The sequence below is a fragment of the Pistacia vera genome, unplaced genomic scaffold (genome assembly GCF_008641045.1).
Source record: "Pistacia vera cultivar Batoury unplaced genomic scaffold, PisVer_v2 Contig72, whole genome shotgun sequence".
Lineage (NCBI taxonomy): Eukaryota > Viridiplantae > Streptophyta > Magnoliopsida > Sapindales > Anacardiaceae > Pistacia > Pistacia vera.
Window position 1 is genome coordinate 63,343 of NW_022196579.1, and position 70,171 is coordinate 133,513.

The following is a 70,171-nucleotide window of genomic DNA, read 5'->3' on the forward strand; positions in this document are numbered from 1 at the left end:
TACACCTTAATCCTACATATATAACATTATACCTCAACATCTACCTCAAATCTTCAAATCACATCAAAACTAAAGTTTTTAATCCTTACCTTAAACCCTTCAAATTGAAGATCCAAGGCTCCTATCTTGTTCTCCTTGAAAAATTATGCAAAACTCCTTGAAAACCTAGAGAAAGAAAGCTTGTTTCATGGAAGATTTGAGAGAAAATGGAAGAAATGTTGAAGAAAGGCTCTCTCCTTTGGCTTGAACGAATTTCATCTCATTTATAGGAAAATATTTCATTTATTTTCCAAAATTATGCTATTGGCCCAATTATTTTAATTGTATAACTCATAAGTCCTTAATTCTTCATATAAGGGCATTTTTGTCATTTCACACTAGACATAATTATTACTTAATTAATGCCATTAACTGCAATTAAGCCTACTCATCCTTGACTTTTGCAATACTTATCCATGGGCAAAATGACTATTTTGCCCCTAATACCTTTCTATGGATAATTGATTCATACTGTTCCAAATGAATTGACTATTTTGCTCTTAGTTAGATTTTATGTTTTTTAACATAAAATTAATATCTAAAGGACTATTTTGAGTTAGGAACATACCTTTGACATCTTGGGTATTACAAAATGTGGGCCGAAAAACCAAAAAAGAAGAAAACAGCTACCTCTGCGATTGCCATGAAAGCTCCAGCTGCTTCGGGGACGAAGCAGCTTGCAGACATTGTAGGCTCGAAGCTCGCCGGTGGCGAGCTTGGGGAAGGCCCAAGCGCGAAGAAGCCCGCGACTGCCAGGAAAAGCGTTACGAAGCCTCGAAAGGAGCCTGTGAAGAAGACGTCCGAGCCAGCTGGAGGCTCGGGAAAAAGTAAAGCACCTGAGCGGCATGATGGCTTGGGCAAAGAGGTCGCCATGCAAGCTGGTGGCCTTAAAAAATAAATGGTCAAAGGCTTGGCCAAGAAGAACTCCGCTCCTACTGGCGAGGCTGGTGCTGTTAGGGGGAATGAACCAGGCTCGTCCCAGCCAAAGAATAAAAAAACGGACAAAGTGGCCTAAGCTATGGTCGACGGGCTGATCAACCAACGCCTTGACCATATCGGTGTTGGGGCCATGGTGGCCAGGGAGATCGTCACCCAGCTAACATTCGCAGCCGTTAGAGGCTCGTCTCCCTCTTAGATGTTGGCTTTAACTTGCAGCTACGCGGCGAAGGTACCGATAGTTCGCGCCCCTTTTTCTTTTGCATGCTATTCTCGCTTCTTGTTGACTCCTCATCTTCTCTTTTCAGGTTGCCATGGCGAGCAAACTTTTGTACGAGGAGATGGTGAAGGAGGATGCTTTAGCTAGGGCCAAGCTTGTAGAGAAGGAGAAAGAAGCCAGACGTGCTGAGCTTGAGTGGCTTAGGGAGGAAGTTACGACCTTCCAAGTTAAGGAAAGGGAATTCTTTGATAAGATGAAAGCGACCAAGGCTGCTCGGGCTAAGGCAGAAGCTAAGGCAGTAGAGGTCGTAGAGACTTTGGCATAACAATGGGGTGCCAACAACAAACTGAACTCTGAGTTATCCTCGGCTCAAAAGGCTGTCGCGAGCTGGGAGGCCAAGTCCAAACAGTGTTCGCTCAACCTTGGCCAGGAGGTAGAGGGTCACCAAGAGGCCAAAGCTGGGGCTAGACAGCTTAGGCTTTGGATTGATGAGTTGAACGAGGCCATAACTACTCGGGCTTGGGAAACATCTATCTTCCTTGTCTTAAAATTATAGGAAGCCCATCCTTCAATCAACTTCTCTTTCCTTCCTCGAGCTTATCAGAAAGAAGTCAAAAGGATAAGGGTTGAAGCTCGGGGGGAGACATATGTGAGGACCAATGGGAGGTCGAAGGAGGCGAGAAGGAGGCCGAGCCCTAGCTCCAAGTCGAGGATCCAACTCCCCTGACTATAATTCCATCAACTGAGGTTCCCAACCTTAGAGAGGAAGTCACCATTCCTCCTATTGACGAGCCATCTCTTCCTCTTGACGACGACCTTCCTAGACAGGTCAAGGATGAAGCTCTTGCTCCCCCACCCATCTGAAGACTCATTTTCTCACCTTTTTTTTTTTTTTGTTATTGCCTCTGTAATTAAACTCAATGAATAAAAGAAACTTTTATCGTTTCCATGTCGAGCAATATTTATTATACTTCTACGGAGTCGATTTGTCGTCCTAGTAGGACTTGGAACACTAAAATCTGAATTTGCTTAAAGTTATGCTTAGCTCGCTTCCTAATAAACTTTTTTAGATTTGTTGGAGGAAATCTTATGTGTTGTTCAATTTCGATTTCGGACTTTATCGCCCTTTTCAAGTTTTTTGGGCATCGGCTTAAGGCCGATTTCCTTCGACATGTTTTTTCTTGAAAAAATTAATTTTAAGTTTAACTTCGTCGATTTGGGGATGTTTCACCCTTAGAGTTGGATTTTGGCGTGACTTATTCGAGATAAGCTGCCTGTCCTGGACTCTTGACTCCAATTTTTTTTTTATAATATCATTGCTTAGATCGCTATTTAGTAAAATGCTAACAATCTTAAGATATTAACAATAAATCAAATAAAATAATGAATAATACCCCGTTTATTGACAAAGTATTTTGGCCATGAATGGCCTTACAACGAACGTGAATGCTGAACATAAGAATAAGTGAAACCCGAGTTGCTTATTGGTAATACCTTCGCAAGTGCTCGACGTTCCAAGCTCGCATTATTGCTTCGCCGTTGAGGCGTTCAAGGTGAAAAGATCCTTATGCGAGCTTTTTGGATATCCTGAAGGGACCCTCCCATTTGGGCCTAAGTGGCCCCAAGTTCGGATTTTGAGTACCTTAGACGACCTTTCTGAGGACCAGATCGCCCACTTCAAAGTTTCTATTTTTGACCTTTGTATTGAAGTATCGCTTGGCTCGCTATTTATACAAGGCGAGCCTTAACTGAGATTTGACCCGATGTTCTTCGATCAGGTCTAACCTCAGGCAGAGAAGGTCTTCGTTTGCTTCTTCGTCAAAGAATTCCTTTCAGAACGAACTGATTCCTACTTCAACCAGGATCATCGCCTCACATCCATAAGATAAAGAAAATGGGGTTTCGCCCGTCGAGCTCCTGGCAGTCGTTCTGTAGGACCATAAAGCTTCTGGCAGCTCGTTAGTCCACCTCCTTTTAAGGTTGTCGAACTTCTTCTTTATGGTGTGCTTGATTACTTTGTTCACATCCTCTACTTTTCCATTGGCCTGAGGCCGATAGACAGCAACGAAACTCTTCTTGATACTAAGCCGCTCACAAAAGGTCTTGAAATCCTCCCTATCAAACTGCTTCCCATTGTCAGTTATTATTGTGTGGGGAATCCCAAACCGACAAATTATGTTCTTATAGAAAAAATCCTTCAGCCGGCTCGACGTTATTGTTGCCAGTGGTTCGGCTTCCACCCATTTGGTAAAATAATCCACGGCAACTACCGTGAATTTAAGGCCTCCTTTTCCCTGAAGCAAGGGGCCGATAAGGTCAATGCTCCAGATCATGATTGGTCATGGACTTTTCAGAGTGGTTAATTCTTGTGGTGGAGCTCGTAGAATGTCTGCAAATCTCTGGCATTTGTCACATCTACAGACATAGTCTGCTGTATCATCATAAACTGTTGGATAGTAATATCCCTGGCAGAGTACCTTGTAAGCTAGAGATTTGCTTCCTGCGTGGTTTTCGCAAATTCTCTCGTGTATTTCTCTCAGAACATAATTTGCATCCTCGTGGTCAACACATCGCAACAACAGTACATTGAACCCACGCTTGTACAATCTATCATTGATGAGCTGTACCGAGCTGCCTTTGTGCAGAGTGTTCTAGCTTCGGTTCTATCCTCTAACAGTATGCCATCCTTCAAGTAGGTGGTGATTGCATCCATCCAGTTGTACCTTTGACTTGTGGTTAACACTGGATCTCGTAGATCGGAGATGCTTGGTTTTGGGAGGAATTTAATTAGGATTGGATCAGCCTTCTCATTGCTCATTGCAGAGGCTATGCGAGCCAATGCATCTGCCTACGAGTTTTTCTCCCTTGGGATTTGATGAATGGTAAAGGATCTAAACTATCCGAGCTCAGTCTCTACTTGTTGGAGGTAGGAGGCCATCCTATCTCCCTTTGCTTGGTATTCCCTGATAATTTGATAGACCATGAGATATGAGTCACTATAGATCTTGATGGACTTTGCCCCCATTTCCCTGGCGTGACAGATACCTGTGAGCAATGCCTCATATTCAGTTTCGTTATTGGAGACGTTGAACCTGAACTTTACTACGGCTCTGATTGGGCCTCTCTCTGGACTTTCAAGCAAGAGGCCCGCTCCTGTTCCCTTTTCATTCGAGAAGCCATCTACATATAGAGTCCATAACCATAGGTCGTCACTCTTTGGTTTTTGTTGCTCGATCTCTCCCGAGGTATCTGCCTCTGGTGGGCTTGACTTAGCCTTTGGTTGATAGGAGAACTCAAATATAAAATCTGCCATGGCCTGGCTTGGCCTTTGATCGTTGTCTTCGAGATATACTTGATATCGTGCTAACTCATCTCCATCGTCTACTAGAGTAGTCTACCCGATGCCTTGGGCTTCTGCATTCTCTTCTTCAAGGGGTAGTTTGTCAGCACATGGATGGAGTGTGCCTGAAAATAGGGTTGTAGATTTCTGGCAGCAATAATAAGGGCGTATGCCAGTTTTTCCATCTCCGGGTACCTTATCTCCACGTCGAGCAGTTTCTTGCTCACATAGTACACTGACCATTATATTCCTCCCTCTTCGCTTACCAATGTCGCACTGACAATAGATTTTGATACCAACAAGTATAGTAGTAGCAGCTCACCCTGGATAGGCTTTGATAGTATAAGAAGCTGTCTGAGGTGTTTCTTCAGCTCCTGGAAGATCTTTCGCACTCCTCTGTCCATTTGAAACCCTTCTTCCCTTTCAAGGTCTCAAAGAATGGTAAGCACTTGTCTGTGGCTTGGGAAACGAACTTGCTAAGTACGGCCACACGTCTAGTCAGGCTCTGCACCTGTTTTATGCTAGTCAAGTTTTTCATGTCAAGTAGGGCCTGAATCTTCTCCGGGTTAGCTTCTATACCCGGTGGTTCACGAGGAAGCATAGGAATGTTCCGGAGCTCACCCCGAAAGCACATTTCAATGGATTAAGCTTCATTTGATACTTTATGAGGATGTTGAACATTTCCCTCAGGTGCTTAATGTGACTTTCGACGACCTTTGATTTAACGAGCATGTCGTCAATGTATACTTCTATGGATTGGCCGATTTGGTTGGTGAACATTTTATTCACCAAGCATTGGTAGGTCGCCCCAGCGTTCTTGAGGCCAAACGGTACAACCATGTAATAATAAATTCCACGATCAGTAATAAAAGAAGTATGCTCTTCATCAGGCTGGTGCATCGAGATCTAGTTATATCCCGAGTATGCATCCATAAAGCATAATAGTGCATTTCCTGCTGTCACATCTACTAGCTTGTCAATCCATGGTAGCAAAAAATTGTCTTTCAAACAGGCTTTGTTCAAATTCGTGAAGTCGACGCAAGTTTGCCACTTGTCGTTTGACTTCTTGACTAGGACTGGATTGGCGAGCCAGTCGAGGTACTTGACTTCCCTGATGAAGTTGATTTCTAGGAGTTTTTCAACTTCATCCTTGAGTGCCTGAGAGCGCTCTGCATCAATGGCCCTTCTTTTCTGCCTTATGGGCTGAGCCTGTGGGTCGAGGTTCAACATGTGGCACATCACCTCGGGGCTGATCCTAACCATATCTGTGTGCACCCATGCGAATACGTCGAGGTTCCATTTTAGGAACTCGACCAGATTATCAGCCATTTCTCTGGTCAAGTTGTTGCCGATTTTTAGCACGCGAGTTAGATCTTCCTCACTAGCACTTATTCTTAGCAACTCTTCGGTCGGTCTAACTGCGGGCTCTTCTTTATGGATGCGAGGATCTATAATGTCCTTTAGTGGCTCGGGGTTCAACTTGGATTCTGCGATGATCATTGTCTTTGGGTGTGGCCATTTCTGTGCAGCGTTTATAGCTCGGTTATAGCATTCTTGAGATTCCTTGGTACAACTCCTGATCGTCACAACTCCCCCGAAAGTCAAAAATCTCATTGCTTGGTAGCGCACCGATGTGCTTGCGCTTAAATCATCCAGGATTGGCCTTCCAAGGATGACGTTGTACGTGGTCGGGCAGTCCACCACTAAGAATTCCGCCATCACTGTTCTGACCTTTGTTGTTTCCCCCAGAGTTACAGGAAGGTCGATAGTACATTTGGGAACTAGGCTGTCCCCAGTGAACCCATAGAATGGCAAGGGGCACGCTTGCAGGTTCCTTTATGTGAATCCTATTCCTCGGAAGTACCCAAGAATATGATGTTTGCCATGCTCTCGTTGTCGACCATAACCCTTAACATTCTTGCATTGTCGATCTTGACCACGATTACAATCGCATCATGATTATGACGTGGAGATGTTTCGTACTCGTCAACTGTGAACCCCACTACCTCGCTTTCCTGTTTGGGCCACTTGGGTGGATTCCTCTTGTAGCTCATTATTCGAGAGACCGAGTCTGTCCTCGCTTCCTGAGCATACTGCTCGCGAGCCCGTCTCGAGCTCCTTGTTATGTCGGGCCCTCCGTAGATCATATTTATGAAGACTTCATTGGGATTTGGTTGAGCCTGTTGAGTTGGAACCTAAACCTGTCTTAGGGCCTGACTACTTCGCTCGCCAGGGTTTTCATGAGCCAGTTCTACCTTAACAAATTCTTTCAGGTGGCCTCTTCTTATCAAGTCTTCGATGGCATCTTTCAAGGCTCAATAATTATTCATGTTGTGCCTGACATATCTATGGTATTGACAATATTTCTACATGTCTCTTCTACCCGGAGCCCCCTTATCGTTTTTGGAGCGGGCACTCTCTTCGCCTCTCGAGACACTTCTTAGATGTGGGTGATGTCTTGAGTGATGGGTGTGTATTCTGCATACTGCGGGAAAGGTTGCTTGTCACCGCTGTTTCTTCTGGGACCTGTTGCGATCCCTGTATTGTAATCATGACCCCCACACTTACCTGAGGGGCGATCTTGTCTCCTGTCCGAGACCCCCCGCGTTGAGCTTTTGGCTAGTGCTGCTAGCGAGATCTTTACTCACTGGTATTTCACGGCCATCTGGTAGAATTTGGCCAGGCTCACATGATCTTCACTCTGGAGCTATTTCCACAGTTCTGTGTTAGGTCTGATCCCTGCGATCAACAAAGTTTGAATGGATTCTTCGAGGGCGTCAGGGACTTTTGCCTGCTTGTTTTGGAACCTCGTTAAATATGAGGTCAGTGATTCATCTTGCTCTTGGCGAATGTTGCTCAAGTAGCTAAGCGGCATCGTGAACTGCTTCCTCGCCTGAAATTGCTGTACATACAACGAGGAGAATTGTTGCCAACAGTTGATGGAGTTCGCTTTGAGCCTTTTGTACCACCTCTTGGCATCTCCGACTAATGTGACTGCAAAGCACCAATATTTCGCCAAGTCACTAACTTAGTGTAGCTCCATCAGGTCATTGAAGTTGTCGAGGTGGTCTTTAGGGTCCCCTCTCCCGTCAAACTTGCTTTTCGATGCCCTGAACCCTTATGGGAGCGGGGCTTGATGAACTTCTTCCGTAAAGAGAGAACTTATTACTTCCTCTGCCAAGTTGTTCTGGCAAGCTTTTAGATCGTCAAGCATCCTTTGCATGCGATCTATGTCTTCATTTTGGTTATCCTGGCTGGCTCTGTTAAGCCTCACCTCAAGCAAATGAGTCTGCAAGTCTATTGCTTGCAAAGCTCCTCCAGCGTGCGCATTGATGCGCGAGGTCGAGGCATGATGGTTGGGTTGATATGTGCTATCATGTTCATCAGTACGTTGCTCGCGACATCGGTCATAACCGGATTAACCGGATTGACACACATGACTCACTTCGCGAGCCTGTGAAGATTAATCTTGCCTTGGGGAGTGGGTTAAAACCAACACGCTAATGGTGGGGATACCACCGGGCTTCTTGGTGGTGTCTGTCGCCTTTACTATCCCTCAGTGACTATTTCCTTGGCAGCCTCCCAGAGTTTGTTTACCTGCGAGACTCATGCTCGTGTGTGGAGTGCTGTCTGCGAGGTTGGAGGTGTTGATCGCCCCTTAGCGGTGACGAAACAGACTCTCCACCTGCAAAATTCAAACCTGTTGGGATTGCATTGGCGAAACGTGGCTGGTCATGGTTCTGGGCAGCTGGTTGTTGGTTCCTCAGCTTAGCCATGTTCTATTGCACTGCCTGTGCAACCATTGTTCTGATCATCTCCATCAGCTGGTCGTTCTCGGGGGCTGACTGTTAGGAAACGATCCATTGACGCAGTGGAAAACAAAAATTAATAGCATGATAGATCGTTCCTTAGAACCAAGATCAGGGTACAAAAATTATAGTTTATACATTATAATCGAATCTGCAGAAAATCATTTTAAAGGTTTAGAAACCATACCTATGTTTGGAGGCTCCTCCAACTTGTCTTGGAATGGGTTTCGCTACCGACCCAAGTGTAGGATCGAACCGATGTAGTCCACACGAAGATAATCGTAAGGAACTAAAGATGGATTTGCTAGATCCTCTTCAGCCTTAAGAACAAAGAAGAAATGAAGAGTATTTGATTTAAAACCAAAACCCAAATCTGGCGTGAGAGAGTGTTTTGGGTGTTGTAGTTTTTTCTTCTCTTTGAAAAATGAAAAATGAATGAATCTTCTATCTCTCAATTAAACTTTTACTTTTATAGTGTAATATTAATTGTCCTATTCCCTTATGGAATAGGCTTGGGCTCCAACCCAAACACCCCTTGTTTCCAAACGCTTCCATTTAGATATTTTAATTTTGTTTATCATTATCTCAATTAAAATCAATTAATATATATTTAATATATATATTAACATTTAACAATAATGATAATTTATTTAAATGTACACGAACACATATTTAAATGTAATCTCACTTATTTAATTTTTCTAACAAATTAAATAAAGGCTACGACCTCAGCAAATTTAATTGTACTGTGAAATTATCAAAATACCCTTTTGTCCAAAAAGACGAAAACGCCCTTCTAACTTCCTGGCTCTTAAATTATCTTTTATGTGTGTGACCCATAGGCTTCTCATCTTACCGGCAGTGTGTAGTATCGCGATTAATACCAATTAATCGTCTCACTAAACACAGACCAAAATTGGCCCCTAGCAAGGCATCATGGCCACCCGATAGATTCGGATTCAGCAAAGTAGCTACCTGTCAACGATATGGTTACCATACAATTCAATCATTTCATCATCCGTTATCTCGACGAGACCGAGGCATAGAAATAGTGTCAACCTTTGATTACTCTCGATATTGTGTATTCAGTTATTGGACCAATAACTTGTATTATAAACTAGATAGAATAACAACTCAATCCCACTGTGGCCACAATTTTAGTGTAATTGTCATTTACTAAATTACGCCGTGAGATAACTTTTTCCGTACCCGGGAGTGATGAAATCTCTGTCTATCCACCATAGTCTTGATACACTCTTTGATGTAGCAAATCACCATCGTATTGTAGCTCTGAATAGAACTGCGTTAGGCTAGTGTCAAACTACACTAATCGGTGCACAAGGCGCTCCGGTGATCTCAAGTCTAAGGATCACATGCATTACCATTCGTTAAAGGATTTGTTCTATGACACTGGGGTTACCATTCATATGGAATCCTCTGGTAAGTCAATCCAGTGAACTTGCCTACAGCAAGCACCTACGTGTTGCACCAAGTTGTCACCAAACAACCTTGACAAGTGAGATCAGTCACTGCTTTTTGACAGGGTCGTTCAACACTATGACAGTCTTACGGTATTATCTATGCCCTTACTTCAGAATAATACTGGGGCTACGGACATTTCTAAAATGGCCACCATATGACCTCATAGGGTCCTCACTATAAAGATTTAAAACACTTGATACCGTCGTCATGGTTCTACTATTTTAAGGACATATATCAATACATACAATGATGATTTACGTGATATAGTATAAAATGCCTTTTAATTGATCAATAAACATTTTTACAAAGAGTCAATTCTACAATATTTGATTGGCTCTAAGGCACCTACTCTAACACTGACGTCCCTGCCCCCTGGTTGTTTGCGGTGTGTTGAGTTGGCGGCACAGGTGGTCAGCATCCAACGTTCTCCTATTGCACCTCCTGGTGGGTGGTTTCCATGTTCTCATGATTTTTGGTGATAGTTTTCGATCTGGTGTATACCATTTCGGTCTTGGAACAGATAAATTACAGTGAACGTTTGTCGAAATCTTCAAAATTTTGGCGGGACCCTCCTTATGGTGCCAAAATGTTAGTATAAAATTTTGCACCAACTAGCGAGATCTGATCGACCTTTCCGAGATTGGAACCGATGTGTGCATGATTAGTCATAATTAGTGATGAATATGAATGAAATGAACAAAAAACAAGGAGATTTTTAAAGTGGTTCGACCAAGTTAACAGCCTACGTCCACTACATTTTTGTATTTGTTGTGGGAGCTTACAATGCAATTCTTATCTGAAATTCGTAACCCTTTTCTCATTGTCCGAGGGGGGTTTATATACAATATTTGTACAAAGGAAGAAACAAAATTCAAGGGATTACAACTGATTTGAATCATAATTCCAATATCCTCGCGATTGGGCGATGTAATTGCGCAGTGATCACTATTGATCCAGTGGTTCCTGTAATATCTAGGATTTGAAGTAATCTGAGGATTGATTGAATGATTCCTTGAATTGTTTGTGACTAGCTTATGCTGGGTCAATCAATCATAATTGTCGAGCTCATTCTGGATTGAGCTATATCCTCTAGTTGGCCTGAGCTTGGCGAAAAAACCACACACAACGGTAACCCATCAATTTGGGAATCAATCATGAATTTTCATTGGAAGGTGTTATGCAGTTCTTTTGGATGACTAGATTCGTGTCACCTGTCCTCTACACCATGCCAAAATCTAACGGTCAAGCTCACCCCATGTGTCGCTTCCATCCCGTAACAACCACTCCCAACCACTATCAGACAAAGTATATAAAGGGGGAGACTAACTTCGTTTTGAGGGATCAATTATTCACACAAGAACAAGAAACGACTTAGAGAAAATTTTAGCTCGCCTTAACGTGTTTCTCCCTGTAATCACTCTATGTGTAAAGCAAATACAAAGCAATAATATATCAGTAAATGTAGGCTTGGTTGTAACCCACCGAACCATTTTAAAAATCTTTTTGGTTCTCTTATCATCTCTTTACTAATCCATTCCTAGCTGATTATTCTTAATCATGCAAACATCTATCTAATCCCGCCGTGGTCGATTAGGTATCTCTGGTTGTTGCATTTTTACGTAACAACAAAAGATATCGAAAAAGAATCTTGGAATAGAATAATATCAATTCATATAGATACATAATAAAACATAAAAATTGTTTTGACATTATAATGAATATTATCAAACTTAGTAGGATACATAAATCCAGACACAAGTTCTTACCTGAACAAATAAGGATTGTGATTGTGATTGACAATTATATAAACAATAATACTATACTTACAAAGAAATCTTACAAAGACTTCTATATAAAGTGAGGTGGTAAAAAATGAATGGAAGAGTGAAACAAAAAGTCAAATTCATTATATTCACTCATTCATTCATTCATTCATTTGTTGTCACATCACTTTGTATGAAGATCTTTATAAGATTTCTTTGTAAATATAACATTATCCTTATACAAATCAATATATATATAATGTCACTAGAGACTAGAATTACTGGTAAGAATGCGGGATTGTGTTTGGAAGCAGTGAGCAGATGAAATGGATTAACATAACATTATCCATCTGAAAGCAGATGAAATGGATTAACATAACATTATCCATCTGAAAATCTTGATGATGTTAAGATAATACAGTCTATGATAAATGGGGCAATGTTAATGATTATATAAATAGCTTTTTCTATTCATTATAGCACCACATTATTCTAAAAATTTATGTTCCATGATTAAGTGGCCATTACATCTTAATTAAAATTATTTGCGTTTTCAGCGCTTTCCCCCCACTTTGTATGGTATAACAATGTGTCATTAAACCAACCCTGGTTAGCTGAGTGGTTCGATAGAGATTTTAGTATATTATTCAAAAAGTTTTGCGTTTGAGTCCCTCATTAGTTGCTATTAGGGATAGCCACTGAAACTCTTATCCGGCCGGTAGTTCTAGAGTCTCGAGAAATTAGTTGAAGTATGCATAAACTGGATTGGACACCTCTGGTTATAATAAAAAATTAAAAATAAAACATAGCAACACACAATAAATTAAATTGTGAAGCTCAAATTCTATTTAAGGCGTTGGAGATTGAATATTGAGTTGTTGTGTCATTAAACTAACCCATTAACTGTTTGATCAAACCCAAGTCATTAAATTGTTATTTTTATGATAACTCAAAGGGAAATTGTAATAAACTCTTTATTTAAAGAAAAAAGTAATTAATGTTTAGAATGTATATATTTAATAAAAGTAAGAATTAAGCCAAGTCATTTGTAAAATGATTGTTCCTTCTTTTCGAATATAATTAATTGAGTTTATGTATTATAAATTTATCACTTGTTAATCTTATAAGATAATGTTGTTTACCTGGCGGTGCCATTGATTTAACAAGGACACTTTTCTCCGTTGCCTAAGTAGGAAGAACATGTTTAAATGCATGAAATTATGTATTAATCATGGCTAATAATTATTACCCTTTTGAGATGTTAACTTAATGAAAACAATCAATCTTTGGTTAAAATAGGGAGTAAAACTTGTGGTTAAAATAGTATTAATATTATTACAACATAAAAGCTTATCATAATTCAATTCTTACACAATTTAGCATAATTATTAATTGAGTAAAAGGGGTTATCCTTTGGGGGCGTTTGGTTGGGGGTTATGTGAGATTACTGGAGTTAAGTCATCTTATATTACTTGATTACCATGTTTGATTGTCAAGTAATATAAGATACCAGTAATCTTCAAATACCAATAGTGGCTACTGTTGGTAATATTGGAGGTAATCTGATTACCTCAATTTTCTTAGGTATTGTAAGATTACTTGGGTAATCTTTTTTTTTTTTTTGTTACAATTCTATCCCTTATTAATAAAATTTAGAACAATAATGTCCTTATTTTTAAATTTATTTACATGAATCTTGCTTTTACCATTTTATCCCAATTAATTAACTTTGTTGACAAAATTACCCTTGAAATCAAAACAAATTTCAGCTTACCCAAGCCACCACCCCCACTCACCTGCTGTTGCCTGTCGCTAGACAAACCACCGTCGGCCACCGTGGGAAGTCGCCGGAAGTCACTTAGAGTCGCCGTGAGCAGCCCATCGTGACCGGGAGGCCTCGATATGGCCGTTTTTGGCCATATTGATGGCAGAAAAGGCCATATTGAGGCCTCCCGTCATGGTGGGCTACCCATGGCGACGGTTTGCGGTGGCGGCAGGGTGATGGGGGTGAGTTTATTAAAATTAAAGTTTTATATAAGTGGGGGTGTTTTAGCTAAATTTGAAATATTAGGGGTTAAAAAAAGTTATTAAAAGTTAATAATAAAAATAATATTATATTAATATTTGAAAAGAGGGCAATTTAGTAATTTAAATAACATACCCACCAATTTATTCCTCCTAACTAAACATATTAATATAACATACCTACCAATTTATTCCAATTAACCAAACACATTTTCTTAAAGATTCCTAGTAATATTCAAGGTAATATAAAATTCCAGTAATCCAATATTCTTTAAACTAAACGCACCCTTAAGGGCATGTTTGGTTGGTGGTTATTTCGCATTATCGAGGTAATGCTATCTTATATTACTTACATTATCATGTTTGGTTGTTAAGTAATATAAGATTCTGGTAATCCTTTAAAACCAATAGTAATTATTATTGGTTATATAGGTAATACCATAATTTTCTTAGGTATTTTGAGATTACTTGGTAATTTTATTTTTGTTATAATTTTAACCCTAAGTATTAAAATTTATGGACAATAATACTGTTGTTTTGAAATTAATTTACATGAACCCTGCTATTACAATTTTACCCTTAAGTAATTAATTTTTTGGACAGTAATGTCCTTGATTTCAAAACAATTTACAAGCAATTCAAGAGGACCGTCGACCACCACTACTAGTCGCATCCAATCTGGTCGACCATGCACTGATCTGGCAGTTTTCGATCAGATTGTCGTAAATTTGACCAGAAACGGTCATTTTTCCTTTTTGAGTAATGGGGATTGGGGCTTAGGTGTTGAGTTGAAAAAGGGTAAAATGGTCATTTCCCAATTAATGACTGTTCACTAACCGACATGTAATGAATGGGGTTTAGAGTAGACTATGAAAGTCCAATTTACGAAACCAGTGGGAGCTCACGAAAGGCTGAAACACGTGGGGGGGTTAAGGGAAATTTCCCTTCATTAGCATGCGAAATGATATTTAAGGAAATATGAGGGCGAAAGCGTGATTAACTTTAAAAGGTAATTAGTGTAATGATAATGGAGACATAATGATGAAGTGAGAATTTAATTGTACATCGCATTTAAAGAGCGTGGAAAGGACGAGCTGTAAAGTAATAAGGGTGTAGTGAAGCGCGTGTGTGTTTGGTGAAATAGTGGAGGAAGGTTGGTAGGGTAGGGATTGAAATAAAAGAAAAGAAAAGAAAATCTAACAAAGCACAGCAAAGCAAAGAGAGTGACAGCGTGTCTGTATCTACGTTACATAATTACTTTCATCCTGACCCCGATCTGTCTTTTTCTTTATCACCGCTCGTCTTTAGACTCTTTGCTATGCCTATCTACTTTTTCTTTCGAGTTTCAATTACCCAACGACTGCCTCAAAATATTTGACTTTGGATGTTAGATTGATTAAATTTGAGTAAATTGTAAAAATGTCATTTCCTTCAAACTTAAACATAATAGCCTCATGGTTCGTAAATAATGGAGATTAAGATCGCATTTCTAAAACCAGTAAATGCTCACATATAAAAGGCCAAACATACGAAATTTACTATATATATAAAAAAAAAAAAAAACCTTCATTATAATATAAGTTTTATCATTTAGAGAATATTATTTGAAAACCTATAACCAAAAGAATATAAAATGCTTTTTTATAATTTAAAAAACATTTTTAATAATTTAAAAGAAAATATATGAAATATTTATCTACCAATAAAATGTGTCAAAAGTATCCGATGATTAACTAAAAGTGTCTTTTTATTAATAAAAATAAAACTTATATCCTTGCATATTGTTTTTTAAAACACTGGAGTGTTTGGGTCAACTTAGACGTATCTTAACTAATCATTGGAGACCCTGAAATTACCGATTAGATAAAAGATCTAGAGGTCATTCTTATTAGTAATCGAGGTGAATCAACTCAAAATCTCTTAAGTAATACACTCAAGAGTTTTAATTGATTACTAGACCACCCAGTGGTGATTTATATCATTGAATTTAAAATAAAAATATTATCTTAATGATAATATTTTATTAAAACATTAATCAAGAAATAAAAAGAAACAGGGAATTGGACGTAAAACCATAAAATTAAAAGAGACAATGATATTTGTTTTAGGTAAGACAAAGACAAAGACAAAGACAAATATACCTTAACAGATGGAGAGAGAGTGTGTTAAACATTTCAACCATTGGCGATGCATTCTCATTGCTCCTTTTTTTCTTTTGGGTACTGAATAGTGCTCTCTTTTCTCTCTCTTTCATCTATGGGGACTGGGAGGAGGAGATATAGTATTAATAATTAGTAGCAATTAATTAGGTGTCGGTGGAATAGTAGCATCCAATGCAAACCAGTCCTTGCATTGCATGATCGTCCTCTGTTAATTAGTACTCACCTTCATTCATTCCGCTTTTTGTGTGGTTTCAGTTTCAACACAGACACAAACACACTCACTCTCTCTTTCTCTTTCTCTTTCTCTCTTTCTCTTTCTCTTTCTCTCTTACTCTATGCTTCGATACAAGAACTCCACCCTATTGTGCAGGTGAGAACAACTTGTTTTAATGGAAAATTTCCTTATTTTTTGGGTGTGTATATATGCTGCATGTGCTTATACAGAATGATGAGTAAATTATTTTATGTGGGTGGCTCTCATAAGTTTTGAGGTTAATTTGAAGCACAACTGTGTTTGATTCACTAGTTTGAGTGAGTTGGCTTTTACATTTAAAGTCATTTGTGCCATGCTTTTCTTTTTCTTGGATCATTCTAGTGTTTGCTTATAATATTCTGTTAAAAGTACATTGGTGCTGCTTGCTGATCATTATGAAGATAAAATAAGCTAATTATGGGTTGTAGAACTAGAACCAACGACAGTAGCTTGTATTCGGGTTTACTGAAGAATATGCCATAATAAACTTCTGGATTTGAAGTCTAAATGATCATGCATCCATTTCTATATATATATCATGTATGCTCTGAGGTTGATGATTTTACCAAATACTTTAATTTGCCTTGAAAATGAACCGAGCATCCTTGTAAGTTATACTAAATTGCAAATTAAGGGCAGTTTTATTTTATCCATCAAATCAGAGGGTTTGCTCCTCCAAGAGGTTAATGCTTGCTCATTCCGTACTAAAGTGATCTGATTTTAGTCAAACGTGCATTGTAATCGTATATGATAATTATCTTACTATCATTAATTGTTGTTGTCGTTCTTGTATAACCATAATCAGAACCCAGCTGCTTGGTTCTCTCTTCTTTCACGTGTGCTCAATGAAATTGCAGTTACCTGCAATTATGATACATGTAGATTTCATGTCCTAGAGTGTGGTTAGAAACAGTTATTCAACTTGCAGTCTGCATCAGATTGCACATAAAATCATTAAATAACTTGTAGGATATGAATTATTGGTTTTTAATTGTGTACATTTGCCTCGTTTTCCAATATTAAACTGATATTCTCTTTTCCCATGGGAATTTCGGATTAATGGTTCTCTTTTATAGATGTTTTATTAACCACATGGCTCAATTTGGTAAAGTAAACCTTTAATGTAACAATATTCCATTTTATCTCTGTATTCACAGAAACTAAATCATGGACAACAAGGCATGGCTTTGGAGGAAAAAATCTTCAGAAAAGACTATTGTTGCTGACAAAGTTGACATTACACTGAAAAGAATTGATGAAGAGGTAACAGAATCTCCTCTACTTCGTTTGACACACTTTTTATACATAAGTTTCTGATATACTTTTGTTATGCATTGTATAAGGTACAAAAACTTCCAACAGAAAAAGCAGTAGGACCAGAGAGATCTGTGAAAAATCTTAATGAGAAGTTAGCTTCAGTCCTCCTCGATTGTCATCCTCAAGATGACCTTCTGAGAAAACATGCAAAACTTGCCCAAGAAGCTGTTGCAGGTGAATCACTGTTATCCTTTTCCTGCCAACTTTTTTCCATATTCCATAGCTTTCCCTTCTTTGAATATTTACTTTTTATATTCTGATTCAATGAATATATATTTTCTTAGGCCGGGAAAAGTCAGAAGTGGAAACAGCTTTCCTGAAAAAAGAACTCAATGAAGCTTTGAGGCATGGACTTGCTACAGAAGAGAAATTAGCTTGTTCAGATACAGCATTGATGAAATGTAAGCAGCAGTTAAACTTTGTTCAAGAAGAACAGGAGAAAAGGATACATGATGCTGTCATGAAGACATCCAATGAATTTGAGAAGATTCGAAAAGAATTGGAACATAACTTAGCAGAGGCTAATAAAAGTCTTGCGAAGTTAGCTGCTGAGAATAGTCATTTAAGTAAGGCTCTCCTAGTCAAAGAGAAACAGATTGAAGATCTACACAAAAGCAAGTCTCAGGCAGAAGCAGAATTTAATACACTAATGACTAGATTAGATGCCACAGAAAAAGAAAATGCTTTTCTGAAGTATGAGTTTCGCATTCTTGAGAAAGAGCTTGAGATTCGGAACGATGAGATGGAGTATAACCGGCGATCTGTTGATGCAGCACATAAGCAACACTTGGAGAGTGTGAAGAAAATCGCAAAACTTGAAGGAGAATGTCAGAGACTACGACTTTTGATGCGAAAAAAGCTTCCAGGTCCTGCTGCTTTGGAAAAGGTGAAGGCTGAATTCAAAACCGTGGGAAGGGATCAGATGGAGATGAAAAGAAGAAATTTGAAGCCTTCAAGAGATTTGATAGTTAGAGAAGCCATAATGGAGTTCTCTCCTGAAAATTTCAGTAACAATTCCCTTCTGATTGAGCGATTACGTGATATTGAAGAAGAAAACAAAACTCTGAAAGAAACTGTGACTATGAAGAGCACTGAACTCCAGGCTTCAAGGATGATGTATTCCCGTACAGCTTCCAGATTATCTCATGTTGAGGCTCATCTTAAAGAGCTATGTAAAGTTCAGAAACCTAGGGAGCTGGCAATTTGTGGCCCTGTATCTAGTGAACTTTCCATAATGCCGGTTCACAATGCAAGTGATGATGGGATTAGCTCTTCTGGATCATGGGCTAATGCTCTAATTTCGGAATTGGCACATTTCAAAGCTGGAAAACTCAAGCATCAACTGGAACACAAGCCTATTGATGTTTCGGACATGAGCTTAATGGACGACTTTGTAGAGATGGAGAAATTAGCTATAGTTTCTCTGGAAACAGCCCCTGGTGGTGGCTGTCAGCCTGATGTAACTGGTAAGGAATTAGTTCCAGTGGTACAAAGTCATTCCAACCCTACCGAGACAAAACCAGAGATCCACTCAGAAGATATAGCCACTGAAAAATCTTTTGACTGGCTCCAGGTTGTTTTGAATACAATTTTGAAGCAAAAACACATTTCAAAACAAAGTCTAAATGAACTTCTAGAGGATATCAGAATTGCTTTGGGTTTTATAAAGCACCCAACTGTCTCTGAAGCTGAATCAGTTGCTATCTCAAGGCATACTGGAGAACTGAAAGCTCTTCAGATTAGCGGTGAAATAGCTTTGAAATCTCCAAACTTATCTCCAACCTCACATTCCTTGGATGCAGATTCTGGAATTGACACGTTAATCAAAGAAAGAAGCAGCCAACACCTTGAGTCTAATCTGATCAAGTCAATCCGTAAAATCATTGAACTTATTGAAGGATTCCCTATATCATCTTCAGTTGGTTATAATGCTTCAGATAGTTTTTCAGAGAGGGATAGAAGTTCCTTAAATTTAGTGACACCTGTGCACTACACTGTCCATGTCTTTCAATGGAGGAGTTCTGAACTAAGTGCTCTTTTGCAAAAGTTGGTTTGCACTTGTAATGATCTATTGAATGGAAAATCTGATCTTGAAAAATTTGTTGGGGAGCTGTCATTTGCTTTAGACTGGATTATAAACAATTCTTTTGCCCCTAAAGATGCTCCAACCACACGGAATAAGATGAAGCATTTTGGTTGGAATGAACCGGAAGGTGAAAATGAAGTTGGAGCTGCAGTGGATGGTTTGCTTTTGGAATCAAACACAGTCCATAAATCTGAAGAGCAATCTTCATGTTTAGTCTCAGCTAGTCCTTTGCATGACCAAAATGTTTCATTCCAGACAGAACGTATTCAGGGCAATATTCAAGGGGAAAACAAGAGACTAAAAGATGAGATGAGGAATATAGAAGCTAGGCTGGAGTCATTTACCAATAAGAGCAAGGCCTTGATGATACAACTTCGTGAATCAGAAGACAACATTGGAGCACTAAAAGAAGAAGTGAAAATTTTAAAAGAATCGAAAGAGATGATCGAGGATCAGATTGAAAATCAGAAGTCAATCAATGAAGATCTTGATACTCAGCTTACAGTTGCCAAAGCTAAATTGAGTGAGGTCTTCCAGAAGTTCTCATCTTTGGAAGTTGAACTGGAGTACAAAAACAATTGTTGTGAAGAATTAGAAGCAACATGTCTTGAGCTTCAACTCCAGTTAGAGAGGTAACATTATGATTTCTCAGTTTCCCTTTGTAGTAAACAAAAATTTTCCTAGACTGCAAAGGAGCTCTAATTTACATGTTATGTAACTCCCAGTGTTGCAAAGAAGGAAACACCAAAGTATGGCACAAATCAGGAGGGAAAGCGATCTCAAAATGTAAGTTATTATCAGTTGTTACACATTATAATTAACTTATTGTTTTGTTCACAAAAATAGATTCACCTACATAGAAACCTTGAGAATAGCTAACTGAAAACAGTTACATTTGTCTGATGAATTATACTAACTAGTACCAAAGAATTTGATCACTTCCATTTCATAATTTGTGACTCATTGACTTTCATCATATAACGACTGCCAAGATGTAGCTAGATTATTTTATAGTTAGATCATTTCACCATAGGGAAATCTTACATTTTGCATTAATTGCAACCTCTTTTAAGAAGGAAAACCATCAGTGCAACTGAGAAAAGAAAACAATTAATAAATCACTGCTTCGACATGAATGCTGCTGTTTAAATATGCAGGGTTGGGAGATTACAGCAGCTTCCGTGAAGTTGGCAGAGTGCCAAGAGACCATTTTAAACCTGGGAAAACAGTTAAAGGCACTGGCTTCGCCACGGGAAGCAGTGCTTTTTGACAATGTTTTTTCTAGTACCAATTCTGCAACCACTACAGCTATTAACAAGAAGTTGAACAAACGTTTCTCCTTACGCGATCAAATGATAGCAGAAGATGGTGCTAAGGCAGAAGTTGTCAAGTCTTTCCATAAGAAAGGAACTTTAAGTATTGAAGATGTACCAAAACCATCACTTCTTGACTCAAAGGATTGCAATTATTTACATGATCCTAATGCACTGGTCCACACTCCAGACACATATCGTGATTCAAAGAATAAAGCCAGTAATACTGCAGCAAGCTCTCTAGCTATTGTGCCAAGCAAAAAACGAGGAATTGGTTTACTGATGAAACTACTGTTGAGAAGGAAGAAAGGGAGCAGCAAGAAATCTAAACCGTTAGCCATGGTCTAAATAGAAAATATAAAGAAGCCACGGTCCATGGCAAAGTTGAAGGAGAACCACTGCTGCCATAGCAGCAATAGCACATGTTCGATGAAGAAATAAATCCAGTTGTCTTCATGCTTCAGTTGTTGATCATTTGCTGTTTAATTTTCCACCTTGGTGATTGGAAATGGTGAAAACTTGGCTTCTTTGGATCTTTTACTGTGAGACTAGAGCGAGAGAAGGGATATTGTTTTATAGCATCTCTTAAGTGTTGCTAATGTAAATATATCTGGTTTTATGCCCTGGAGATCCAAAGTAATTCTGTATTGAAAGCTTGCGCGAGAGAGTGGTCATCTGTTGTGGGGTTGGACCATAAAGCTTTATGAATTGAGAATTGATTGAAATTATGGCATGTCAATTGAGCCGAAGTGCTTTTTCTTGCAGCCACTACACCCTCTATATATATATATATATAAATTCTGTATTTAATTGCATAGAGTTAACAAAAATGTTACATTAAAAGGCTTACAAAAAAAAATAAAGAAATGGACTGCTTCTCTATTGCTTGTTTTTATCAGAAAAGCCAACTAAAAGACAGTCAAATGTTTTTATCAGAAAAGCCAACTAAAAGACAATCAAAGTACCAAACAGGGACACGAGTTCATTACTCAGCCATTGTTCTCTCCTTTTGATATTCAATCTCTATACAAAATAAATCTTGCAATTTCATTGAGTCCAGCCTCCTTATAGCATTCAGCAATGCGCTCTAAAGAGTCAGCCCAGGTTCCCTCAATAGAAGCTAAATCCAGAAGAAAAGCAGCCTCATCCAATGCAATCTGCATGGAGAAATCAGAATGAACACTTTATTATAAAACCTCATATCAAGGTCTAATCATACAAAAGCTTCCCTTCAATTAAGTTTGAAAAGCAAATTAAACAAAAGAACTCCACCACATCGGTACCTGGACAGGTGCCTTTCCCTTTTTCAGATCTTCTTGTCTACCCTCTTCTGTCACCTTTTCCTTTATGTATTCGATTTGTTCATCCTCCCATTGTGCAATGCAGGCAATTTCCTGGTTAATTTCAGCAGATGTCACTACACGGGAAAAGGAAAGTAAAGGATAGAATTTGAAAGAAAAGAGGATAAAAATCAAAGAAATGCTCCATGCCTGATATGCGCAGCCTAGAGTCCACCATGGAGATTTCAAAGCCACCCTTGCAGAATCTTTAGCTTCTGAGACACGCCCTACTCTACAGATAGTTTTAAAATTTCTCTTCAGATATAGAGAAGGGCAATGGGGCTCAGTCTAAAAATATCAGATGAAAATATTTAAGAGAAAATTCTACTAACTTCACCAAAATCTCGGCATTAAACACGAATGGCCTTCCAAATCCTGGAAAGAGGTCCCTTTTTGTATAGAACTCTCCTGTCACCATAGCTGAAACCTTCCATTCACAAATGCAAAATAAAGAAAATCTTATTACACTAAGCAATCTCAGCAGCACAAATGTGTTACACAAAGGACGAAAATTTAGAAAATCTAATTACATGATCCCCTTGCTCAAAATGTCGCATCACTTTACGCTCTAAAACATCTGGAAACAGACCAACCTGAAGGACAGACAATAAATTGTCACCATGCATCGAGAAGATTCCCTTTTAAATCTTAACTCACAACAGTATATATACCTTTTTCAAGAGATAACTATCAAGGTTCTTAATCGGAGATTCAGCAAAATCACCTCTTCTGTAAAGTTTCTTACCAGCCTCAGAAGAAGCTTCAAATAATTCACCATTGCTTTCTTCTGAGAGGTGAGCATCTTCTTCAACCAAGATTCGATGAATATACTGATCTACCTGGGTTGCGAAAGGAGGAAATTGTAAATTGTCTTTGTGAAAATAAGATCAATATTCTGAGAGAGGGCTTGAGCAAGGGGTTCCTTAATCAACTCTACATCACAAATCCAGGGGGAAAGGAAAAAAGATAAAGAAACGAAGTGAAACTTCCAAGATATCATATAGTAAAATGTCAGGTACACTGAACTAGTTATATATACACATTAATGGCATGCTTTCAGTTTAATGTATTACATTCTTGGCTAAAAGCCACACCCCATGCTTGCGAACTTCCACAACTGGCATCTCCATTCTGTTTGAATAAAAATAGTTGTATGAAGATAAATTAAGAGATAAAAGCTTTGCCAATGTATGTGTGTTTGGTGCAATAGAAATCATACAGATTGCAATGATATAAATTCAAATATCTTACTCAGGTGGAGCTGTTGGCCATCTCAGCAATGCAGTTACAGCACCTACTGTCAGGATATAACAGATATACCAACAGCTTCATTATAAACTCCCCAGTTAAAATTGTTTCACTAGTAAAAAATCATAGAATGCAAGCAAATGTTCAGATAACCTGACAGATTTTCTGAAAGAGGAATGGCCAGGGGTATAAGCCCATGCCTATGTCCAGGAGAAACAATGCTTTCACCTGTAACCAAGAAAAAAGAAACATGATAATAGTTCAAAAATACAAACTATAGAGAACAAGGCGAAATTTTTTATAACTCCACCGGGTTTAACATTCAAGATATAAAAAAATAAATCTGTCAGAAATATAAAGTTAGATTAGCAGCAAACCAAATTGAAATGTGGAACTTATCACAAAACTTAATGAATTGATTAAAACACTTTACTAGAGTCCCTAAAATTGGAGAGCAAACAATGGTTACAGTGTTATTTTACAAACTTGAAAGATATAACTGCTTTGTATTTCATATTCTTCATATTTTTATGGCGCAAAAATATATACTAATATAGACCAAAACATTACAACTAATAAAAAAAATTTAAGAATGAGAAAGAAGAACTCAATTATCCATCAAGACAGAATATAAATTGCTTATATGATTATCCATAAAAAAAGAAAATAATTATCCATCAAAACTAACAAACTCAAAGTCTTTTGAAGTTGTGGTAGGAAGTGATCATAGTCTGAACTTCACAAAATGCCTTTGAATGAAACAAATGGAGAAATAGTTCAAAGCATGCCTGATGCTCCACAAAATAAAGAGTGTAATTAATAGTAGCATTCTACAAAAGTCACTTACTAACAGACTCAAGAGAACTAAGGACCGAATGGGGCAATCATTGAGGATTAGAGTGGCAAATTATGATTAGTGGACAGACTTGCACCTAATTGCAGTAACTATATTTGTTTTATTTAGGGATAAATTGAAGAAAAATCACAACACTACCATGTCAATTTATCAAATAATAATGAAATGCTTATCATCATCAGAAATTAAATTGAGCTTGAACTAATTAGGCATATATATCAAGGAGCCATCCTCTGGATTTTTTATTTTTATAAAAAGCACTAGCGACCATGAATGTTCATTCCCATCAAAATTAAAGTCAGAAAAATTTCCACATAGTGAGCACCATCCCACCAATACAGAAGCTTAGACCTCCAAAAAAACAATTAATGGCATATCAATGCTAAATTAGAACCACATATGGTAAAGGCTCATGAAATACTGAAAAAATTGAGCACCCCCCACCTCTAGTGTGAAGCACTTTAAGCAACTCTTCAAGATGCTGAGGAGGATCAGTTGCTGCTATATCTTTGATAAATGACACATGGCCTGCATTTTAATTGACAACAGAAATTTAAATTAAAAACTAGAAAAGTGGGTTCCATTTCATATTCTAATCTCGTCAACATTTTCTAACACATTACAATTAATTTGAAATGCAAACCGGTCCAGCATTCCTGTAACTGACATGAAGAAAGAACCCAGACTTATCCATTCACAAGTACAACCCAGTTCAATATAGATACATCTTAAACTTTCAATAGCAAGAGTTTATAGAAAGTGAGCAATTAAGTATGGGAAAACAATATCAGATAAGTTAATAAAAGAAGAGATATGATTACCAGAAGAAAAAGAGCATCTAATGAGTCGGGGTTGGACGTGGCGAAGAGGAAGTGCGATGGCACAAGGGGCTCTGTGCATGCCTCCCATCAATCCCAGCTTCATTTTGCTGCCCTCTGCAACCTCTCCGCCTCAATTCTACTATTTCTCAACCTCACACTGGCTAAGAAGCAAAAGCAACCACGACCATACGCCGTTGCACATACTTCAAGTGCCACTTTTCAGTTGCTTTTATTTTTTTCAATTTCAGCTTTTTTAGCTGTAAATGACACGTGTAATCAAAGAAAGAAGCAGCCAACACCTTGAGTCTAATCTGATCAAGTCAATCCGTAAAATCATTGAACTTATTGAAGGATTCCTATATCATCTTCGTTGGTTATAATGCTTCAGATAGTTTTCAGAGAGGGATAGAAGTTCCTTAAATTTAGTGACACCTGTGCACTCACATGTCATGTCTTTCAATGGAGGAGTTCGAACTAAGTGCTCTTTTGCAAAAGTTGGTTTGCACTTGTAATGATCTATTGAATGGAAAATCTGATCTTGAAAAATTGTGGGGAGTGTCATTGCTTAGATGGATTATAAACAATTCTTTTGCCCCTAAAGATGCTCCAACCACACGGAATAAGATAAGAAGCATTTTGGTTGGAATGAACCGGAAGGTGAAAATGAAGTTGGAGCTGCAGTGGATGGTTTGCTTTTGGAATCAAACACAGTCCATAAATCTGAAGAGCAATCTTCATGTTTAGTCTCAGCTAGTCCTTTGCATGACCAAAATGTTTCATTCAGACAGAACGTATTCAGGGAATATTCAAGAGGAAAACAAGAGACTAAAAGATGAGATGAGGAATATAGTAGCTAGGCTGGAGCATTTACCAATAAGAGCAAGGCCTGTGTGATACAACTTCGTGAATCAGAAGACAACATTGGAGCACTAAAAAGAAGTGAAAACTTTAAAAGAACGAAGAGATGATCGAGGATCAGATGAAATCAGAAGTCATCAATGAAGATCTTGATACTCAGCTACAGTTGCCAAAGCTAAATTGAGTGAGGTCTTCCAGAAGTTCTCATCTTTGGAAGTTGAACTGGAGTACAAAAACAATTGTTGTGAAGAATTAGAAGCAACATGTCTTGAGCTTCAACTCCAGTTAGAGAGGTAACATTATGATTTCTCAGTTTCCCTTTGAGTAACAAAAATTTTCCTAGACTGCAAAGAGCTCTAATTTACGTTATGTAACTCCCAGTGTTGCAAAGAAGGAAACACCAAAGATGGCACAAATCAGGAGGGAAAGCGATCTCAAAATGTAAGTTATTATCAGTTGTTACACATTATAATTAACTTATTGTTTTGTTCACAAAAATAGATTCACCTACATAGAAACCTTGAGAATAGTCAACTGAAAACAGTACATTTGTCTGATGAATTAATAACTAGTACCAAAGAATTTGATCACTTCCATTTCATAATGTGACTCATTGACTTTCATCATATAACGACTGCCAAGATGTAGCTAGATTATTTTATAGTAGATCATTTCACCATAGGGAAATCTTACATTTTGCATAATTGCAACCCTTTTAAGAAGGAAAACCATCAGTGCAACTGAGAAAGAAACAATTAATAAATCACTGCTTCGACATGAATGTGCTGTTTAAATATGCAGGGTTGGGAGATTACAGCAGCTTCCGTGAAGTTGGCAGAGTGCCAAGAGACCATTTAAACCTGGGAAAACAGTTAAAGGCACTGGCTTCGCCACGGGAAGCAGTGCTTTTTGACAATGTTTTTTCTAGTACCAATTCTGCAACCACTACAGCTATTAACAAGAAGTTGACAAACGTTTCTCCTTACGCGATCAAATGATAGCAGAAGTGGTGCTAAGGCAGAAGTTGTCAAGTCTTCCATAAGAAAGGAACTTTAAGTATTGAAGATGTACCAAACCATCACTTCTTGACCAAAGGATTGCAATATTTACATGATCCAATGCACTGGTCCACACTCCAGACACATATCGTGATTCAAAGAATAAAGCCAGAATACTGCAGCAAGCTCTCTAGCTATTGTGCCAAGCAAAAAAACGAGGAATTGGTTTACTGATGAAACTACTGTTGAGAAGGAAGAAAGGGAGCAGCAAGAAATCTAAACCGTTAGCCATGGTCTAAATAGAAAATATAAGAAGCCACGGTCCATGGCAAAGTTGAAGGAGAACCACTGCTGCCATAGCAGCAATAGACATGTTCGATGAAGAAAAAATCCAGTTGTCTTCATGCTTCAGTTGTTGATCATGCTGTTAATTTTCCACCTTGGTGATTGGAAATGGTGAAAACTTGGCTTCTTTGGATCTTTTACTGTGAGACTAGAGCGAGAGAGGGATATTGTTTTATAGCATCTCTCAAGTGTTGCTAATGTAAATATATCTGGTTTTATGCCCTGGAGATCCAAAGTAATTCTGTATTGAAAGCTTGCGCGAGAGAGTGGTCATCTGTTGTGGGGTTGGACCATAAAGCTTTATGAATTGAGAATTGATTGAAATTATGGCATGTCAATTGAGCCAAGTGTGTTTTTTTTGCAGCCAACATATCTATATATATATCAAATTCTGTATTAATTGCATAGAGTTAACAAAAAAGTTACATTAAAGGCTTACAAAAAAAATAAGAAATGGACTGCTTCTCTATTGCTTGTTTTTATCAGAAAAGCCAACTAAAAGACAGTCAAATGTTTTTATCAGAAAAGCCAACTAAAAGACAATCAAAGTACCAAACAGGGACACGAGTTCATTACTCAGCCATTGTTCTCTCCTTTTGATTCAATCTCTTTACAAAATAATCTTGCAATTTCATTGAGTCCAGCCTCCTTATAGCATTCAGCAATGCGCTCTAAAGAGTCAGCCCAGGTTCCTCAATAGAAGCTAAATCCAGAAGAAAAGCAGCCTCATCCAATGCAATCTGCATGGAGAAATCAGAATGAACACTTTATTATAAAACCTCATATCAAGGTCTAATCATACAAAGCTTCCCTTCAATAAGTTTGAAAAGCAAATTAAACAAAGAACTCCACCACATCGGTACCTGGACAGGTGCCTTTCCCTTTTTCAGATCTTCTTGTCTACCCTCTTCTGTCACCTTTTCCTTTATGTATTCGATTTGTTCATCCTCCATTGTGCAATGCAGGCAATTTCCTGGTAATTTCGACAGATGTACTACACGGGAAAAGGAAAGTAAAGGATAGAATTTGAAAGAAAAGAGGTAAAAATCAAAGAAATGCTCCATGCCTGATATGCGCAGCCTAGAGTCCACCATGGAGATTTCAAAGCCACCCTTGCAGAATCTTTAGCTTCTGAGACCGCCCTACTCTACAGATAGATTTAAAATTCTCTTCGATATAGAGAAGGGCAATGGGGCTCAGTCTAAAAATTCAGATGAAAATATTTAAGAGAAAATTACTAACTTCACCAAAATCTCGGCATTAAACACGAATGGCTTCCAAATCTGGAAAGAGGTCCTTTTGTATAGAACTCTCCTGTCACCATAGCTGAAACCTTCCATTCACAAATGCAAAATAAAGAAAATCTTATTACACTAAGCAATCTCAGCAGCACAAATGGTTACACAAAGGACGAAAATTTAGAAAATCTAATTACATGATCCCCTTGCTCAAAATGTGCATCACTTACGCTCTAAAACATCTGGAAACAGACCAACCTGAAGGACAGACAATAAATTGTCACCATGCATCGAGAAGATTCCCTTTAAATCTTAACTCACAACAGTATATATACCTTTTTTAAGAGATAACTAGCAAGAGAAGGGCAGTTTTATTTTATCCATCAAATCAGAGGGTTTGCTCCTCCAAGAGGTTAATGCTTGCTCATTCCGTACTAAAGTGATCTGATTTTAGTCAAACGTGCATTGTAATCGTATATGATAATTATCTTACTATCATTAATTGTTGTTGTCGTTCTTGTATAACCATAATCAGAACCCAGCTGCTTGGTTCTCTCTTCTTTCACAAGTGTGCTCAATGAAATTGCAGTTACCTGCAATTATGATACATGTAGATTTCATGTCCTAGAGTGTGGTTAGAAACAGTTATTCAACTTGCAGTCTGCATCAGATTGCACATAAAATCATTAAATAACTTGTAGGATATGAATTATTGGTTTTTAATTGTGTACATTTGCCTCGTTTTCCAATATTAAACTGATATTCTCTTTTCCCATGGGAATTTCGGATTAATGGTTCTCTTTTATAGATGTTTTATTAACCACATGGCTCAATTTGGTAAAGTAAACCTTTAATGTAACAATATTCCATTTTATCTCTGTATTCACAGAAACTAAATCATGGACAACAAGGCATGGCTTTGGAGGAAAAAATCTTCAGAAAAGACTATTGTTGCTGACAAAGTTGACATTACACTGAAAAGAATTGATGAAGAGGTAACAGAATCTCCTCTACTTCGTTTGACACACTTTTTATACATAAGTTTCTGATATACTTTTGTTATGCATTGTATAAGGTACAAAAACTTCCAACAGAAAAAGCAGTAGGACCAGAGAGATCTGTGAAAAATCTTAATGAGAAGTTAGCTTCAGTCCTCCTCGATTGTCATCCTCAAGATGACCTTCTGAGAAAACATGCAAAACTTGCCCAAGAAGCTGTTGCAGGTGAATCACTGTTATCCTTTTCCTGCCAACTTTTTTCCATATTCCATAGCTTTCCCTTCTTTGAATATTTACTTTTTATATTCTGATTCAATGAATATATATTTTCTTAGGCCGGGAAAAGTCAGAAGTGGAAACAGCTTTCCTGAAAAAAGAACTCAATGAAGCTTTGAGGCATGGACTTGCTACAGAAGAGAAATTAGCTTGTTCAGATACAGCATTGATGAAATGTAAGCAGCAGTTAAACTTTGTTCAAGAAGAACAGGAGAAAAGGATACATGATGCTGTCATGAAGACATCCAATGAATTTGAGAAGATTCGAAAAGAATTGGAACATAACTTAGCAGAGGCTAATAAAAGTCTTGCGAAGTTAGCTGCTGAGAATAGTCATTTAAGTAAGGCTCTCCTAGTCAAAGAGAAACAGATTGAAGATCTACACAAAAGCAAGTCTCAGGCAGAAGCAGAATTTAATACACTAATGACTAGATTAGATGCCACAGAAAAAGAAAATGCTTTTCTGAAGTATGAGTTTCGCATTCTTGAGAAAGAGCTTGAGATTCGGAACGATGAGATGGAGTATAACCGGCGATCTGTTGATGCAGCACATAAGCAACACTTGGAGAGTGTGAAGAAAATCGCAAAACTTGAAGGAGAATGTCAGAGACTACGACTTTTGATGCGAAAAAAGCTTCCAGGTCCTGCTGCTTTGGAAAAGGTGAAGGCTGAATTCAAAACCGTGGGAAGGGATCAGATGGAGATGAAAAGAAGAAATTTGAAGCCTTCAAGAGATTTGATAGTTAGAGAAGCCATAATGGAGTTCTCTCCTGAAAATTTCAGTAACAATTCCCTTCTGATTGAGCGATTACGTGATATTGAAGAAGAAAACAAAACTCTGAAAGAAACTGTGACTATGAAGAGCACTGAACTCCAGGCTTCAAGGATGATGTATTCCCGTACAGCTTCCAGATTATCTCATGTTGAGGCTCATCTTAAAGAGCTATGTAAAGTTCAGAAACCTATGGAGCTGGCAATTTGTGGCCCTGTATCTAGTGAACTTTCCATAATGCCGGTTCACAATGCCAGTGATGATGGGATTAGCTCTTCTGGATCATGGGCTAATGCTCTAATTTCGGAATTGGAACATTTCAAAGCTGGAAAACTCAAGCATCAACTGGAACACAAGCCTATTGATGTTTCGGACATGAGCTTAATGGATGACTTTGTAGAGATGGAGAAATTAGCTATAGTTTCTCTGGAAACAGCCCCTGGTGGTGGCTGTCAGCCTGATGTAACTGGTAAGGAATTAGTTCCAGTGGTACAAAGTCATTCCAACCCTACCGAGACAAAACCAGAGATCCACTCAGAAGATATAGCCACTGAAAAATCTTTTGACTGGCTCCAGGTTGTTTTGAATGCAATGTTGAAGCAAAAACACATTTCAAAACAAAGTCTAAATGAACTTCTAGAGGATATCAGAATTGCTTTGGGTTTTATAAAGCACCCAACTGTCTCTGAAGCTGAATCAGTTGCTATCTCAAGGCATACTGGAGAACTGAAAGCTCTTCAGATTAGCGGTGACATAGCTTTGAAATCTCCAAACTTATCTCCAACCTCACATTCCTTGGATGCAGATTCTGGAATTGACACGTTAATCAAAGAAAGAAGCAGCCAACACCTTGAGTCTAATCTGATCAAGTCAATCCGTAAAATCATTAAACTTATTGAAGGATTCACTATATCATCTTCAGTTGGTTATAATGCTTCAGATAGTTTTTCAGAGAGGGATAGAAGTTCCTTAAATTTAGTGACACCTGTGCACTACACTGTCCATGTCTTTCAATGGAGGAGTTCTGAACTAAGTGCTCTTTTGCAAAAGTTGGTTTGCACTTGTAATGATCTATTGAATGGAAAATCTGATCTTGAAAAATTTGTTGGGGAGCTGTCATTTGCTTTAGACTGGATTATAAACAATTCTTTTGCCCCTAAAGATGCTCCAACCACACGGAATAAGATGAAGCATTTTGGTTGGAATGAACCGGAAGGTGAAAATGAAGTTGGAGCTGCAGTGGATGGTTTGCTTTTGGAATCAAACACAGTCCATAAATCTGAAGAGCAATCTTCATGTTTAGTCTCAGCTAGTCCTTTGCATGACCAAAATGTTTCATTCCAGACAGAACGTATTCAGGGCAATATTCAAGGGGAAAACAAGAGACTAAAAGATGAGATGAGGAATATAGAAGCTAGGCTGGAGTCATTTACCAATAAGAGCAAGGCCTTGATGATACAACTTCGTGAATCAGAAGACAACATTGGAGCACTAAAAGAAGAAGTGAAAATTTTAAAAGAATCGAAAGAGATGATCGAGGATCAGATTGAAAATCAGAAGTCAATCAATGAAGATCTTGATACTCAGCTTACAGTTGCCAAAGCTAAATTGAGTGAGGTCTTCCAGAAGTTCTCATCTTTGGAAGTTGAACTGGAGTACAAAAACAATTGTTGTGAAGAATTAGAAGCAACATGTCTTGAGCTTCAACTCCAGTTAGAGAGGTAACATTATGATTTCTCAGTTTCCCTTTGTAGTAAACAAAAATTTTCCTAGACTGCAAAGGAGCTCTAATTTACATGTTATGTAACTCCCAGTGTTGCAAAGAAGGAAACACCAAAGTATGGCACAAATCAGGAGGGAAAGCGATCTCAAAATGTAAGTTATTATCAGTTGTTACACATTATAATTAACTTATTGTTTTGTTCACAAAAATAGATTCACCTACATAGAAACCTTGAGAATAGCTAACTGAAAACAGTTACATTTGTCTGATGAATTATACTAACTAGTACCAAAGAATTTGATCACTTCCATTTCATAATTTGTGACTCATTGACTTTCATCATATAACGACTGCCAAGATGTAGCTAGATTATTTTATAGTTAGATCATTTCACCATAGGGAAATCTTACATTTTGCATTAATTGCAACCTCTTTTAAGAAGGAAAACCATCAGTGCAACTGAGAAAAGAAAACAATTAATAAATCACTGCTTCGACATGAATGCTGCTGTTTAAATATGCAGGGTTGGGAGATTACAGCAGCTTCCGTGAAGTTGGCAGAGTGCCAAGAGACCATTTTAAACCTGGGAAAACAGTTAAAGGCACTGGCTTCGCCACGGGAAGCAGTGCTTTTTGACAATGTTTTTTCTAGTACCAATTCTGCAACCACTACAGCTATTAACAAGAAGTTGAACAAACGTTTCTCCTTACGCGATCAAATGATAGCAGAAGATGGTGCTAAGGCAGAAGTTGTCAAGTCTTTCCATAAGAAAGGAACTTTAAGTATTGAAGATGTACCAAAACCATCACTTCTTGACTCAAAGGATTGCAATTATTTACATGATCCTAATGCACTGGTCCACACTCCAGACACATATCGTGATTCAAAGAATAAAGCCAGTAATACTGCAGCAAGCTCTCTAGCTATTGTGCCAAGCAAAAAACGAGGAATTGGTTTACTGATGAAACTACTGTTGAGAAGGAAGAAAGGGAGCAGCAAGAAATCTAAACCGTTAGCCATGGTCTAAATAGAAAATATAAAGAAGCCACGGTCCATGGCAAAGTTGAAGGAGAACCACTGCTGCCATAGCAGCAATAGCACATGTTCGATGAAGAAATAAATCCAGTTGTCTTCATGCTTCAGTTGTTGATCATTTGCTGTTTAATTTTCCACCTTGGTGATTGGAAATGGTGAAAACTTGGCTTCTTTGGATCTTTTACTGTGAGACTAGAGCGAGAGAAGGGATATTGTTTTATAGCATCTCTTAAGTGTTGCTAATGTAAATATATCTGGTTTTATGCCCTGGAGATCCAAAGTAATTCTGTATTGAAAGCTTGCGCGAGAGAGTGGTCATCTGTTGTGGGGTTGGACCATAAAGCTTTATGAATTGAGAATTGATTGAAATTATGGCATGTCAATTGAGCCGAAGTGCTTTTTCTTGCAGCCACTACACCCTCTATATATATATATATATAAATTCTGTATTTAATTGCATAGAGTTAACAAAAATGTTACATTAAAAGGCTTACAAAAAAAAATAAAGAAATGGACTGCTTCTCTATTGCTTGTTTTTATCAGAAAAGCCAACTAAAAGACAGTCAAATGTTTTTATCAGAAAAGCCAACTAAAAGACAATCAAAGTACCAAACAGGGACACGAGTTCATTACTCAGCCATTGTTCTCTCCTTTTGATATTCAATCTCTATACAAAATAAATCTTGCAATTTCATTGAGTCCAGCCTCCTTATAGCATTCAGCAATGCGCTCTAAAGAGTCAGCCCAGGTTCCCTCAATAGAAGCTAAATCCAGAAGAAAAGCAGCCTCATCCAATGCAATCTGCATGGAGAAATCAGAATGAACACTTTATTATAAAACCTCATATCAAGGTCTAATCATACAAAAGCTTCCCTTCAATTAAGTTTGAAAAGCAAATTAAACAAAAGAACTCCACCACATCGGTACCTGGACAGGTGCCTTTCCCTTTTTCAGATCTTCTTGTCTACCCTCTTCTGTCACCTTTTCCTTTATGTATTCGATTTGTTCATCCTCCCATTGTGCAATGCAGGCAATTTCCTGGTTAATTTCAGCAGATGTCACTACACGGGAAAAGGAAAGTAAAGGATAGAATTTGAAAGAAAAGAGGATAAAAATCAAAGAAATGCTCCATGCCTGATATGCGCAGCCTAGAGTCCACCATGGAGATTTCAAAGCCACCCTTGCAGAATCTTTAGCTTCTGAGACACGCCCTACTCTACAGATAGTTTTAAAATTTCTCTTCAGATATAGAGAAGGGCAATGGGGCTCAGTCTAAAAATATCAGATGAAAATATTTAAGAGAAAATTCTACTAACTTCACCAAAATCTCGGCATTAAACACGAATGGCCTTCCAAATCCTGGAAAGAGGTCCCTTTTTGTATAGAACTCTCCTGTCACCATAGCTGAAACCTTCCATTCACAAATGCAAAATAAAGAAAATCTTATTACACTAAGCAATCTCAGCAGCACAAATGTGTTACACAAAGGACGAAAATTTAGAAAATCTAATTACATGATCCCCTTGCTCAAAATGTCGCATCACTTTACGCTCTAAAACATCTGGAAACAGACCAACCTGAAGGACAGACAATAAATTGTCACCATGCATCGAGAAGATTCCCTTTTAAATCTTAACTCACAACAGTATATATACCTTTTTCAAGAGATAACTATCAAGGTTCTTAATCGGAGATTCAGCAAAATCACCTCTTCTGTAAAGTTTCTTACCAGCCTCAGAAGAAGCTTCAAATAATTCACCATTGCTTTCTTCTGAGAGGTGAGCATCTTCTTCAACCAAGATTCGATGAATATACTGATCTACCTGGGTTGCGAAAGGAGGAAATTGTAAATTGTCTTTGTGAAAATAAGATCAATATTCTGAGAGAGGGCTTGAGCAAGGGGTTCCTTAATCAACTCTACATCACAAATCCAGGGGGAAAGGAAAAAAGATAAAGAAACGAAGTGAAACTTCCAAGATATCATATAGTAAAATGTCAGGTACACTGAACTAGTTATATATACACATTAATGGCATGCTTTCAGTTTAATGTATTACATTCTTGGCTAAAAGCCACACCCCATGCTTGCGAACTTCCACAACTGGCATCTCCATTCTGTTTGAATAAAAATAGTTGTATGAAGATAAATTAAGAGATAAAAGCTTTGCCAATGTATGTGTGTTTGGTGCAATAGAAATCATACAGATTGCAATGATATAAATTCAAATATCTTACTCAGGTGGAGCTGTTGGCCATCTCAGCAATGCAGTTACAGCACCTACTGTCAGGATATAACAGATATACCAACAGCTTCATTATAAACTCCCCAGTTAAAATTGTTTCACTAGTAAAAAATCATAGAATGCAAGCAAATGTTCAGATAACCTGACAGATTTTCTGAAAGAGGAATGGCCAGGGGTATAAGCCCATGCCTATGTCCAGGAGAAACAATGCTTTCACCTGTAACCAAGAAAAAAGAAACATGATAATAGTTCAAAAATACAAACTATAGAGAACAAGGCGAAATTTTTTATAACTCCACCGGGTTTAACATTCAAGATATAAAAAAATAAATCTGTCAGAAATATAAAGTTAGATTAGCAGCAAACCAAATTGAAATGTGGAACTTATCACAAAACTTAATGAATTGATTAAAACACTTTACTAGAGTCCCTAAAATTGGAGAGCAAACAATGGTTACAGTGTTATTTTACAAACTTGAAAGATATAACTGCTTTGTATTTCATATTCTTCATATTTTTATGGCGCAAAAATATATACTAATATAGACCAAAACATTACAACTAATAAAAAAAATTTAAGAATGAGAAAGAAGAACTCAATTATCCATCAAGACAGAATATAAATTGCTTATATGATTATCCATAAAAAAAGAATATAATTATCCATCAAAACTAACAAACTCAAAGTCTTTTGAAGTTGTGGTAGGAAGTGATCATAGTCTGAACTTCAAAAAATGCCTTTGAATGAAACAAATGGAGAAATAGTCCGAAGCATGCCTGATGCTCCACAAAATAAAGAGTTTAATTAATAGTAGCATTCTACAAAAGTCACTTACTAACAGACTCAAGAGAACTAAGGACCGAATGGGGCAATCATTGAGGATTAGGTGGCAAATTATGATTAGTGGACAGACTTGCACCTAATTGCAGTAACTATATTTGTTTTATTTAGGGATAAATTGAAGAAAAATCACAACACTACCATGTCAATTTATCAAATAATAATGAAATGCTAATCATCATCAGAAATTAAATTGAGCTTGAACTAATTAGGCATATATATCAAGGAGCCATCCTCTGGATTTTTTATTTTTATAAAAAGCACTAGCGACCATGAATGTTCATTCCCATCAAAATTAAAGTCAGAAAAATTTCCACATAGTGAGCACCATCCCACCAATACAGAAGCTTAGACCTCCAAAAAAACAATTAATGGCATATCAATGCTAAATTAGAACCACATATGGTAAAGGCTCATGAAATACTGAAAAAATTGAGCACCCCCCACCTCTAGTGTGAAGCACTTTAAGCAACTCTTCAAGATGCTGAGGAGGATCAGTTGCTGCTATATCTTTGATAAATGACACATGGCCTGCATTTTAATTGACAACAGAAATTTAAATTAAAAACTAGAAAAGTGGGTTCCATTTCATATTCTAATCTCGTCAACATTTTCTAACACATTACAATTAATTTGAAATGCAAACCGGTCCAGCATTCCTGTAACTGACATGAAGAAAGAACCCAGACTTATCCATTCACAAGTACAACCCAGTTCAATATAGATACATCTTAAACTTTCAATAGCAAGAGTTTATAGAAAGTGAGCAATTAAGTATGGGAAAACAATATCAGATAAGTTAATAAAAGAAGAGATATGATTACCAGAAGAAAAAGAGCATCTAATGAGTCGGGGTTGGACGTGGTGAAGAGGAAGTGCGATGGCACAAGGGGCTCTGTGCATGCCTCCCATCAATCCCAGCTTCATTTTGCTGCCCTCTGCAACCTCTCCGCCTCAATTCTACTATTTCTCAACCTCACACTGGCTAAGAAGCAAAAGCAACCACGACCATACGTCGTTGCACATACTTCAAGTGCCAATTTTCAGTTTCTTTTATATTTTTCAATTTCAGCTTTTTTAGCTGTAAAATAATTTTTTTTTTTAAAATAAATAAAAAACCTATTCTTAGTTTTTAAGAATGTTATGCCTAAAAGATCATACTATTGTAAGTTTACATCAGCGAACATCAATCAGAGTTCAAGAAAGCTTTGCGTTGTCTAAGATCTGTCACGTCGCCCCAAGACAGAGAGAATACGACTGTCACCAACCCAACAAGCTTAGGTTTTGTCTGTGAATGAATGAATTCCGCCCACTTGTCCAAGCCTCATATAATTTAAGGATATTTCATAAGTTATCAACCAATGTGACGCAATGAAGGACTTGCACGACACTACCCTATTGTAGACATGTAATCATTACCTTAAATTTAGCGGCTATAAATAGAGGACTCTCCCTAAAAAATTGGGATCTCTCTTATTTTCATAAAAGAAATAGCAAAGATAACCAACGAAAAAGAGACTGGTGTAATATTCTCTCTGAATACCAAGGTTTTGTACCTCTGTTTGCTGTTCGTGACCTCTTGTGACTTGGCTAATAACCAAGAACACTTATATAAAAGAAAACAGTAGATGTAGGAATCGCTTTAAGCATCTGAACCACTATAAAATTCTCACTGTCCCATTTACTATTTGGTCTTTGCATTTTATTATAATCTTATCCTAACTCTCAAATTAATTACGTGTAATTTCTAAGATCTGCTTAACACTTTGCATTTGTGAGGTCGTTGGTGTCAGAACCACACATCAACAAAGATTTACCTATATATTCGTTTTTTTTTTTTTTTTAATGATTAGTATGTATTAAGTCTTTCTATAAATAACTATTTCTTGATGGTCGAATTGTTTGATAGAGACGTCTTGGATAAATTATTCAAAAGGCTTTGAGTTCGAATCTCTCATTGGGTGATAATAGAAATAGTCACTATAACTCTTACTTGACTAATAATTTTAAGGTTTTGAGAGATAAATTGAAATATGTGTAAACTAGTCTGCATACTCTAATCATAAAAAAAAAAAAAAAAAAAAAAAAAAGTCTTTCCATGAAAGAATACTTGAAAAACTAAAAAGTATTGCTTCTTTACTATATATATCAAATAATTTATAAAATAAATTGAACACCATTTTATCTCCGAAAATAAATTACTCCAATCTTAGAAATAAAATAAAAATGTTTTTTACTATTTAAAAAATTGATTTAACATGTTACAAATACAGTACTTATATAAACTATATCATAGTGGCTTATATCAAAAGGCTTTCTGCAAGCATTGGTTAATGCTTTATAATTCAACACTCCATTCTAATGTGAGATTATTATAAAGTTAATAATACAGTGCTTTCATGTGTTTTGAGTATTTTTTTTTTTTTAACCCTTTCCTTGTACAACACATCTGTACACAAATTCTTGAACAAATCTTTTCTGTATAATTGAATTCACAATTTGAACTGTAATTTCCTCCTACATCTTGTTGGAGACTTCAGCTACTGTGGCCGCCTCTTTCATTTCAAGCAACGCGTCTTCAAAACACTTTGCCAGAAATTCTGGGTCAGGGATGATGTCTTTGGCGACCAGGATTTGCATATCAGCTCTTCCTGCATAGCTCACCACGTGCATCGTCAACGCCTGCATATGCAAACACTTATGTTATATGCAAAGTTCAATAATATTATCAGATCAGTTTAAACTGTTAAGACTAAAAAAGTTGTTTCTGTCAAATGCATTTAGAGAATTTACATACATGGGGCAGGCTACTTGTATTCGCCCTGAGATAAGTTACAGGGTTGCCAGCAAGTGTAATTTCTTCTTGAGGACCAACTACATTTGAGATTGTGAAGCTGGTATTGCAAACAATCCTGTAATTCAGCAGGCAAGCAAACTACAATACGAAAACAAACAAAAATCACAAAATCATCCATCTGCAATGAATCTGGAAAAAACTGGAATTGAAGTTTACTGGTAATTCTTTAATTAGGAGTCCTGAAATAATTTTATCAGGATATTCTGAAAAGGTAAAGTTCATTATCTTTCAATTTTATCCTCACCTTTGATCCAAACCAGGACATTACAAGATGACCAATTTTGTATGAGAAATGACCCTCTAAAGTTCGTTTCTTCCTGTCGATCATCGCCTTAGCTCTCCTCAAATACGCCAGGGGATCAGATTCAGGACCGGCTTTGTGATAATAAACAGGAAGAAGAAGCATGCCAAATTTATTCCCCCAGCGTGATCCTGAATTCTTTCTTTTCATCATTTCGGATAATTCCTGAACCGACCCGGAAGATTAACATTCCACGAACCTGTCTTGAAATTATTGATAGTACAGGAATTGAAATATATTGCAAAAAAAGTAACCTGCAATCCTGGTTGTTGTCTTAAATTAATCATGGCTACGCCTGTCATCCGAAGTCCCTCTGGTAGAGCTTCTAACAGAAATTTATAACTCAAATTTGTTATATTGCAAATCAGGGAAGATTAGTGTTTGATTGTAGTGCAAAACTACAATTTAGGGAGTAAAAATATTACCGTTTGGCGATCGGTGATCCAGGTATCTTGATAATCCAGATGACACCACTCCAAAAAGAACGTCATTGATGGTCTGCATTGTACCACAAATTTGATCAGCAATAATATTAGTATTAATTCAAGGATATTCTTTTAATCACAAATTTGAAAACATTTTTAACATCAAGTTTAACAATAAAAACCCATAAACACCATCTTTGTCTTTTGTTATTTAAAAAAGAAAATCATTATTTATTGTCATGAACAAATACTACTACGTCTTTATTTTTAAAATCTTGCATTAGACGACATTTTCAAGCAAGTTATCGTAATCTTAGAAACATCAAATATATTTTGAGAATATCTTTAGGCAATACTAAGCTGACAAATAAATCTCACAAAGTTGATAATTGGTTTTTGATGAATTTTCCCGTTTGATAAATTCATCAAAAATCAATTATCAACTGCTACGTTGAGTTTGCGAAAGAGTTTAAAAGCTTGTGATATTCGTTTTTCAACCTATTTTTATTGAATATCTTTTGGTTGATATTTACACTTTACCAATAAAGACATTGTACATTCCCATTTAATTAAAGTTTATATTGATTTTGTGTTAAATTATGAGAATACACAAAATAAAAGTCTGCTTTGTAATAATCTGAATGGTTTATCCCTTAAGGAAAGGAAAAAAAAAAAAAAAAAGGCAATAGCATTAGATCCGAGGTAAATACTAAATAGTTCATCCCATTGTTATAAATTTGACTTAATATATTCTTGAATATTAAAGTATTTTTTTGGTAAATTAATACTAAAAAACTCTTTTACATTTTCCTAACCAAAACAAGTCCATAGAGTCTATTTTGTGGACTTATAGACTTTCTAAAAGAAGTTATTTAAAATCATAAACTTTTTTAGTGTTAAAATTTTAAAAATTGTTTGATCGTATTTATAAATTTACTATTATGTCATTCTTAAGTTAAACTTGACAAATGGATTTTAACATAGATGAAAAAAGTGTTATTTTGAAATTTGATGGGTAAGAAAGTGTCATTTCGCCGAACCTTGGGTGGCAAAATGTGGTACTCCCTATTTAAAAGGTTTTTATATTTTATGTTTTTTTGTGTAATAAATCCGGTGACGTGGACTAAACTCGTCTCTCTCCTACAAGCATGCCCATGGGCCCATCAATTATTGTTGGCTTTGGCTTTTCCTTTTCTAGATTGGGATTTCCACTAAATTCACTGTTTACGAAATTTAGGTTTTATTTGTTTATTAAATAAATATTAAACGACCAGAGCAAAGTGAAACAACAACTAAAATCTAAGTTTATTAATTATATTAACCCAGAATTTGATTTGACTAAATGCCCTATCAAAACATGTTTTCAAGTTATTCACTATTTACAAAGAAATTTATAATTAAATAAATAGTAGACTATTTTTTTCCACCCAAACAAAGAATGATACTTTTCCAATTATAAACGTTTAAAATACTATTTTATTATATAAATTTATATTATATTTTAAATTTTGGTATCGTGATAACTCTCAACCACCATCATTCTCTTCTCTGATCAGTAGTCACTAAAACCATTCAAACCCTACTTTTATCGACTTTGTCAATCGCCGATAATCGAGTGATTAGGTTGTACAGCAGACCATCCTAATTCAAATTTAAATTAATCCCAACTACAAAAATCCAATCTTCCAACGTAAAAAAACTCATTAACCTTCCCTCGTCAAAATCTCCAATAATTTGGATAAGGTTTACTCTCTGTTTGCCTTTGCAATATAAATTTGAATAATAAAAAAAAAAATAGCTTCGTTTGATTCACTTTTTTATACTTTTCAGAAAAGTTTTTGAAAAAAAATTTAAAAAAAGTTAAATTGGGCAGGTATTACAATGTAGAATTTGAAAATAAATAAAAATACCCTCTATATTTGTTTATTTTAAACACCCCATATGTTTGTTTATTTACTAAAAACTCCTATAATAAAATATTAAAAGTTAACAAAAACACTCTCAACCCATCTATTAAATATGAACAGCCAGCCACCACCATCGGAGAATGGTCGGAGTCGTCGTATCGACGCATGACTGGCTGGATCTTGCCGGTCTTGCATCGATCTGGCCATTGACGGCCAGATCTGGCCGTATTTACTTTTCAACGACGACCAAAGATACGGCCATCGTTGATGGTCAACGACGAACATGTGTTAACCGTCGTTGACGACTGACTACGGCCAAAGATTTGACTTTTTTCGACCAAATTTATCATGGATATGGTCGGAAAAGGCTAAATCGACGCACAACCAACCAGATTTAGTCGGTAGTGCACTATTATACCAGATTCTGACTATTTTTCGACGGTGGTGACTGAAATCTGATAAATATGGGTTGTTAGGGTTTTTTTGTAATTTCTAAAAAAATATTTAGAAGTATTTAATTAAATTAATAAATTTAAGCGATTTAAAAATATTAAATAATATTGAATAATATTATAAGTTTTTATAATTTTACTATTTAATTTTTTTTGGAAATACTAATAGTAGTATTCCAAATGTGAGCCAAACAAAGCCAAGATATTTTAAAATCCTATCGTGAAACAGTATCATTGACGCCTTATTTGAGTGGAAAAAACTGTTAACTCTTAAATAAATAAATATTTCCTAAGTACATTTTCATATACGAAACACAATATAAATCTAATTAAGTTTTGAACTCTTACCGCATTATCAATCGCCCTTTTTACCGCTTTCATATCATCGAACCGAAACGTGGCCGTTGCGAGCTTCCTCGGCCACAGCTCCACTCCAGCGCCGCCGCTGATGGCCGTTTTCCGATCACAAACCCACAGAGTTCTCAACACAAACTCCATACAAAACACCAAACTGAACCAAACCATCTTCACAAACCCCACCACGACCTCTCTCCAATCCCTTCCCAAACTATTATCCCTCTTATTCCCGACCACCCCCACCGTAGGCAACGCCTCGGTGTCCGCCGCCCTTCGGCAGCTGGCCAACAACATGGACACCAACGAAATCCCATCGCCCAAAGCGTGATGAATTCTGAACACGGCACAGTTGTGACCTTCCAACACGTGAATCTCCCACAAGGGCTTGTCGTTACTCAGCGGGGAACTCACTGACAAGTCCGCCACGTAGTCATTGACGGACACGAGGTTATGATCGTGAGCGACGACGATGACGTGGCGGTCGATGTCGATGTGGGTTTTTCTCCAATGTTCAAAGCCACGGGAGTCACGGACCATGAGGCTGGAGAATCGAGGGTGTTGAACCATGAGGGAGTCTCTGATTGTGGACTTGACTTCGGCCACGTCGACGGGGTGTTTGAAGCCGACCACACAGTGGATTATCGTGTTCATCTCCGGACGGAGGAAGAGGCGGCCGGCCGGCGTCAGTGGCTCGTCGGGTTCGTTTGGGTGGGAGTCCATTAGAAAGAGTCGGGTCAAAATGAGTTAGCTACTGTAGTAGATATTTGAAGACGACGACGGAAGATGTGGTCCAATGAATTGAAAAATTTGTGGCCCAATGGCAATAAACAGCGGGCAAATGAGGTAAGAAGAAATATAAATTTGAGAACCCATTTTATTTATATAAAAATATATTCTGCAAATCGAGAGGCTTCGTTAAATATCATACTTCGCAGATCCTGAGGCCTCATCGAATTTCAATAGAAGCTAAAGAATTCTGGTGACATAGTCATTAATGATTAATGAAATTACTTAAGTGTCTCTGGGTGACTAGTGGTTGGATGGATACTGATTGGTATATTATTCAAAAATTTTGAATTCGAGTTTTTTATTGGGTGTTAATAGGGATAATCATTGGAGTTTTTATCAGACTAATAATTCTAGAGTCTCGAGAGATTAATTGAGATACGTATAAATTGATTCAGACCGATGATTAAAAAAAAAAAAAAACCTAAATTCATGTTATTTAATTTAATATGATGGGTGTGTTTGGCTGATTGCTACTTGATAACTGGGACAACAATATTTTATTATTTGGACCACTTGCATTAAGAATTGGAATTAGTTATTGTATTTCTTTTAAATATGAGTAATGCTACACTTATGTTATTTTGTAAACATCATGATATGACATATGTTATAACCACACAAATTCTATTATAATATTAAAAATTTAAAATAATTAAAAATTTGTGTGGTTGTGACATATGCCACATCATAATGTAATGAAAATTGTGTAAAAGAGTTATGTAAGTGTAGCATTACTCTTTAAATATATTTATTTAATAAGGGTTAATTTCATTGCGCCTTAGAAATTGTTTAAGTATCTCATTGATTTTAGAAAGTATTAAAAAACTTCTTTGTCAATGTTTTATTTTGACATTTTTAGGAGGTTTTTGATAATTTTATAAAAATATTTAATACTTTTTCGAACATTATTGATAATTGAGAGACTTAGCTATCCCTAGGAGAGAGCAAAATGAAGCCGTGTTTGAATAATGTTCATAATTTGTTTTTTGTTTTTTTAATGATCAGAGGTGTTTGGATTAGTTTATACGTACCTCAACTAATTCTCAGGGAGCCTAAAACTATCGACTGGGTAAGAGTTCCAATTGCCATCCTTATTAGTAACTGAAAAGGAATTCGAACTCAATACCTTTTAAGTAATACAATCCATGGTTTTAAAACCTGGATCGGTCCGGCTGGTTTAACCGGTTGGATCGGAACCCAGGGCCTTCTTCAAGTTGGGTTACTCTTTCAACTGTTTAAAGTTTGAGATCTAGCAAACACACCCTTTGGCTAAATGCAAATCGGCGATGACCTCCCATTTTTTGACGACCTTCTACCTTCCCTTGTTGTCGAAAACCACCTTCTGACTTTCTCCGGGGTCGTGACGCTTCATCTCCTGCCTCCGCACGATGTTTCGTCGTCTAGCAATTTTTCTTCCATTTCCTAGCGTCGATCGGCCTTCTTTGGCATCAATAGGCCTCTTCAGCTACCGATCTACCTTCTCCCAAGCTCTCTTGCCGTCGTTCACAAAGATCCATAGTCATCTCGCAAAAAAAAAAACCACCGCAACCGTTTGACTTCCACCATCGATCTACCATTTTCCGGCGATGCCTTAACTTGCCAGCTACCGATTCGTCCTCCCCATCACCCGATCTATCCTCCCTAGTGTGTCGCCATCGCTCTCACAGTAGATCGCCGATTTTCATTTGGCTAGGGGTTGTGTTAGCTAGATTTCAAACCTATAGGGTCTGACGGTATGGATCAGGGGTGTGTTTGCTAGATTTTGAACCTATCAAACCATTGGTTAAACCGGTTAACTCGTGGCCTGGTTGCCTGACTGGGTCACCCCCCGGGTCAGATTTTAAAACCTTGATATAATCAAGAGTCTCTATCGAACCACTCGTCCATTCAGAGGTAGTTGTGTTCATAATTTGTTGTCATGTGTATTTTGACATGAGTTTATATAAATAAAAAAGTGAGATATGAAGTTGAAGAGAGATGAAAAGAAAGGAGTTTATATAAAGAAATATTAAGAAGAGTTTTTGTTGTAATTAATGAGTTAATGGAGTAGTTTAGATGTTAATTGAACTCATTAATGGGCATCAATCATCCACTACCTAGCGCCAAATATTATTCAGATTTGGTAATACTTAAATGTAACATGTGCTTCTTGTCAGTAGCATATTTTGTTCAAGTCAAATAATGAGTTATACCATGAATAAAACAAATTGAAGAGTTTAAAATCCATGCGATTCATCCATTTCCGTTCGAGTTAACAACTTTTTCCTACTCAAATAATGGTTTAATGACACTTTCTCATCCACGAACTTTTAAAATATAATTTTATTATCCAAATTTATATTTCAGCAAGGAACAAAGAATAAACTCGGTCCAAGCTGTTTAGGCTTTTGAAGAGGGGAGGCTGATAAGTCTTTTAGTGGTAAAAGGTTAGATTTTGGTGGTTGGGATTGATCAGAATTTGACTTGGGAAGGGTGGTTGTGTAAACCTTAATTGTTCGATTGCCAGCGATTGGCGGGGTCAGTGGGAGTATGGTTAGAGGGGTTTTAGTGAGTGATGATCGGAGAGGAGAATGGTGGTGGTGTGTAGTCGCAAAGATGCTAGAATCGGAAGCATAATATAAATTTGGATAGTAAAATGATATTTTAAAAGTTTGTGGGTGAGATGGTGTCATTAAATCATTACTTAGGTGGGAAAAAGTCATTTACTCATTTTCGGCCTCATTACACTTTAAGAGAAAACAACTTTTTCCTACCTAAGGTTTGAATTAATGACACTTTTTCACATGAAAAGTTTCAAAATACCACTTTCCCACTCAAAGATTATATTCCATTAATATCCAAAATACACTTCACTTTCTCAACTGGCATTCGGTAAGTTACCAAGACCCAAGGTAAGAGGGATTTTGTAGAGTGGAGGTCGGTGGATCGAATGGTGGTGACCAATTAAATATTCGTTGCTGGAATCAGTCGGAAATCAGCTAAGAACATGAAACTCTAGCTTTGCGGTGGCTGACAATCGACAAGAAATCAGGTGCTGTTGTGAGAGGGGTTTTATAGTGAAGAGACTAGAAATTTAAATGGTGGTGACAGAGAGAATTTTTTCCGCCAGAATCTGCTTTCGGTAGTAACCAAATATTACCTTTGGGTGGAAAAGTTATATTTTGAAACTTTTTGGGTGGGAAAGGTCATTTACTCAATTAAATTAAATTCCTACTATTAACGTTCAATGCATACTCCAGGTCACCATATAGAAATGGGCACCATTAATCAAGTATGGATCCAAGGGATTAATAAACTTATTTGGACGAGAAATTATATGCAAAATCTGGTGTTAATATAACATTATACATATAAAATCTCTATATTGCCTTAAATAATGTCATCACTTAATAAAATACTAAATATGTAAATGATAAATTAGTATGATAAGTGCCATTATGATATAAAATATAGAAAAAACATATTAGAAATTTTGGAATACAACTATGAAGTATTTAGATTCAAAGATCAAACGACCAAAAGTATTTGCTTATCGTATTTACAATAACAATGAAACACAAAAAATTTAAAATTGTTTATGGAATCATACCGTAATCGATAATATAAATACTTGAACTTATTATCATACATTATTGAAAAAGCATTATATTTTACTATATAGTTTTGTATTTTTAAACAATATTCAATAGAAACCGATGAAACAAAAAATAGTTTTAAGTATAACAATTGCAATTATTTATAGAGCAAACGACATATTCCTACCCGAGGTTTAGCGAAATCTCAAGTTGATACTCTTGATTGTATTTATTCCAAATTCTCACCCTTAAAAGTTAAAATAACGTTATCGCTTTTATTTTAACAGATTTCCAATTTTTCATTGTAGTGTAGCGCATGTTAGCATGCTAAACCAGCGTTTTCTTTGGCAGAAGATGGGCTTATTTTAGCAAAAAACGGCTCATATTAACAATGTTCAAGTCAACGATTTTTGGCTTTTTGACTAACTTTGAAGTCCAAAATCACTTCCGAAACCATCATTGGACTCCCCACAACCTCCTCTAACAAACCCATACCTTCACTTGCAGACCTCACTCACCGTTTCTGACCACTTCCAATAGTCATTAGGGAATCTAAAATAAACGCAACCAAGGGTATCAACTTGAGATTTTGCTAAACCTCGGATGAGAATATATCGTTTACTCTTATTTATAACATGAAAGTTGTTATGCCTAAAAAGTCAAGACTAACGTGGACTCTCGTCAACAAGAGCCAATCAGAATTCAGGGAGGCTTTGTGCCATCTAGACTTTGCCACGTCGCGCAATGACGGAAGAGGTATGGTTCTTGTCAGTGCAGTAGGTATCCTATGAATATCCCTCAATGAGAATCCCGAGGATACATGTCTGGAGAACGAGTTGTATTTAGAAAAAATCTGTATAAGGGTAATAATAAATATCCAAAACATGCATATAAAATATCACGTAGGATCTAAACTTATAATGTACAAAACTTTAAGAAATTACAAGATCAAAACATATTTATAGGGGGAAGCTTCCAAATTATTTCACAAATATTTATCATTTACATATTTACACAGATAAAAAACATCGAGATGATAATAAATCATTCCCCACGTGTAGTCCCGCTGTCTCTAGCATCCCTCGCTTTAGTACTTGCAAAGCAATCAACAAGAAAGGTGAGCGCTAATCGCAGTAAGGAATGATCCGTTTATCTGTTAACACATCACTTATTTTTTTTTTTACATCTAGGGATACTTCCTTTTATTACTAATTCATATGCTTTTCATCATTTTATCCCATGGCTATATAAACACAAAGTGTACACACATCACATATCATGACATAACATCTAAAATCATCTAACAGAGTATAAATCATCTTATGATGTAAATAACATCATAACTCATGTAATGCAACTAAAGCATATGAAACATTTAACATCTAGCTGATCGGACCTTCTTAGCATCTAAGCACTTCATATCATCTAGCCTCAAATTTCATCTAGAGCCATATCATCGGGAGGCGTGCTTACGCGTTATTTAGCATCTAAAGCATATATCATCTTTCCTCAACCGGTATACAGAGGATATGCTTACGCGTTTTCCATGTGTCTATATGCATCTCTGTCATGTCTATTTGCATCTTAACATCTTATGGCATGTAAATACATATTTTGGTGAGCTTAATACTTTTAATTCACTATGGATTATCAACCCATTTACATTACCTCTTGCTCACATACATCATCTTAAAACATGTATTACATTGCATCTTCATGCCATTCCATAACATAATCATGCATTGACATCATGACCATGTATATCTTTCAAAGATCATCTAACTAATGGGTAAACATTAGTACATGGCATATACAATAATCATTAATAATCAATCTAATCATAAGAATTGATTATGTTAAATCTTAAACTTTAATAACCAGTTTATGCTTCAGGCCATTTTCCATCCTTTTCTCAAACGAATGGCTCTTGGCATAAACATAAAAGTATAGGTCTGTGTCTTAGCTTTCTAATGCTTCAAGAATCATCTCATTTTGATTTTTATAACTCAAGTTATGGTCGAAATACAGAAGCAAGGTTAACAAAACCCCTAAGCCCATTAAATCCGAATTTTCATATTAACTATGCCACATCAATTCCTATTGACATTAACCCATAGGTTAACTTGTGGATCAAATAAACCTCCCCTTATAGTCTTTAACATCTTAAAGGAAGTGTAAAATCTCATTTCTATAATCATCCATTATTGCTATAACATTGTAAGCTAATGCAAACAATACATCAACACTTCTAATAGCAACCATTCAACACCATGTGGCCCAATACTACAATTTTTGCCACAATCCGTATCCACACTTCATTTCTCAATCAAACATAACAACTCATAAAACATAAAGAGCAATAACTTCATGTATAATGATCAAGGCAATAAGTAGAATAAATGAGTTCAACTACACTTGCCATCAAATAATTCTATGCCTTAAAGCCTTAATTTAAGGTTTCATAAAAATCTACAAACCCTAGCATAAACCCTAAAGTCATGGGAGGTTCTTCCTTACCTTTTAAAGACTTCCTCCAACAAATCCTTTGCCTTGACTTCTTTTACACCCTAATCCTACATATATAACATTATACCTCAATATCTACCTCAAATCTTCAAATTACATCAAAACTAAAGTTTTTAATCCTTACCTTAAACCCTTCAAATTGAAGATCCAAGGCTCCTATCTTGTTCTCTTGAAAAATTATGCAAAACTCCTTGAAAACCTAGAGAAAGAAAGCTTGTTTCATGGGAAGATTTGAGAGAAAATGGAAGAAATGTTGAAGAAAGGCTCTCTCCTTTGGCTTGAACGAATTTCATCTCATTTATAGGAAAATATTTCATTTATTTTCCAAAATTATGCAATTGGCCCAATTATTTTAATTGTATAACTCATAAGTCCTTAATTCTCATATAGGGCATTTGGTCATTTCACACTAGACTAAATATTACTTAATTGATGCCATTAAATGCAATGAAGCCTACTCATCCTTGACTTTTTCAATGCTTATCCATAGGCAAAATAACCATTTTGCCCCTAAGCCTCTTTATGGATAATTGATTCATACAATTCCAAATGAATTGACTATTTTGCCCTTAGTTGATTTTATGCTTTTAACAAAAATAAACATTTAAAGGACTATTTTGAGTTAGGAACATACCTTTGACATCTTGGGTATTACATAGGGTTCTTGTCAGTGTAGTAGGTGAATGCTAGGCTTGCAAGTGGCTAGGAATAGTCCACCTGCCCAAGCCCTATGCAATTTAAGGATATCTCTCGTACAGACAACCAACGGGAAACAATTGTATCCTACCCGTCGGACTGCAGGCTCATGATTATTACTTGAATCCTCCCACTATAAATAGATGGCTTCTCTCTCATTTACGGGATTGACTTATCTTTAGTCTTAAACAACACACACACACACACACACAGTCTCTCTCTCTCTCTCTCTCTCTCTCTCTCTCTCTCTCTCTATATATATATATATATATATGTATATGTATGTATGTATGTATGTATTCTCTCTAGATTGTAACTCAACTCGCTACATGCGACCTGACTGTAACCATCTATTAATACAACTACAGTGGACATAGGAATCACTTTTGAGCACCTGAACCACTTTAAAAATCGTCTCTTATTTACTCTCTTGCTACATATTTCCATATCACGTGTAACTTCTAAGTCCGCTTAGCATTTTGCACGTGTGAGTCGTTGGTGTCAAAATCAAGCATCAATAGTTTGGCGTTAGAAGGAGGGCCTGATTTAGTATCTGCACTTCATCAGAAACCTCTAACCAATCGGTCCTACCCATCACCAAATGGCTCACGGTTTCGAAATTGAGTGATCCAACCTTGACAATGAGGAAATCCCCCAGGTACAGGATGCCACTTCTCTCGAAGTGCCGCCAATCCAATAAAGTATCATGGTGGATATTCCTTCAAGCTCACAGCTCGACCCAACTGTGATGAGTTACCTGGAGAGGTTCAATAATACTCTCCAAACGGTTAGCCAAAGGCTAGATCGTTTGGATTGGGTCGTGCCACCAAAGTCTAATAAAGCACTGCCACGGCCAAAGACGCTTGTAGGTCACACGAAAGCACGAAAAAGCCCGTACTGTGTGCACTATAGTACACAAAAGTAAGGGAAAGCAAATGGCGAGCAGTGGACCCAAGGGCTTCGAGGGACCAGCGAACACCAGTAGTGCAATGGGTAGAATACTCATGGCATTGCGACTCGACGACGTGTCGTAGCATGAGCTGTCCCATGCCACGTCGCATAGGCACCCCCACAAAAGTGCAAGGTAGGGAGATTCCTAATATCGCTGAAATGATGACCTCGACCGTCATCATGCGGGAAACCCCCATCGTCCATGGGTCAGTTCTGACCATCGCGGAGATCGGGAAAACTTCCCGAGCCATTCAATGCCTTCACACGTCCCCAGCCAGTGTGTGTCAAGGTTCGTTGGAGCTTCCAACCGAGTTAAGGAAGAGCCCGATTTGCGGTCTTTCCTCAACCGCAACCGTGAGGGTTGAACCCACGTTACGGAAAGTGATCCTAGGCAACTCCATTGCCTCTGATTAAGGAACTATAGCGAGCTTTGGATCAGCTTAAGGCTCAGCAAAATGAGCGTGGGAAGGTCAAAGAGGCGTCCCCCTTTTCTTTAGGAGTTTTAGTTGCTCCTCTCCCATCGAGATTTAGAATGCCCGACATACGGGCATTCAATGGAAATTCATATCCGTAGGAGCACCTTTACGAGTTCAACGAACTCATGGAACTCAACCAAGTCTCTGACTTGGCCAAATGTTGCTACTTAGCAGTAACCCTAACTGCCCATTCCAAATGTTGGTTCAGGTCACTTCCCACGGGATCAATCGGCTCATGGCATCAAATGAGCTCATCATTCCTAAGACACTTCCAGGCAAACAGGAAGTTCTCGATGTCGTTGAGCTACCTGAACAACATACGGTAGGAGAGGGATGAATCCCTCTAGTCTTACATAGATAGATTCCACAGGGAACTCCACAAAGTGGCTCATACTCCCGAGGAGTCTATTCAGACTCTAATTATCGCGGGGGTTCGCCCATAGACTGGCTTGTGAAAGAAACTGCAATCCAAGGACGATGTTTCCCTCACTCGCTTTTACAACCTCACTAAGAAATATCTCCAAATAAAAAATTTTGTGGCCGCTCTTAATCGTTGCAACCCTGATCCCTCGACTAGTGCTCTCGACTGCGGGGAGAATAGTAGAAGGGCTGATCGCAGATGAGCTAATGACGATCAGTGGAATGGAAAGAAGCAGCAATTTGAGCCCAAAAAATCTTATGCCCCAGTTCCTCGTCGCGATTACCAAAAAAGTCAATACACTCATTTGAATGCCTCAGTACTGGCTATTCTGGATAAGTCAGAGGAGACCAGCCTACTCAAAGAGCCAAAGCCCATGAAGAATCCCCCTTCAGCCAGAAATAGCAAAAAATATTGCCACTATGATCGGGATAATGGGCTTCACATAGATGAGTGTCAGGCTTTTAAGCAAGCAATCGAAGACCTCATTAAGTAGGGGCACTTCAAAGAGTATGTCAATGGTCCGACTCTTGTTCGGGAAAAAGATCAAGAGGAACCAGGGAAGAAGCGCCGTGGTTGCAAGGGTCTCTACTGTGTAGGGATCATCTTTGGAAGACCACACCTCGCGAGGAATTCTCGAGGTGCCTAGGAGAGGTATGCTTGGGAAGCTCATCATGCCCTCATGAGTGTAATGAGCATGGTGCCATGACCCACTAAGGTTCGCAGGGAAGAGGAGATCACATTCTAGAAAGACGCAGTGCAATTGCATCACCCCCATGAGGATGCACTCGTCAACGCGCCTGAAATAGGTCTGTGCGAAGTCCACAGAATGTTGGTGGACAATGGAAGCGTTGTGAATATCCTGTTTCAGCGAGCTTTCGAGAAAATGCAATTGGATGAGGCAGACATGAAGCTTGCCTTTATCCCTCTCTATGGTTTTACTGGGGATCATATGATTCCTAGGGGAATGATCTCACTCCCGATCACGTTGGGTGAAACCAATGAAATGACCAAAATGACGGAGTTTTTGGTGGTGGATTACCCGTCTGCCTTGAATGGCATTCTAGGACGACCTCTACTGCAAAATTTCAAGGCAGTTACCTCCATCTCCCATTTGAAAATGAAGTTCCCCACCCCAACAGGGATTGGGGAAGTAAAAGGTTCTCAATGCAAATCTCGCGACTACTGTATAAGAGTAGTGCAGATGACGTGCAAGGGAAAATGAAGGCCAACAGGCATCCCCAAGTAGGCTATGACGATCAGCAGAATTGAGCCACAGCTTGACCCAGTGGAGGACAACATGGACCTCGCATCTAAAAGTGCCTTCACAGTGGGCCAATTGAGGACTTATCTGAGGTGTCAATCGATCAAAGTGAGCCGACCTGAGTGTTGAGAATCGGGAGTAATCTCAACCCCCAGCTCGCCAAAAATCTGACAAGCTTCCTTAGAGAGAATGTTGATGTTTTTGCATGGACCCATGCTAACATGATCGGGATCAGCCTGAATGTCATATGTCATGCACTCAACATTGATAATGCAGTCAAGCCGGTTCGCCAGAAGAGAAGAGCCATAAACCCTAAGCGCTATGCTACCTTAAAAACTGAGGTAGATCTGCTCCTTTTGAATAGGTCCATTCGAGAAGCGTTTTACCCGAGCTGAGTTGCCAATCTGGTTTTGGTAAAGAAGCCCAATGGCAAGTGGCGAACCTGTATCGACTTCACCAACCTTAACAAAGCCTATCCGAAGGACAATTTTCCTTTGCCAAGGATCAACTAACTCGTTGATGCCACCTCTAGGCACGAGCTGGTAAGTTTTATAGATGCCTACTCGGGATATAATCAGATCCCGATGTGCGCACTGGATGAAGAGCATACTTCGTTTGTTATAGATCCAGGACTGTATTGTTACAAGGTCATGCCTTTCGGCCTAAAAAATGCTGGGGCAACTTACCAGCGACTGGTTAACTATATGTTTTCTAAGCAGATCAGAAAGTCAATGGAAGTTTAAGTTGATGACATGCTGGTCAAGTTGCATGTCGCTTCAGATCACATAGTGCATCTCGCTGAGATGTTTGACGTACTCCAAAGGTACAGAATGAAGCTCAACCCTCTCAAATGTTATTTCAGAGTATCCTTAGGAAAGTTTCTGGTGTATATAGTTAACCAGAGGGGAATCGAAATCAACCCCAAGAAGATCTAGGATCTCCTTGATATGAAAAGCCCGACCAATCGAAAACAGGCTCAGAGCCTAAATGGGAGAATAGCGGCTCTCAGTCGCTTCATATCGAGAGCAACAGATCGTTGCTTGCCATTTTTTAATATACTCAGGGCCAACAAGAAGTTCGAGTGGACTCTAGAGTGCGAGTAGGCTTTTTAGAGCATAAAAGAACACTTTGGAAAGCTACCTCTCCTGTCCAAGCCTCTTCCTAAGGAAATTCTACTCCTGTACCTGTCCGTCTCTCAGCATGCAATCGTGCAACTCTCATTCGGGAAAAGGGCATAGTTTAATGGCCAGTGTATTATGCGAGCAAGCGACTGCTGGACGCCGAGATATAGTATCCAGAAATGGAGTAATTAGCTTATGCCCTGCTAATCGCCTCCAGGAAGTTGCGACCCCATTTTCATGCCCACACAATCCATGTTCTGACCAACTACTCGCTTAGGCAAGTTCTTTGGAAGCCGAAAGCTTTGGGTAAGTTACTCAAATGGGCAATGGAACTGAGTCAGTTTGATCTGAATTACAGACTGAAAGGAACCATCAAAGGGCAGGCTGTTGTCGATTTCATTTCAGAATTCTTGTACCAGTAGAATCAAGAATTCAAGCAGCAAGCTAGCGAAGTCATCCAGGAAACCGTTCAGAACTTATTTACTTGGAGCCTCTTTGTCGATGGTTCCACAAACAGGAAAAGAGCTGGGGCAGGTCTTCTCCTCCTCAGTCTCGAGGGGACTCACATCCATGGAATGTTAGAGTAGATGCCCTAGAGCCAATCAATTATTGTAGAATTGACTCTTTGTAATAATGTTCATTAATCAATAAAAAGCATTTTATTCTATATCGCGTAAATCATTATTATTGGAATATGTATTGATATATGTCCTTAGAATGATAGAACCGTGACGAGGGTATCAAGTGTTTCAAATCTTGATAGTGAGAACCCTATGAGCACATATGGTGGCCATTCTAGAAACGTTTGTAGCCCCAGTATTATTCTGAAGTAAGGGCACAGATAATACGGTAAGGCTATCATAGTGTTGAATGACCCTGTCGAAAGGCAATGACTGATCTCTCTTGTCAAGGTTGTTTGGTGACAACCTGGTGCAACACATGGGTGCTTGTTGTAGGTGAATACACAGCAGCAAGTTCACTGGACTGACCCACCAGAGGATTCCATATGGATGGTAACCCTAGTGTCTATGGAACAAATCTTCTAACGAATTGTGTGCATGTGATCCTTAGACTTGAGATTACCAAAGCGCCTTGTGTACCGATTGGTGTAGTTTGACAACAGCCTAACGCAATTCTTTTCAAAACTATCAATATGGTGGTGATTGGCTGCATCAAGGAGTGTATCAAGACTATGGTGGATAGATAGAGGATTCATCACTCCCAGGTGTGGGAGAAGTTATCTCACGGCGTAATTTAGTAAATGGCAATAACACTAAAACTATGGCCACAGTGGGATTGAGTTGTTACTCTATCTAGATTATAATACAGGTCATTGGTCTAGTAACTGAATACATCATATCGAGAGTAATCGAAGGTTGACACTATTTCTATGCCTTCATCTCGTCGAGATAACGTATGATGAAAGGATCGTATTGTACAGTAACCATAACGTTGATAGGTAGCTAATTTGCTGAATCCGAATCTATCGGGTGGCCATGATGCCTTGCTAGGGGCAATCTTGGTCTGTGTATTAGTGAGATATTAATTGGTGTTAATCGCAATACTATACACTACCGGTATGATGAGGAGCCTATGGGTCACACACATAGAAGATAATTTAAGACTCAGGAAGTAAGAATGGCATTTTTGTCTTTTTAGGCAAAAGGGTATTTTGGTAATTTCACAGTGCAATTAAATTTGTTGAGGTCGTAGCCTTTTATTTAATTTGTTAGAAAAATTAAATAAGTGAAATTACACTTAAATATGTGTTAGCATATATTTAAATAAATTATCATTATTGTTAAATGTTAATATATATATTAATTTTTTTTAATTGAGATAATGATAAATTAAAATAAATATCTAATTGGGAGTGTTTGGAAACAAAGGGTGTTTGGGTTGGAGCCCAAGCCTATTCCATATGGGAATAGGGCAATTAAATTTTACTATAAAAGAAAAAGGTTATTTGTAAGAGAAAAGGTTTTTCATTTCATTCACTATTCATTAAAAGAGAAAACACATAGCCCCCAAAACTCTCTCCCACGCCAGTTTTGTTTTTGATTGAAAAATTAAATACATTTCTTTTCTTCTTTGTTCTTAAGACTAAAAAGGATCTAGCAAATCCTTATTTAATCCCTTGCGATTATCTTCGTGTGGACTACGTCGGTTCGATCCTACACTTAGGTTGGTGGTAAAATACATTCAGAGATAACTTGGAGGAGCCTCCAAACGTGCGTATGATTTCTTAAACTCTAGATTAATTTTCTGCAGATTCTTATTTTGATATAAACTGTAAATTTGTGCCCTGATCTTGGTTCTATGGAACGATCAGTATTTTTTAAAGTTTTGTTTTCCGTTGCGTAAATGGATCGATTCCTAAAATGGAATTCTTCGATTTGGGTTCCAAGGGAGGAACAACGAGGCCGAATATGAAGCGCTGCTCGCTGGTTAGCGATTAGCAAGAGAAATGGGATCAAGCGCGATCAGTATTCACAGCGATTCCTAGCCGGTTGTTAATCAGATATTGGGAGAATATCAAGCCAAGGAAGAGAACATGATCAGCTATCTAAAGAAAGCTAAGGCCGCACTCAAGCTTTCAAGCACTTTACGATCAAACAAATTCCGAGAGATAGTAATTCTATTGCGGACGCCTTGGCAAGAATAGCATCGTCGCTAGACTTAGATGTGTCGAAAAGTATTCCAGTTCGGTACATAGAGATTCCTAGTATCAGCTCATCCGAGCAGACTGTAGCTACAACATAGTCAATTTCCTGGATGACTCCAATCATTCAGTATCTCCGAGATGGGACTCTGCCCAGTGACAAGACTAAGGAAAAAATCCTGCGCACCAAAGCTACTCGTTACACACTCGTCGGAGATCAATTATACAAGCGAGGGTTTAGCGCCCCTCTCCTCCAATGTGTAACCGAAGAAGAAGCAGACTAGATTATGAGGGAGATACATGAAGGGATCTATGGTAATCACACTACCGCATGATCCCTTGCCAATAAAATTGTCTACCAAGGGTACTATTGGCCTCTACTTCAAGAAGACACTTTCAATTTTGTGAAAAAGTGTGACAAGTGTCAATGGTTTGCGAACATTCTGTGAGCTCCTTCCCACCAACTGACGACAATGACTAGCCCTTGGCCATTCTCCATGTGGGGAATTGATCTTATTGGGCCCATGTCAGCTGGAAAGGAGGGCATCAAGTATGATGTGGTTGCGGTAGATTACTTCACCAAATGAGCTGAGGATAAACCCTTTGCCGCGATCACTACCAAGAAGCTCAAAGACTTCGTCTTCAAGAATATAGTGTGCCGATACGGGATTCCTCATGCACTCATCTCTGATAATGGAAAGCAGTTTGATAACGAGGATTTCAAGCAGTTTTGTGATGAGCTGGGGATCCATAAAAAGTTTACCTCAGTCGCAAGACCGCAAGCCAATGGTCAAGTTAAAGCTGTCAACAAAATCATCAAGCACACTCTGAAGGCCAAGCTTCGTGCTGCCAAGGGCAATTGGGTCGATGACCTCCTAGAAGTTTTATGGGAATACAGAATAACTCCAAGAACCTCTACTTCAGAAACACCTTTCTCGCTAGCATATGATTGTAAGGCTATGATCCTAGTAGAAGTATGGATTGGTTCGCCCCGGAGAGACATATTCAATGAAACAGACAATGAAACACTTCTACATGCAAGTTTAGACCTAGTTGAAGAACACCGCGACAAGGCTCGGTTAAGGATAGCATTCTACTAGCAGCGTGCGAAAAGGTTTTTCGACTCTAAGGTTAGGAGAAGAGACTTTCAGGTCGTCGATCTAGTTCTGAAAGAAGTCCTTCTCGGTGCAAGGGAACCGAGTGCTGGGGTACTAAGACCTAACTGGGAAGGTCCATACCGCATCGCAAAGGTAATACGACATGGAACATATCACCTCAAGAGGCTTAACGGTTCCGAAGTACCGCGAGCTTGGAATGTTGAGCATCTTCGCCCTTATTACAAGTAATTCTAATCTCACTCTTGCTTTTCCATTTCTTTTACTTGTAAAGTTTTCCTTCTAACCTTTATGAATAAAATCGTTCTCCTTTATCTTGAACATATATTTATCTTGTATGATCTTGTTCATTATGATATTTTACAAGTTTCCTGTTCAGATGTGTAACATTAGTCTTATGAAGTGCTCGAATTATAGAAGTGCTATCACGAATGGCTAAAAATACTTCTTTTATATATATGTAATTCGAATAAGTACAGTAGGCAGCCAAAAAGGAGATAAGTAATAAAAAGAACGAGTCAAAAGAAAAGTTGTGCAGAAGCAAAAGAAGCGATCATTAGTCTCCACCTCCAAGCTCTGCAGGCGCGACCTCTATATCCCCCGGTTGGTCACTGACCATCAGATCAGCTGCTGGGTCCTCAGGGACATAGGCTTCAGGCTTGTCATCCTCCGGAGGAGGCTCTTGTCCCTCTTCCTCCCCAGCATCATCAGCTTGGGCCATGGAAGTAAGGATGTCCTAATATTCATTCGGGAGGTTATAGAGGTCCATCCTTGGATTCCTTGGTCGCAAGCTATACATAGCCTGTATTGCCCAGTCAGCGACCTTCCTCTCGAGTTCAAGATTTTGCCACTTCATCTGATCAGTTAATGAAGCGACCTACCCTTGGAACAGCTCGAGGTCCATTTCCAGAGCTCTTTTCTGCTTCTCAGAATTTTCCCACATTCGAGCTCTCTCTTCCTCCTCCTTCATGGCTCGCTCAGAGTTTACCATCAACTCCTTCTTTTTCTCGCCACACTCTTTGGTAAGTCTGGCCACTGTCCTTTGGAGCTCTTTGTTCTTTTTGCCTCTCTTCTCGAGCTCAGCCTTCTGTAATTCCACTGTGCGAAAGGCATAATTTCTCTCTATCAAGTACTGATTCACCTGGACATGAAAAGCTTTTGCCTCTGCGTCCACAGCTACGAAGTCCTGTTTTAGCTTGGCATTCTCTTCCCTCAGCTCGTGGAACCCTCTAGTAAAGTCCAAATTGATCTTCTGTTGGGCCATATGCAAGGCGAACAAGGACTGCATGAGAAAAGAAACAAGAGTTAACCTCTATTTTCCCAAAAATCATAAAAGGTAAGAAAATCAAATGATATTGGGAAGTCCTCGACAAGAACGAGTTGTTTTACCTGGCTTTGCAGCTGAAGCGTTATAGCCATCAGGTTCACGAATTGGGAAGCTACAAACTCCTCAAAGGTCGTAGCCAGTTGGCACTCCAGCAAGGTATACACCACCGGCTACAGGTGTTTCGGGAGTTGCCCTATGGCATTCAACACAGATGTGTTTGCCCTCGGAGGAACTAGTATCTCATCGACCTGTTGTTTGCCTACTCTCCTTCGGGCAACCATGGCCTCCCTCTCTCTTCTGCGTGAGCTCTCAAGGATCACCGAAATGCTAGGTGCATGCCTCGGGGGCACCATCGAGCGAAAAGCCTGGTAAAGCTACGATCCCCCAAGCTGCACTCCTAAGCCTTCCGGCTCGGACTCCGATTCTTCCTCAGCCTGCAGCTATTTCCTTTTCTTGGTTTTCTGGCCCATGGTTTTCTGCTTAGTGGCACGAGCAGCCACGGGCTGAGAAGCTTCCCCATGTTGCACTGTGGGTGTTCGCAGGCCAATCTGTATCCTTTCTGTGAGGATATCGCCATGGATTGCCTCGGCTAGCTTAGTCAGGGTGACCCAGGGAAATACAAACCCCTTGGTCCTCGTCATCGGCCTCAGAACCCTGGGTGGTATGATCGCTGTGCGCCATGAAAGCATATTAGTGAAAAGGCCACTACAGACAGAAGAAAGAGGTTCTAAGTGTGATGATACTTACGGACTAAGGGTTCTAGAAATGCTTCAGGATTGAAAAAATCGTATTTTCTTAAGTTAACAGTAGTCACGAGCAGTCTTGTGTTGGGACTTTGCTCGGGTAGATTATCGAATGCCACAATTCGATTGAAATCTGTCAGAGCCGTCAATTTGGTCGTCTTATTTCCTGCAATGAGACAAAAAAGTTCGTGAGAAACAAAAACTAAAGGAAAAGGAACAGTTCACAAAATTGAAAGAAAGGAAAACCTACTCGGCTCCCTAAACTAGCAAACGCCATCATACTTAAAAAAGAAAAAATTGGTTTCATAAGCCCCAACGTTACTGGGGTAACCAAATTTTCCTCCTTCGATCGTAGATCATTTCAAAAGGTAAAAACTATCTTTATCCTTGCTCTTCTTTAGATAGTAAGTGAATGCGAGCTCCAACACTGTCAGCTCGCCAAGGCTATTTTCATCACATGCGATATACATAGCAATAACTATCATATCACATTAGGCATCAATTGCAATGATGTGCCCTCGAAGTGGTCGAGGATCAATCTAATGAAGGGGTGAAAAGGTATCAACGCCCCACATTTAGAGATCGCCTTAGAGATCGCGACCATTCCCTCTAGGGGATTCCGAGTTGTATATGTCCTATGCTGGTAGACATCCATGCTAAGCACGTACTGGTCCACTGCTTTCTGTATCTCGTCCCGAATGGCCACTGATAAGGTCTCCAGCACGGGACTCGCTGGGGCACCTGACGCTTGCAAGCTCGTCTCCTCGGCTGCTTTGGTCGTTGAGGCATCCATTGCTTCTAAAGTTTGGAAAAAGGGCAACACGCAGAGATAACTCAGTCTCTATACATTGTTCCATACGATGGCATGGAAGAGCAAAAGAAACCCTAATGTGCCTTCCTTAACCCCTAGAAAAACCCTAAAAACCATTGGGGATGAACCCCCAAGGATTTGTGCCATAAGTTCTCACTCTTTATGAAGGAAAAAACCCTCTTCTCATCACTGTCCGGAAATACGCACCATAAAAGATTGCTAGATAGTTCACACCCACCATTATCGCAAAAGTCAAGTAATCAGCAAAATAATAAAAGAAAACGAAGAAGAAGTCCTCTTTACCTCTTGGCTGCTAGGAATGAACTTCCTGTCGTAACGAAGAATATGCATCAAATGGAAGAAGGGCGGACTGATTTCGTGAGCGTTTTGTTTTTTTCTCTGAAAATATGAGTTATGTGTCAAAACTTGAAGTGAGCTCAAGGTTTTATAGGGGGAAAAACAATGATTGGTTTCCCTAGGCAAGCGACGCTTGGGTGGGACACGTTTCTCACCATTGATTGCGACCACATATTGTTAATCCGCGAGAAGAAGTAACCTCCATGCTTCGTGAATGCCAATCGATGCGTCCCTCCATTGGAGCAACCAAGCGTCAGCGCGGCTATCTCCACCACATTAAATGCACCCTCATCCGCATTTAATGCTCTGAAAAAGAATGTCATTTCAGCATGGCTTGTATTTAATGCGCATGGCTAGCACTTATTATGCAATAGACATGTCTGTCAAAATAAAGATTATTTTATTGACCAGACTAGCTGTCAAGCGCAACAGATAACATTTGAAGAGGTCGATCAAGTAAAACACTCTTCGTCGTGTATCGGTTTCAAGACGATGTGATTCCTTGCTTTTGGTAAAAATGTGCTAAGTATTCTCAAGTCGCGAGCTGTGAATGAGACTTAAAACATGTTAGTATGACACTGAGTAGGGTTTGACCCAGGTTATTGAACCTGTGGGAGAAGGCCACCTCAGGTCGCTTGTGCTATTCTTAGAGGTATATGCTACGACCTCCTTGCGGCTCGATCAGCTCGACCAAACATCATTCGAGACAAGTCAAGTCGCGGCATAATTATGAAGTTCTCAAGGTTCAATCCTTAAACCTTAAAAACTGGGGGGCTTCTGTTATGCCTAAAAAGTCTGGGCTAATGTGGACTCTCGTCAACAAGAGCCAATCATAATTCATGGAGGCTTTGTGTCGTCTAGACGTTGCCACGTCGCATAATGATGGAAGAGGTATGGTTCTTGTCAGTGCAGTAGGTGAATGTTAGGCTTGCAAGTGGTTATGAATCGTCCACCTGCCCAAGCCCTACGCAATTTAAGGATATCTCTTGTGCGGACAACCAATGGGAAGCGGGTTAGGAATTGTACCCCACCTGCCGGACTGCAGACTCATGATTATTACCTTGAATCCTCCCACTATAAATAGAGGACTCCTCTCTCATTTACGGGATTGGCTTATCTATAGTCTTAAACAACATACTCTCTCTCTCTCTCTCTCTCTCTCTCTCTCTCTCTCTCTCTCTCTCTCTATATATATATATATATATATTCTATCTCAAGATTGTAACTCAGCTCGCTACATGCGACCTGACTGTAATAATCTAGTAGGAATCGCTTTTGAGCATCCGAACTACTTTAAAAACTGTCTCTTATTTTCTCTCTTGCTACATATTTTCATATCACGTGTAACTTCTAAGTCTGCTTAACATTTTGCACGTGTGAATCGTTTGTGTCAAAATCAAGCATCAACAAAAGTGATTTAAAAATAGTGTCGAGGGTAATTCAAACAACCGACGCAGGAAGCCAACAACACTGACTTCCGAAAAAATATGATCTTTAATGCAAAGATAAGCCTCCGTCAACGCACTTAATACATTTGTGTAAGAAAATTAAATGTGACACCATTAATCAGTTTGCATACGTTGACGCTTTATTTGTGTTGCGATGTCTTTGGATACCAACGTAGTTTGCATCAGAAAAAATATGTTTGATTCATGATGTTTTCTTGCGTCTCAAAGTATTACGTTGAAAAAAAGGGCATTGAGGATGGTCAAACTTTTCAATATTACGAGGGGAGCCACCCTTAGCTCCCGGGGTGTTCAAAAAAATCCGTAAACCGAATCGAATTGAAAATCGGTTTTTTGGTGAAACCGATTTGGTTTTAGTTCAAAAATCTTTTGAACTGGTTTTTCGGATCAGTTACCTATTTAGCAGATAAAGAGGATTTTCTTCAAATTTTGACTTGATATCTCTCTCGAATCCGTATGAAAACAAAAGTTAGGAAAGGTAATTTGTAACTCCACTGAATCTATGTTGGATTTTGTTTCTTTTGCTGTGGTATAAACTGTGTTTGCTGTACTGGATTACCTTGAACTGCTGAATTCAAGTTGTGCTGTGGGAACTGAGGTTGAGTTTGTAGGCTGTAAACTGTTTATTTTTATTTATTTATTTTGTTAGTTTGATAGTAATGTTTGAAGATAAGTTGATCGAGAAAGGAAGAAGAAATCTGTCAATTTTAATAGGGAGTAAATGCACTATTACACTCTTTACGTTTTTAATGTTATACCATTTAACTTTTAATCAAATAATTTAATTCCATTGAGGAAATAAGGTTATATATAGAAACATATTTCAATTATGTTAATTAGGTGGTTGTTAGATTTTCATAACTTTTAAAGTAGGGCTCTCAAATCATAAAGGCTTTGTTTGGTTGCATTTTGAGAATACTACTTTTAGTATTCCCAAAAAAGTTAAACAGTAAAATACCCAAACAATGTTATTTAATATTATTCAATTTTTTTTAAACCCTCTAAATTTGTTAATTTAATTAAATACGCCTAAATATTTTTTAAAAAATTGTAAAAACACCCCAACAATCCACATTTACCAGATTCTAGCCACCACTGCCGGAAAATGGCTGGAATCTAGTAGGATGGCGCACTATCGGCTGAATCTAGTAGGATGGCGCACTATCGGCTGAATCTAGCCAGTAATGCGCCGATCTAGCCAGATCCGGAAAATGCCAAATCTAAGGCCAAAGATCTGGCCATTGACAGCCAGATCTGGCCATTGACAGCCAGATCTGGCCATATTTGCTCATCATTGACCATCAACAACGATCGTTTGTTGGTTGTCGTTGACGAACAAATATGGCCAGATCTGGCCGTCAATGGCCAGATCTAGCCGTAGATCTGGCCTTTTCCGGCCAGATCCACCGTGGATCTGGCCGGAAAAGGTATATCGGCCCACAATTGGCAAGATCCAGTCGGTCATGCGCCGATACGGCGACTCCGACCACCCTCCGGCGGTGGTGGTCGGCTGTCCGTATTTGAGGGTGGGTTGGGGGTATTTTTGTTAACTTTTAATGTTTTATTATAGGGGATATTTTGTAGAAAAACAAACATAGGGAGTATTTTTAATTTGTAAATCCTACATCGTAATACCCGCCCAATTCAACTTTTTTTTAACTTTTCCAAAAAACACAAAATTGTGAACCAAACAGAGCCAAATCTATTTACATTGTTCAAGGAAAAACCGGTTAGTAAAAATCGTTTCAAATAAGGGAAAACCGGTCTGGTTAACCGGTTATAAACACCCTACTTAAGTCCACTCTTACATGAACCAAATTCAATGAATTATATATTATAAGAAAAGAGAGGTATTGTAACTACCTTCCTCCTTTTTTTTTTTTTTTTTTTTTTAACAATATTCACGGTTGGTATACTCAAAACGCATCAACTTAACTTCACACTACATCATGTGTACTCAAAAGATAACATAACATATAAAAGTAGATTAACACAGTTCTTTGTAAGGACACAACTCATCAGTTCAGTTTCGAATCTTTTACACTTCAAGAATATGCCAAGGAATGTACATAAATCCAGATATAGTAGATGTTCAATGGACTCTATAGATTAATTGAGGTGTTCGCAAATTAATTTGAATACCTCGGTATCCAAAAAAAAGATTACAACTAAACTCTCTTTATGGTTATTTTTGCTCAAGATCTCAAATAATTTATTGCCTCGTGTTTCCATAAATATATTTAACTCTAAAAACTAATATTAACACCTTGTTTAATTTAAGTTACATTATATGATCAACTTTCCATTTAAACAATAAAATTTGTAACAAATTTCTAAACTATAAAACTTAGAATAGGAAAAAGTAAAAATCAAAATAAAAAAAAATGAAGAAGAAGAAGAAAAACTAATAAGGAATCCTCTAAACGAGGATTAAGTAATTTTGAGTATAGAAGGATATGAGATCCAAAAGCTAATTTATGTTGAAAAGGAAAAACATCAAGTCATTTTGATAATTATCATAAGCTTTAATTTACTTGTAAAATTACAAATTCTGATTTACCTAAATTTCTTTTGATTTTTCTGCAACGGTAGATATAAAACTTTTAAATAAAAATATGGAGGAAGAAAAATAATTTTTTATGATAATTATATCCTAGAAGATGGGTGCTAAAGAAGAAAATGACGGGACTAAAAATCATTCCCATTAAAAAAAAATTGTAACTTTAGGACTCTTTTTTTTTTATTAATGTTATTAATTTTAAGAGATTAATTTGATAAAACCAAAATTGTAATCAATAATAGTCACATAATTAGGGGTGCATACGAGCCGAGCCGAGCCGAGCCGAGCCGAGCCGAGTAATGGTTGGCTCGAGCTTGGCTCGAATGTATTAGGAGGAGGCTCGAGCTCGATGGGCTTTGGCGCACGAGCTCGAGCTCGGCTCGTTTAAAAAAATAAATGGCTCGAGCTCGGCTCGGCTCGGCTATTTATAAGGATTTAAGAAAACGACGTCGTTTTGAACTCACCTACTTCTTCTTCTTCCACCACCCCTCCCACTAACTTCTCGGTCGAATCTGTTGAGACCAAAATCCAACGCCTCATCTCCACCCAGTCATAATCTTCAGTCGATCTTCCTGTTGCATGTGCCATGTCATAAGGAAACTACTCACCACCATTGGAGTTCACCCCACCGTCATTGAACTCGTGAGATCTCAGCTTTACCTCCGACCTAGTCTCATGCGGCACCTGCATCAGTGGCCTTGACTCTCTCTCTGTTTTCGGCCGAATGAATGACTTTATTTCAGATTTTAGGGCAACTATGAATACACAAGCTGAAACCTTACCGATCGATCTCAGGAGCTCTTCTACTCAAATGACGTCTCGAGTGATTCGAACAGCTCGCGAACAGTTCGAATCGAGCCCAAAAAGCTTGACATTTTTCACGAGCTTGAAGTTGAGCTCGAACTCGTGAACTACTCGTTCTCCGACAAGTCGAGCCTGAGCTCGTCACGAGTTGAATCTGAGTAGCTCACGAGCTACACGGTTCGACTGCACCCCTACACATAATCAAGGGCTGAAATTAATATCACATATAACCTGGTAAGTTTAAGAGACATATTACTCTTGGTTATAAATCTCGTTAAAACGCACCATTTCAACTGCAATCGTAAATCTCTAAAACCCAGACGGCATTTCCATAATCTAACAGAACCCTAACGCCCTCACTATATAATCCTCATTTCAATTCATTCTTTTGGCTTCACTTTACACTTTCAGCTTAGGGTTTCTCCTCTCTCCAGAAAAAGAAAACCCTAACAACAATGGCAACCGCAGCCCCGGCCCCTGTAGAGTCGGTGCAATGTTTCGGCCGCAAGAAGACGGCCGTCGCCGTCACTTACTGCAAGCGCGGCCGCGGTCTGATCAAGATCAACGGCTGTCCAATCGAGCTGGTGGAGCCGGAGATCCTGCGCTTCAAGGCTTACGAACCGATCCTCTTGCTCGGACGACACCGTTTCGCCGGCGTCGACATGAGGATTCGCGTGAAGGGCGGAGGACACACGTCGCAGATCTACGCGATCAGACAGAGCATAGCTAAGGCACTCGTGGCGTTTTACCAGAAGTTCGTTGACGAGCAGAGCAAAAGGGAGATCAAGGACATTCTTGTAAGGTACGACAGGACCTTGCTTGTGGCGGATCCCAGGCGGTGCGAGCCCAAAAAATTTGGTGGTCGTGGTGCCAGAGCTAGGTTCCAGAAGAGTTACCGTTGAACGGACGACTGGTCGTTTTTACAGTGCTGGCTTGTTTTGACTTTTATCAAATTTTGGGAATTTAGACTTCGGAAGGATATTAGTGAAATGGGCTATTGTTGTTTTGGTGTCCTAAGCGGTTTCACTAGTCTTTGTTATTATCTTTATTATGGATCATTTGCTTAAGCTTAATGGATGATTATAGTTGTCAAATTCATGTTGGATTGTTATTATTAGTTATAGTGTTTTTTTATTTAAATTATTTCTGAAGTAGATTAATGATAGACCGTTGTGTTGTTTTTATTGAATATTACTTTGAGGTTATGTAGTGGTCTAATGTTTGAAGTTTCTATATGTTTGTTAAACATTTATGTTGTTTTTTAATATTTTAGAGGCATTGTTTAGTATTTGTTTTTTTATTTTTTCCAGAATGTTGTCTGTTTTAAGTTTGCTTTCAGAAAAAAGAAATTCATCTTGCCCTCCTATGGCTATATGTGATAGTTATGTACTACATCGTTAATGTTTTTGTTCTTGGGTTCTTTAATGGTTATTTTGAATGGTGACAGATATTACTAGTTTCTAGTATTTATTTGTCTAGAATTGTGTTCCAATGCATGTTTTGGTTATCGATATGCTGCTACGTCCGTTGCATTTCTTTAGTATGCTTGAGTTTTGGGATATCATGGTCTTTCTTCGATACTTGTCTTGTAAATTTAGGATATCTAGTTGTTTAATTAAAACTTCAGTATTTGTTTAGCTAACTTTTTTTGTCTAAGAATTAGAATGGTACGTTTACGCGTTAGTATACTTTATCAGAGGTTCTTTTTTCGGAAGTTCATATTAGTTGATTTTGCAAGGATTTTGACATGCTAATAAGGCTAATATCTGGATCAGTCTGCCTCAACCAATTTAGTTAGCTTGGGTGTGGTATGGTTTTGTTGTAAGGTTAGTATCTGGGATCTAGATTTTGTTTGTTACAGTGATGATCGTTTATTGTTGCTCAGAATGCAGGTGTTGCCTGTTGAGCTTTCTTTTTATTATTAATTCAGGACTAAGGTATATTTTAGTTACATCTGATGGATCTTATTGTACCCAGAAGTTTGATTGATTCAACTTTGGATCTTTCTTTTCATTCTTTTGCTTAGGATGTAGGGTTTTAAAGGTTTGTCAACTTGTTTAACCATAGCTCCTCATTATTGAAGAACTAAAACTTTGAGGGTACAATTTTTTGAGCTTTATCCATGAGAGCTCCTCTCTGTTTATGGCTCGGGAGAGTTTCTACTTTCTGTTTTTTCTTCATTTAGAAGAATTATTTTGGTGGTCTCAAATTTATTTTGTTTGGGAATTGAAGCCTAGATAATCAGTTAGTCATTAGAATTTCGTGCATGTATGGTGATTTTCATGGAACTTATTTTGTCTTTCATCTATTCTTAATAGAAGTATGTACCAAGTGTTTTTTTATTCTTGTTCTAATTTCGTTATGTATTTTATTGGTAGATGTTTTTCCATCAATACTGGATTCATTTGATAATGTTTAATAAATTGTATTTGGGGTTACAAGCTTTTGTTGCCTGTATGACATTGATGATAGATGGGCAATATTTCTAATTAAACCTACGGAAGATTAATCTACTATCCAAATATGGTGGTGCATAATTGGTACTGATGAAAATATTTATTTACTATTCGTTACTTGCATTTTTCTGATTGACTCGTCATTTGATTGTCCTGTAACCCCCGTCACATTGAAGCCCCGTTTCCGTATGATAAGAAGGTGAAGTGTTTTTGGAAAAACATTTTCACCTCAACCTTTGTCTGAATAATGGGCAAGGCTTATACCATCATCCTTTGGTTATAATCATCCCTATTGGTATTGGCAGTACACAGGCCCTGTTTCAATGAGATGAATGAATTAATTAAATTTCCTTCTCAATTTCAATCTAATTTAATGTATATTTTATTTAATAATATAATTTTATAGACCAAATGATGTGTTATCATTTGTGGAGTTGACACGAAAATAAATTGATGATATATTGAATGATATAATAAAGTCCATTAAATGACATCTCATTCATTGTTTTAAAACCCGGAGCGGAGGGCAATCCATTTTGTTGTTTGGGTCACGAGTCAACATATCCAATCGGTTGGATCGGTGATGTCAGCAATAATTTAATTTTTAAAAAATTACTATTAATCCCTTAAATTTTAGTATATTACAAAAATATCCCTTAAAAATTTTAAATTAGTCCCTAAAATTTTTATTTATTTAAAAAATGCCCCAAAAAATAATCAATTGATCCCTAAATTTTTTATATATCTCCCAAAGGCCCCTAAAAAATAACAAGGTAGTCCCTATAAATTTGAAATATTACAAATACCCCCTAAACCCTAAACCAGATCAGAGAAGCTGTCGGGTCTTGATCGAACCGGTCCAACTGGCCAAAATTTGAGATAAATGTTTGGAATGGATAGTATTATTCTAATAAATTTGGGACATTTTATTAAAAGATCAAATCAAGTTAAAATTTAATTAAAAGGTCATGTAGCTTTAAAGTGTTAAGTAAATAGCCCTGTTATTGATTAAGGTTAATTAAACATGACTAGTGGTTAATTAGGATTAATGAAGTATACATAATTTTTAAAAAATTATAATATGTCCCCAAAAAAGCTGAAATTCATGCTAACAAACCCAAACACCTTCTTTATCTTCCTCTCACCATTAGTGCACCTCCCCTGGTCGTTGTTTCTATTAAGCTTCTCCTCCATCTTCTTTTTCCTCTCCATCTTCTTCTTCCTCCGCCATTAACACTTTCTTCTTCTTTTGCCATCAACATCTTTTTCGCCAAACATCTGCCTCCTCCTCTTCCTGACATTTTGTCCAGGTATGTGTATCTTCTTTTTGCATTTTAAATTTCAATTTACAAAGATTTAATTATGGATTGGGTTTGGGTTATGATTTTGATTTAGTTATTTAGGTTGTTGAGTTTTGT

The 70,171-nt window shown here is 38.0% G+C and overlaps 7 protein-coding genes across 11 annotated transcripts; 3 read left to right on the forward strand and 4 right to left on the reverse strand.

The window, feature by feature from the left end:
• Nucleotides 1–5,441: 5,441 nt before the first annotated feature.
• Nucleotides 5,442–6,254, reverse strand: LOC116114684. Its single transcript, XM_031400819.1, has one exon. It carries the CDS (start codon nt 6,252–6,254, stop codon nt 5,442–5,444), a length of 813 nt encoding a protein of 270 aa, XP_031256679.1.
• A 9,826-nt stretch (nt 6,255–16,080) lies between these two features.
• On the forward strand, nt 16,081–21,470 carry LOC116114690 (filament-like plant protein 7). The gene is made up of 6 exons (XM_031400825.1): nt 16,081–16,146; nt 17,187–17,292; nt 17,373–17,520; nt 17,631–20,064; nt 20,158–20,218; nt 20,590–21,470. Exons 2-6 carry the CDS (start codon nt 17,197–17,199, stop codon nt 21,091–21,093), a joined length of 3,243 nt encoding a protein of 1,080 aa, XP_031256685.1. The 5' UTR covers nt 16,081–16,146; nt 17,187–17,196; the 3' UTR covers nt 21,094–21,470.
• Nucleotides 21,471–21,596: 126 nt separating this feature from the next.
• On the reverse strand, nt 21,597–25,189 carry LOC116114694 (protein IN CHLOROPLAST ATPASE BIOGENESIS, chloroplastic-like). Of its 2 annotated transcripts, none has more exons than XM_031400831.1 (11): nt 25,011–25,189; nt 24,634–24,717; nt 23,487–23,561; nt 23,337–23,379; nt 23,159–23,216; nt 22,757–22,924; nt 22,616–22,678; nt 22,418–22,512; nt 22,236–22,317; nt 22,029–22,139; nt 21,597–21,902 (listed from the first exon to the last, which is right to left on the reverse strand). In XM_031400831.1, the coding sequence occupies exons 1-11, from the start codon at nt 25,111–25,113 to the stop codon at nt 21,762–21,764; spliced, it is 1,023 nt and encodes a 340-aa protein (XP_031256691.1). In that variant the 5' UTR covers nt 25,114–25,189; the 3' UTR covers nt 21,597–21,761. The 2 variants fall into 2 exon arrangements, with proteins under 2 accessions (XP_031256691.1, XP_031256690.1); XM_031400830.1 differs by having other exon boundaries at nt 23,337–23,382.
• A 4,146-nt stretch (nt 25,190–29,335) lies between these two features.
• Nucleotides 29,336–33,622, forward strand: LOC116114689 (filament-like plant protein 7). The gene is made up of 5 exons (XM_031400824.1): nt 29,336–29,444; nt 29,525–29,672; nt 29,783–32,216; nt 32,310–32,370; nt 32,742–33,622. Exons 1-5 carry the CDS (start codon nt 29,349–29,351, stop codon nt 33,243–33,245), a joined length of 3,243 nt encoding a protein of 1,080 aa, XP_031256684.1. The 5' UTR covers nt 29,336–29,348; the 3' UTR covers nt 33,246–33,622.
• A 126-nt stretch (nt 33,623–33,748) lies between these two features.
• Nucleotides 33,749–37,401, reverse strand: LOC116114693 (protein IN CHLOROPLAST ATPASE BIOGENESIS, chloroplastic-like). Of its 2 annotated transcripts, none has more exons than XM_031400829.1 (11): nt 37,162–37,401; nt 36,785–36,868; nt 35,639–35,713; nt 35,489–35,531; nt 35,311–35,368; nt 34,909–35,076; nt 34,768–34,830; nt 34,570–34,664; nt 34,388–34,469; nt 34,181–34,291; nt 33,749–34,054 (listed from the first exon to the last, which is right to left on the reverse strand). In XM_031400829.1, exons 1-11 carry the CDS (start codon nt 37,262–37,264, stop codon nt 33,914–33,916), a joined length of 1,023 nt encoding a protein of 340 aa, XP_031256689.1. In that variant the 5' UTR covers nt 37,265–37,401; the 3' UTR covers nt 33,749–33,913. The 2 variants fall into 2 exon arrangements, with proteins under 2 accessions (XP_031256689.1, XP_031256688.1); XM_031400828.1 differs by having other exon boundaries at nt 35,489–35,534; nt 37,162–37,400.
• Nucleotides 37,402–38,750: 1,349 nt separating this feature from the next.
• On the reverse strand, nt 38,751–43,597 carry LOC116114698 (O-acyltransferase WSD1-like). 3 transcript variants are annotated; one of them, XM_031400834.1, is made up of 6 exons: nt 42,628–43,490; nt 39,921–39,993; nt 39,750–39,820; nt 39,439–39,660; nt 39,135–39,272; nt 38,751–39,019 (listed from the first exon to the last, which is right to left on the reverse strand). In XM_031400834.1, exons 1-6 carry the CDS (start codon nt 43,354–43,356, stop codon nt 38,855–38,857), a joined length of 1,398 nt encoding a protein of 465 aa, XP_031256694.1. In that variant the 5' UTR covers nt 43,357–43,490; the 3' UTR covers nt 38,751–38,854. The 3 variants fall into 3 exon arrangements, with proteins under 3 accessions (XP_031256694.1, XP_031256695.1, XP_031256696.1); XM_031400835.1 differs by having other exon boundaries at nt 39,750–39,817; nt 42,628–43,489; XM_031400836.1 differs by lacking the exon at nt 38,751–39,019 and having other exon boundaries at nt 39,258–39,323; nt 42,628–43,597.
• Nucleotides 43,598–66,680: 23,083 nt separating this feature from the next.
• LOC116114691 (40S ribosomal protein S16-like) lies at nt 66,681–67,414 on the forward strand. Its single transcript, XM_031400826.1, has one exon. It carries the CDS (start codon nt 66,753–66,755, stop codon nt 67,197–67,199), a length of 447 nt encoding a protein of 148 aa, XP_031256686.1. The 5' UTR covers nt 66,681–66,752; the 3' UTR covers nt 67,200–67,414.
• Nucleotides 67,415–70,171: the final 2,757 nt, after the last annotated feature.

Coding starts and splice junctions, on each gene's coding strand:
- LOC116114684 (XM_031400819.1), bottom strand. CDS start 6,254: ATGGCGGAATTCTTAGTGGTGGACTGCCCGACCACGTACAACGTCATC.
- LOC116114690 (XM_031400825.1), top strand. CDS start 17,197: ATGGACAACAAGGCATGGCTTTGGAGGAAAAAATCTTCAGAAAAGACT. Junction 17,521..17,630: donor TGCCCAAGAAGCTGTTGCAG/GTGAATCACTGT, acceptor ATATTTTCTTAG/GCCGGGAAAAGTCAGAAGTG. Junction 20,065..20,157: donor CTTCAACTCCAGTTAGAGAG/GTAACATTATGA, acceptor TGTAACTCCCAG/TGTTGCAAAGAAGGAAACAC.
- LOC116114694 (XM_031400830.1), bottom strand. CDS start 25,113: ATGAAGCTGGGATTGATGGGAGGCATGCACAGAGCCCCTTGTGCCATC. Junction 22,679..22,756: donor ATAGTTATCTCTTGAAAAAG/GTATATATACTG, acceptor TCTGTCCTTCAG/GTTGGTCTGTTTCCAGATGT. Junction 22,318..22,417: donor AATGCCGAGATTTTGGTGAA/GTTAGTAGAATT, acceptor AACTATCTGTAG/AGTAGGGCGTGTCTCAGAAG.
- LOC116114689 (XM_031400824.1), top strand. CDS start 29,349: ATGGACAACAAGGCATGGCTTTGGAGGAAAAAATCTTCAGAAAAGACT. Junction 29,673..29,782: donor TGCCCAAGAAGCTGTTGCAG/GTGAATCACTGT, acceptor ATATTTTCTTAG/GCCGGGAAAAGTCAGAAGTG. Junction 32,371..32,741: donor AGGGAAAGCGATCTCAAAAT/GTAAGTTATTAT, acceptor TTAAATATGCAG/GGTTGGGAGATTACAGCAGC.
- LOC116114693 (XM_031400828.1), bottom strand. CDS start 37,264: ATGAAGCTGGGATTGATGGGAGGCATGCACAGAGCCCCTTGTGCCATC. Junction 36,869..37,161: donor TAGATGCTCTTTTTCTTCTG/GTAATCATATCT, acceptor ATTAAAATGCAG/GCCATGTGTCATTTATCAAA. Junction 34,665..34,767: donor ATTTTGAGCAAGGGGATCAT/GTAATTAGATTT, acceptor TGTGAATGGAAG/GTTTCAGCTATGGTGACAGG.
- LOC116114698 (XM_031400834.1), bottom strand. CDS start 43,356: ATGGACTCCCACCCAAACGAACCCGACGAGCCACTGACGCCGGCCGGC. Junction 39,994..42,627: donor AAAGGGCGATTGATAATGCG/GTAAGAGTTCAA, acceptor GGTACAATGCAG/ACCATCAATGACGTTCTTTT. Junction 39,821..39,920: donor GGATCACCGATCGCCAAACG/GTAATATTTTTA, acceptor AATTTCTGTTAG/AAGCTCTACCAGAGGGACTT.
- LOC116114691 (XM_031400826.1), top strand. CDS start 66,753: ATGGCAACCGCAGCCCCGGCCCCTGTAGAGTCGGTGCAATGTTTCGGC.